General features: G+C 43.1%; 1 protein-coding gene across 2 annotated transcripts; it reads left to right on the forward strand.

Moving 5' to 3' along the window:
• The first annotated feature begins 9,765 nt into the window (after nt 1–9,765).
• Nucleotides 9,766–56,301, forward strand: KCNJ16 (potassium inwardly rectifying channel subfamily J member 16). 2 transcript variants are annotated; one of them, XM_090291233.1, is made up of 2 exons: nt 9,766–9,828; nt 54,009–56,301. In XM_090291233.1, the coding sequence occupies exon 2, from the start codon at nt 54,103–54,105 to the stop codon at nt 55,363–55,365; it is 1,263 nt and encodes a 420-aa protein (XP_090147359.1). In that variant the 5' UTR covers nt 9,766–9,828; nt 54,009–54,102; the 3' UTR covers nt 55,366–56,301. The 2 variants fall into 2 exon arrangements, with proteins under 2 accessions (XP_090147359.1, XP_090147360.1); XM_090291234.1 differs by lacking the exon at nt 9,766–9,828 and adding an exon at nt 30,469–30,521.
• The last annotated feature ends 7,138 nt before the right edge of the window (nt 56,302–63,439 follow it).

Here is a 63,439-nt window from a genome sequence, read left to right on the forward strand (position 1 = left end):
AAACACCAGGCCAATGAGAAAAATGGCCCCCGACCCAACTGAAGTGCATGGGAACACCCAAAACACACGAGCACAGGCCTCGCAGAGCTTCTCCGCTCACCGCATGTGTTCGGAGCTCCCTCCCCTACACCTGCTGCTACAACTTCCCGTCGGGTCTCAGACAAAAATTTCTACCATTTCACGGTCACGCACAAGCTGCAAACCTGTCTTCTGAGGCCCAATTCCACAAGTAAACCTCAGGCCTTTCCCAAGGCAAAGCGCCATCTTTATTGTTGTATTTATGTATTCCTTAACATGCTTTGTGTGTAAAATTATGCCATCCCTGTATGAAGTTCCTATTTAAAAAAATTTTTTTTCTGATGAAAATGTGGAGTGTTATGCTGCTAGCCGTATTTTCCCTGTCGCTCCTATTTTTTTTCCGGATTATGCTTAGTGTGGTGATTTTTTAAAAACACATACGTCACGTTATAGCAGAACTGTTCCACCGCAGAGGTGAGGGCAGGAGTGTAAAGCACTGACCAGTGTAATGCGCCAGGACTCTGAGCCTCGGAGGTGCTGTTTCCTACAGATGGCCTCGGTTCAGAACACTCAGTCGTTAGCAAGGAGACCTGAATGCATGACTTTGTCTTCGTTCTCAGGTTTGCCCTCTGGTCCTTTCATCCCCAGTGCCCTGTGGCTTAGTTTACCTAGAATGAACCTAACCACTTGGCAGTGGCCCACACACTGAAATGGGTTTTCCAAAGAGCGAAGGGACCATTTTGCTGCCTTTTCAAAGAGAGCCACACAGGAAGAAAAACAAGAAATTCAACTTCTAAGCTGGGTTATTCATGGCCTTTGCTAAATTCTGGCAAAGAATCGTGGTTTTTCATTACAATTCATCTCACTGATTTCCTAATGGAATGAACCAGTCTTTTTATTTAAGACCACGGGAAAGCAATTTTGAGTTACCCAAGTCATTGTGTTGTTATCTGATGAGAGAAAAATGAATTCCTTTTCAATATGCATTTGAGGATTCCTGTGTGTTCTTCCCCTGGGTTCTATTGTGTGAAAATTGATTCAAGAGAAAGGAGACGGTCAGTCTTGCATATTCTGCCCTGCTAGAACAATGTATGCCTTTCTGCTCCATGTGCAGGCAAAACAAGATGGATGAGCCCAGTAATTGGAAATGTAGTATAAACAGTTCTATTCCCCACTTTCAAGAGATCCAGCCATTCACCCATTCTAGAACATTCTATCCCTACAACCAACAAGTGTGTTATTTCATTGCTTTCTTAGCTTTTCAATTAGAGCACACACACACACACACACACACACACACACACACACACACAGAGTAACATTTCTTTCTCCTACTAATCCCTACTCCGTAGAGATATCAATTTGTATGAGGGAGAATGAAAGAGAATGTACATTAGTGGTTAGCACTCTGTGAAATACAAAGATCAGGACAAGAGAAGTCATTATTGCAAAGTAAGCTTTCTAGAGCAATCGTATATAAAGGTTTGCTTGCTAAATTTGGGCTCCGTTCTTTTCCCTTATGTATAAATCAAGGCAAATCGTTGAAATGTGAAATGTGAAATATGTTGCTTCCCAGGCTGAACGTGGTTTACAAGATATTGAAACAACTTGGCATTATAATATAGTCAAGTCAATATATTGCAGAAAAATATTTCAAGATGTATTTTATCTGCAAACAGCACTGTACAAACCCAAATCAAATGCAAAATTTCTGAGCCTGTAAAATCTCACAGTAACTACTTCCATTTCAGTCTTAACTAGATCTATATTTTATACTCTGCAGTAATAGCAACATATAGAGATGACAATGGGAATAAAAAATGTACAGAAATGCATAGGAATATTACATTTTAAAGACTAATAATTTCTGAGAACACTTATATGAAGCAACAGCAAAGAAGTTTTAAGATTATAAGACTATCTAAATGTGACTGATTTTTTTGTGTCAAATAGACTGTTTCTACATGAGTCAAACCCAACCACTTATGCTGAAACTTTAAATGACTACTTTGATTTTCAAAAAAAAAAAATCAAACAAATTGAATTTTTGCCTTGTTATAAACACATAATCTTCTGTTGATTCATTCACTCGATTGTTAAATGTGTGTTTATTGAGCATGTATTATGGGCCAGGTACTCTGTTGAGCATTGAGGTAGCAGCATAGAACAACAACAAAAGACATAATCCCTGTTCTTATTTAAGTAGCTTCATTTCATTATAGTATGGGCAGATGGAAAAATAAAATTATATACCTAGAAGAGATAATCAAACCATGCAACTCTTTTATTCTGCATATTTCAAAACTAAGGTTCAAAGAAATAAAGTGTCTTGACAAGGGTAATCCCCCGGATTAACCGTCAGTCCAAAAGTAGAATCCACTTTTCTGACTTTTTCTCTAGCAATGTTGTCCCTACAGTCAACTGCTTATACTTAGTTGATGTCTTTGAAGGCTATTTTTCTCATTAAGCAATGAAGAATCTTCAGAAAATTTCTTGCACATACTCCGATAATTTAAACCCAGTATTTAGCTTTGCCTCCTCATTTCTCCCCTATTGCTTAGTTTGCTCAGCGGTTAAATAGCATAAAGGCATGCTATTCCATCTGTGTCTGCCTGATTCTGTCTCTACCTGCGAACTTCAACGCTCATTACTAACTTACTCCTTCTAATTTATTCCTCCCTTTTTAACTCAAACGGAGCCACATTTGGGCCAGATTCACACTTCTGGCCTTCAGACGCTCGCCATTGCCTACCAAGTCAAGCACATTAGTCTCATCTCCTGATCGGGCCCCGGTCACTTTTTCAGTCTGCTTCGTGATGGGTGTCCCAAACCGTGATCAATCTGCCACGTTATTCTTTCTCCAGTAGTTTTTCTGCTCTGTCTTTGTTCCTGCTTTTCTTTAGGTTCAGAGTATATTCATGATCTTCTCAGCCTCTTGAGAGTTTATTGTCTCATTATGAATTTACCACTTGCCTGGAACTTCTGCTGACTTTCACCAGTGGATGGAAGTGTCCTTACTTTGATTCCATAGCAATTGGGTTTGTGCTTCTTTTAAGCATTCGTATTACCTAAAATTCAGCAGTTTTGTTGTTCTTTTAAAAATACTTACCGTATTGTCCTACTAAACTGGTAACTCCCTGAGGACAGACAAGGGGCCATGTCTTATCCAAGTTTGTAGCTGTGATGTTTAGCATTTCATGGAATACAGCAGGTGCTTCATTAATGTGATTTAAATCAAATTCCGAGCCTAAATTTTATTCTAAAAGATGAGGATTCTTTCCTACCTCCATCCCTTCTGCCTGTTCCTTTTCCCTGCTTTCTCCCTCCATCCTCTCTGCCTTTCTATCTCTTGTAGAAAAATGCAGAAATTCTAATTCTGTATCCACTCTACTACATAACAGATGTAAGGATCGGAGAAATAGTTCAAGGAGTTGCTGTAATTTAGCTATGTACAATTTTTGCATGTGGGTGACCCCCACATCCTAGCAACTTGAGTTTCTTTAAACAAGTACATAAATAAAAAAATGGGGATAAAACGCAGTCGGGGTCTCAAAGGGCCTGGAAGGAGAAGATGGCGGTGGTCTTCGCATGAGATCTATTGGAAAGTCTAGAGCTCTGGCGGGGACCTACAGAGCTATGAGTACTAGCGGGGTGGGGGAGGGGTGCCCTGAAAAAACAGGCTAAGTAATCATATCAACTATTACACCAAGAAACAAAGTTACTAGATACATTTGTTTTGCATTGAGCTTTACAACCGTCTAAAAGAGACATTGTTGTAGCTTCCTGGGCGAAATCGGAAACTGGGCCCCAGAAACAGAGGGCAGGAAGGTGCCGAAGAAAGAGGCAGACCACTCCAGAGTGCTAGGTGGCGGGTTTAATACGCAAGACAGCTTCCTTACAGGCTTGGCTTGGGCGCCGGGAGACAAATAGTTTCCCTGCCCCGGCCTGCCAAATCTTAAAAGTTAGGATAGAGGCCCTAACGGGTTCAGTCCCATAGCCAGTCCAGAGAGTTGCCACAGCGCATTTCTGTCTCATGGCTGTGTTCCTGGGTAGTTCCCAGCTCGGGGAAGGCAAGCAGAATGCCCAGGTCCTCTTCCTGAGGATCTTCCCCAACAGGTGAAATTTAAACTTCCGATTTTGAGATTTTCATGATAATTTAGTTGCATTTAGTTATTTCATTAGCCAATATTATTAGGAACTAGAGATGCCCAAATTAATCTGTCATTGCCATAATTTGAAATGATTTTGCTTTTGCTTGGGGGACTGATGGAATTCAGTCTGGGCCTCTCTGGTGATAGCTAATCAAGACAATGCATATGGTTAAACCGAGGAAAGATTTGTTTGGCTGATCCTTTGGCAAAAACATATGGTTCCGGGATCTGGTTCAACAGCCAGACCATCTGGGCTCATCTCTTAGGGCCATTGTTTGTTAGACATTGGGCCTTGGGCAGATAACAGAAGACGCTTGCCCCTGACTCAGTTTCTCCATGGCTTAAAGGTGAAAAAATGAATGAGACAATACATGAAATGTGCCTAAATCAGTACCTGCTCCTGCTGTACCCTCGATAAGTGTTTCTTGTCGCTTTTATTTAGATTCTAATTCTAATCACCACAGTAAAATGACACAGTTGGAAGGTTTCAGAAAAAGTCTACTTTCGTCTTTTAGTTACTTATACGGAACCTAGCATGGTGCAGGAGACATCATCTTAATTTAATGGTCTCATTTAAAACGACGCCCACCAACGTACACGCGGACATTTGATTCACACTTTGTACAAATCACCACCTTTAGGAAACTGTAATTTCATCATTCAGAAAAGAAATTTATTGCAGTGTTGTGCGTTATCTTCTGAAAATGCTGAACTGGATTACGGCTTGAGGGAACAAATTCAGGTTGTTTTTTTCCTTTTCCCCTGAGTTTTATCGCCTATAATCTGGTGGGCTTGGAACATCGTAAAATGCAGAGAGCCCTTTTGTATTTAAACATAAAAGAAAGGAAGAAATGAAGGGAGGAAGGAAGGCAGGCAGGCAGGCAAAAGACAGCTGAGCGGAGACTTATTTTAAGAGTCAGAGTTGTAGTTGTTATGATATGGAGCTTTTTGATTTGTGGTTTGAGGGACTAGCTGTGTGAACTTGATCTTTACCGAGGAAAAATCCCTCTGCATAAGCAAAGGCATCACGTTTCAGTTCTATTTCCTTAGGAGATTCAAAAGTTCTCAAGTTCTCCCTCCTGCAAACACAAACATCAGCCCAGGCAGGCTTCTCCTCCGCGCGGGAGACGTGAAAGGTGCACGTGACCCCGCTAGACAAAACAAGAAGCTGTACAGACTCCTGGAAATGTCTAGATTTTGAAAAGTACCTGATGTGGAAAAAAATTAGAAGAGACATAGGAATGGAAAATTCCTTTGCCGGCTTCCTGTTCTCCTTCCTGCTAAGGTGGGATTAGTTACCAGCTGTCAAAAGAAATATCACTTTTAATTCTTACTGGGGCGGGGTAGGGGTGGGTGGAGGAAAGCATTAGGGAAAAATGTCTTGGCGCGGGTGAATGGTAACCAGGGAGGCCCTGCCGCCCCGCTCCCTGCCCTTTGAAGGCGTGCAAGGAGGGCAGAAGGAGCAGAGGGTTATGTCTCCATGTGAAAATGCAAGAAGAATGGAAGACATTATACAGCTAAATTAATCTCCATGAATTAGTCTCCCTGAAATGTTTCCTCATGAAATCATCAATATGGTAATGAGGTAAGCTAGGGGTTTGGGACTTGACCTGTTAAGGCAAAGACAGAATTAATACAAGTAAAATAGTCTTTCCAATGAGGGCACCTTTTAAACATTTTTTAAAATTGTTTCAATGATAGTTTACGGTCAATACTATTTTGTGTTTGTTTCAGGTGTGTGACAGAGTGATTAGACAGTCACACACGTTACAGTCAGCGTTCCCCCTGACGTTTCCATGCGTAGTTATTACAATATCAGTACCTCTCCGCCCTGTGTGTACCTTACCTCTCTGTGCCTGTTCGGTAACTGCCGATCTGTGCGTCTCATCCTGCCGCCTTTTCGCCGAGCCCCCGATTCCTCCTCCCCTCCGAGAGCTGTCAGTCTGTTCTCTGCATCTATGAGTCTGCTTCTGTGTTGTTTGTCCATAAATCTTGTTCGTTAGATTCCACGTGTAAGTGAGATCATTTGGTATTTGTCTCTCTCCTACGCACATATCACTCGGCCGTAAGAAGGACACCTTAGCATTTGCGACCACGTGGGTAGGCCTGGAGGGGACGGTGCACCGTGAACTCAGTTAGTCCGAGGGCGACTTTTGAAATCCAGCCAGCCGTCTTTGGTGCCTCTCCCACTCCTGGGCACAGGTCCTTCCTTGAGGAGGGTGGCGGCTTTTCCATGTTAAAGCACTTCTTCCAGAGGTCTGGGGTGTGCTGAATGGGCACACCTTAAATGTCTCGTCACACCTCTGGCACACTCAACAGTCCATGCAGCTCTCTCGAGGCCCGATTTTCGCTCATACCCATAGTATCTGGGAATCGCACCAGCTAACGGGGCCGGGGTTGAGGAGGACCCAGAAGCCACACCTCAGGCCTCCTGCGATCTGCGAGGCTGGCATCTCCTGGAGGCTGGCAGTTCCATGGCAATAACTTCGTTCCGTTGCCCTGAGATGAGAACTTCTTGGCAAAGATTAATGTGCGAGATTCAGATGCATTTATACATAAATGCATCTCCATGCCGTCTTCATACAACAGAGGAAAAGGTGGGGAGTTCACCAAATGACATAAAGGCTTGTGGTTCGTTTGTATTACCTCTTTGCCCTCTTACTCCTACTTCCTACAGTAAACATATACAACCTTATCACCTGAGAGAGATTTTTAAAGGTATTCTTCCCAATCTTTTTCCCCTCTGAGAAGGATAATCCTGCTCTCGACTGTTAGCATGGTTCATTCAATGTATCAAGCTCTTTCGAATGACAACATGAGTGTGATAGTTTTTATTTATGTAATTTGCTAAAATATTGTGCAGCGGCTTATGACTGGAAAGGATACCTAGAATTCTAAGGACTGCCCTCCTCCGTTGTTAGCATGGTTTTCTCTTGTGATGTTGGAACACCTGGCAATATTATCAGAGCAGGCTCAGGGCTGCTGACGTAGCGGGCCAGACATGTCTCCCTCTGCTTCTGGCCTCCTCTATGAAGTTCTATGTTGGAGTGCAGTGGTGAGGGTCCTGCCCCCTCTGCTACTCATTCTACTGTAACACCTCTATCTGCCCTCCGCCAACCCCTATCTTTTTATTGTCTCTATGATTTCACCTTTTCTAGAATGTTATAATAGCAATCCAGGGTGGGGCAAAAGTAGGTTTACAGTTGTGAGTATGAGAAAGAGTTTATTCTCATATGATTACTTATTAATTATTGTATTTTCCATATGAACAACTGTAAATTTACTTTTGTCCCACCCTGTATCTATTTCTCCCATGTTTTTTCATGGCTTGATAGTTCATTTCTTTTTTAGTACTGTATAATATTCCATTTTCTGGATATACCACAGTTTATTCATCCACTGAAAAAAGACTTTTTGCTTTGGCAATTATGAATAAAGCTGCTATAAACATCCATGTACAAGTATCTGTGTGGACATAGATTTTCAGCTTTTTTGGGTGAAGACCAAGGAGCATGATTGCTGGATTGTATATAGAAAGATAGGTTTTTAAATGATAGAAATTTCAGTTGACTTGAAGTTCACCATATGATAATCATTAAACATAAAGGAGGAACACTGTCTTTGGAGAAGAGTGAACTATATGATTTACTGAGCTCAGGGTTTGGAAAACAGTTTTCTGTAAAGGGCCACATATTAGATATCTTAGGCTTTGAGGGCCACATGGTCTCTGCTGAGACTCTGAAGGTCACTGGTTTCCTCTTTACATGTGCGAATGGGTGTGTCTGATGTTCTGGGAATTGACTTCAAACAAAGGAATGAAGCCACGCTGTGACGATATGACTCAGTTGGAGTTGGGAAGCCATCCAATTTCCCCATCTTGCTTCTGTCCCGTCTTCTCTGTGATCGTTTTTATGCTGTACAGTTCAGATACCTCTTCTTCTCAGATCAGTCCAAATACTCACAATGCAGCCACTTTCCCTGAAACTGACCTTGCAGAGCAGAGGGAGTTATGTGTATCACTGTGTTCTTTTATAAAAGTCCTTTTGGATGGAACACTGATAAAGGGAGCTCAGCTTTCCTGCAAGCCAGTAATTGAACAGAGTAATTGATCATACTAAACAACCAAGTCAGGCTTATCATGATAAACCATAATGAAAGTTGTCTTGATTAGTATGGAAATGTAGATATTTCTCTAGTGTTCAGATTTCTTTGCAGAAAAGTTAGCCTCGGGGTCCACCACTTGGCTGACATTTATGGGTGATTGACAAGAAAGGTTCCATGGAGGGTCACGTGTTGTGTGCTCCATCAGACTGTCGAAACCTGAATGATAGCTGCCAGGTTTGGAGCACTGAGGATCTGCCTCAGGTCGGTATTTGTGTTGTTGTGGTCATTACTAGCCCCATTTTACAGATGAACAAACTGAGGTGCGCACAGGTCAAGGCGGCTCCCAAAGACACAAAACTGATACATAACAACACCAACACTGAAATCCAACCTTGCTTCCTCGAGTGTTCATGCTTTTAAAAATGGAAACACAAAGCAAACAACCCCCCAAACAGCAACGATGGTCAGCATCTAGAAATGGCCCCTTCAGTTTGTAGGGTCAACCAAACTGGGCGGGGCTCCCAGGCCCCCTGGTTACTGGTGTTCTTTGGAGGCAAGAAAAAAGTACGAATTGCTCACTAGCCCCATCCTGCTTTTGAGCTCTCCTGGATACAGCTCCCCCACGGTTTGCATTGCTTGTGATTTCGTTTCTCGTAGCTGCTTTTCCCATTTTCAGGAGCTTTCTCTCAACGCCACCATTTTATAGCCAGGTCTACACTTACCCATTCAGTTGTCAGCCACCTTACCTACATGACCACCTCCACATTTCTTTTCGGCCCTGAGGACCAGTTGCCAGGGTGGAATAACTAACTGCAAACAGACTGCACGTTCTGTGTGGCCCACGGCCAGGGCTCCATTTATCTTCTCTGTCTGATGCTCAGATTCTGGGCTTGGGAGAGGGAGGACCCTCCAGCCTTATCTCTGTCTTCTATTTCTCAGGGCTTCTTTGGAATTGGGTGGCAAATAATCCTTAAAGGCATGCTGAATAAAGGCAGGGATGGACGCTTAGCTATTTCTGGTTTTCTTGTCTCAGTTTTCATTGGCAGGCGACCTCAGCCCTCACCTGCTAAGATGCAGACAAAGAATTCTGGTTAAAAAGGATTTCTTTGCGTCGCTCAAAGCCTGAAAGCTGGCAGGAAGAATTTCATAGATGCGATCCCAGCACCCCTGTTGGTAAATACTTGAGTCACCTACTGGCATTGTTGAGCATATTTCTGACCCAGGAAATCTTCCTCCTTTGTGTCCTGACCGAGTGAAAACTTAGTCAGGGTATGCTTGAATGACCTTCACGCTGTACCTTCTCCAGAGGTACAGAGATGGGGGGAGGGAACCTCAGTCTCAGCTGACCAGCTATCGCCTGCTTTATAAGATGCCAAAGGCGACCTATGTAGATTCCCAGGGTGGAACTGTAGGAACAACCAATGTCAATGGTTAACTCAGGTCCTTGGTATCTGGACCTTTTCCTTCCTTTATTATTAACCAGGGAATGTGTTTTTACCATTGCTCAGCTGTGAGCTCCCAGCTCCCAGCTCCTCGGTGTGGACGGTGAATAAAGGTAAGCGTTGCTCTATTTTTGTTATTACAGAAGGTCACGCAGCCTATGTTTTGCTCATGCTGGATTCTGCTTAGGGAGCAGCAATGCTCTGTATCTAGTAATGTAGATATCAGTGTTAAGTTGAATGCAATAAAGGTTAGTTAGTTTCCTATCCAAGTGATTCAAGTAGGAGTCAGTGTATCATTCCTTGAGTTCTCTTGAAGATTTGGTCAAACATCATTTCAAATTGGTCTTTACAGAATTTGTTAAGCAGATCTTTTTGCCACTATATGTGTAGATGGCTAAAAGGGACACCATCATATTCCATATTCAGTACCAGATGGGGTATTTTAGAATTCCTTTTAGGAACAAGTTATTACATATTACATCCTGTCTTATGAATATATAGCTTCAAACATTGAAATATGCGTGTACAAACCACCTAAAAACACTTCAAAAAGTGGGTTAATTATTCTGAGAATTGTATATAATAATATGGAAAAGAATAAAAACATCCACTTTCTAGATAGATTTTAACATAATTAGAAGTAAAGAGTTTTCTCCCATTGTAATCACTTTACTCTCTCTAGAGCTTTTTTTCCTTGTTCATTAAAATTGTACAACTTTTGTCTCTGAGTAATTTATTCAGAAAAACATAGATCTGTCCATCTCTTCTCTCTGGCTGCCATGAATTCTGTAATGTATGTAACTGAGTTGTGTCCCTTGTGGGTGGGTGTAGGTGGTAAATAAGAATTTTACTATAAATCAGATGATTTTGATCATGTGCATTACACTCTTATTTAGTCATATGGTCTTTATGAAAAATGAACTGGAGTGTTTCTGCTGAATATTAGCTTTATAGCTACAAGAGTCAGATCCTTAAGAAGAAAGATTACATTAATGTATCTTTGCCACTTTACTTTGGTAAATGTAAACAAACCACTCTCTGTGTCAGATTTTAAACAATAAAGTGACATTGAGTGTTGTGTCTACATCATAGCTTTTTTTTTTTAAGTATACTTTATTGATTATATTGTTACAATGGTTCCAATTTTTTTCCCCTTTGCTCCCCTCTGCCCAGTACCTCCCTTCCCCTGGGTCATGCACACAAGTTTCCTTTTCTATATTATTTTTTTAATGATTAATTAATTTTTTATAACAATAAAATATAACAATGTCCCCCTTTCAGACTAAAGATCCTTTATAATCTTATAAAGGACAATGGGCAAAAGTCTCACGCTCCTCTAGCTGCTTCAAGCTGGGCATGGTCATTGTCCTACCTACCCTTGGGTCCAGAAATCTCTAGTAAGAGTACACCATAGCTTTTTTGGTACAATACCACTTAAGGAGTTCTAAAATTAAGCCAAAAAGAAGTTTAAGAGTGAACACAGTTCTGAGTTCAATGCAATTAAAGTTTGGAGAAGAGAGAGACAGACAGACAGACAGACAGTAAGAGAACTAGAGTAACTGACAGGTAGAACTCCTGCTTGACTTTACTTTTAGAACATGATAATATGAGAATTGTGGTAAGTTTGAGACATCAGTCCCGTACAAAACAAGACCGTGACAATATTTGACACTGGAAGAAAAGAATGTAGGGGGCAGGACACTCAATAAGGTACTTTAATGCGTTTTCCTAAATTAGTACATTTGGACTTGCAAGAGAACAAGGGTTCAAGGGCTTTGAAAAAGTATGTTTCTTTCATTATAAATGTTAATGGGGAATCCAAGTTAAGGCTTGGATATAAATCAGTCAAAAACTAGGACTTGGTGAAAAGTGAAGTTTTGTGGAAAACAATAGCTGTACAAAGGGTATTCAGAGGAAATATTTGGTATCGGAACAACCCACATAGTTAGTGGAAACTTCCCTTTTTTTGAATTTGTAAAACGCATCATTTGAATAATCTGTTCACCTTTTGTCTCTTACGAATTTACCCTCGAGTATTCTACGTTACTCCTTTGTTCTAGGAAAAGTGACTTCAAACCCCACTTAGGAAGAGAGGATGGAAAATTTCATGATTTCAGGCATCAGACAGACTATAACTGTTCATGTGGAGAAGGGGAGAAACAAGCATTTTCATGTTGATTATGTTCTGGATGCTTAAATACTACATTTGTTGGATCTTCGCCTCAACTTTGAGAAGAGGTATTACGTTCATGTTACAGAGGAAGCTTAGATTTTCCACTTTCTGGCTGTGTAATCTTGGGAAAGTCATGTAACTTCTTTCAGCCAAACATTCAAACTCCATCTTGTCTGAATTCCCAATGCAATTTGATCAAAAGGGAAGTGACTTCTTTCCACTGAGGCAAAGAGCAGGTTCTTGTAGAGGACTCCCACGGACTAGCCTTCTAATGCTACTGTCTCCTCTTCGGTTAGCTTCACTTTCTCTGCCACATGTCCAGGCACTTAAGTATTCTCTTGCGTAGTCGTTTTATGTAGTTTAGTTTTTATGTGCATGAGTCCTGCCTCCAAATAACCATCTTCACAATAGGAGCAATTAGCCAGGAGCTATGAGAGGCCACGAGAGGCACATGCAATGTGGAGAATAAGGTAATTCAACTGATAAGCAGTTTCAATTATTATTTTTGTAATGGTGATATTCTGATATATGTGTGTGTGTGTGCATATATATGTATATATATGCATATATCGTCGGCAGCCGTCTGTCTCGAGAGACGATGGTGTAGCTTCTTAAGAGTCTATCTGCACCGCCGAGAATGGCTGTGCAGTCCAACTCGGGAGTGACACGGTATCTGTCTCCTCCCGTGTTGAATCAACATCTTGTGATGACGCTGGAGTGTCCTCTCCAGTGAAGCTGAAGCTACAGAGCCTGGGCAGGGTGATATGGAGGGTCTGCTGTTGCCCATGCAGCAGACCCCCCCTCTCTTCGCAGCTGAAGGGTCCAAGGGAAAGACGGAGTCAATACAGCTTGGCTTCAGGTGCGCCGCAGGAGTTGCTGGTGTTGACTACAACGTCAAACCACCTTAGGGACTCCGGCTCCGGATTTTCTGTCGGGGTTTACTCCCTTAGCCTTTCCCCTGAAGAGGTATGCCGCAAGGCAGCGGAGGTTTTTTGGGGTCAGAGTTTTCCTTCTCTGATATGCATATATTTATGTATATATATGTATAATGTCAGAATTCAAAAATTAGCATATATTGTGAAGAAAAATTCTGAGACTGGAATATTTTGAACTTGGGGCACAGTTCTTTGTGTTATAGCCTTTCTCCCCCAGGATTTGGGGTAGAGATAAAGATAATAGGCTCATTTCTCTTCTGTTGTCTCACTTTTCTATGGTACATTTTGAGAAGCTCTATTAAGGATGATTTTTGTGAGACTAAATTCCTGGATTAGTTTACTACTTGATTAGTTAGTTGGCTGTGCCCCAGAAAAATATCTACTCAGCCGCCAACATGGCCAATCTTTTCAAAAATCTGTAGTCTTCTCATCCCACATGAGACTATTCCAAGCAACGGATAATTCAGCACATTCTGTCTCTGCTTTGGGATAAGAATTCCAAAGTAACTTCACAAAACAAGGCACCTGGCATAATGGCTGGACCACAGAAATTGTTCAGTCAATCTCTGATTCAAGGTTCTTCTGTATGGAAGCCAGAAGAAAGCTGAGGCAGCTGAACAGGAGAGTTACAGCTCTCACCAACCAGCACTCACCAAAGAGTCATGATCAACCATCTTATAGCGCTCTCATGGTGTGCTATTGGGTTCTGTTTATAGTTGGCATGGAAAAGTCCTTCCCCAGACATGCAGCTAACATTTGAGGAGGTGCCAGAGCATTGAAGACTGTAATTAGACACCAGGCTTGTCATGTCAAGGAGCCTGTTCCTTTTGTGTGTTTACTTGTCTTTTGCTAGGGTCAGAATTGAACCAACTTGTGGGTGGTTAGAGAACACTCAAGGAGAAAGCCGTGTGGTTAATTTGAATAAATTACCTAAGACTTAGGAGTTACACATATTTAAATTTAGGCTTTGTGGGAATAAGAGGTCGTTTCATTTCCTTATGACTGAACTTTTATTTGACTGTATTAGCTAACAATATTGAGCTGATGATAAGATCACACAATTGGCCTTAGGAGTTTAAAAGCTAAAGAAATATTATAAGAAATAAAACTGAACAAAAACAAAATCACAAACAAGCAGACTCCAACAAGACCAAACAGAAGCAACAATGATGGGCTTTATACTCACAAGCATGAAGTACAATAGAAATCAGGAAAATATTTCCCTGCATTATACTGTTGTAGGAAGAAAATTTTTGTGTGTGTGTCTCCTGCACAATTGTGTCTTGCTGGTGTGAGGAGTGGATGCCATTTCTCCAGCTGGGCATGGAATTCGTGATCTGTTGAAGCAGCTTGTGCAACAGAAGCATGAGAATATGTCCTGTAGACATTAGCTGTTTAGAGTCCCCGTGTTTCCTGTTGTGTGGAAAATCAGTGACTATTAGTCATGCAGAAAGTAATATCTTGAGTGTCACTATACCATTATTACCATATTGTGGACCTGTTTTTTTAGGGCATCAAAATAATAGCCTTCACTGACATCTAGTTGACGCAGTGTTGGTGAACTGAACAAATGGCAGGTTCTTTCTTTTAAGTAGTGTGCCATACTCATTCCATTGGGCACTAGATATATAACCAAGCCATCTGTTCTTTGCCATTGGGGGAGTTGATGCCTAGCAAAGGAGGGCATGAGCAGAAAAACCAGCCATGCCTAGGAAATTGAGGGAGGAAGTCACACCTGGGTTTTAGAAGAAAGAGGAGATGTATGTCTGCTTTATAAAGAACCTAATATGTTAGGGAAGACAGTTCCATGTGGCTGGTGTGTTGGGTTCTTGGTGTGAGGGTGGAGGCAGAGTGCTAATAAGTGGAATAAAGGAGTGGGTATGACCTAGGTTGTAGCTGACATAAAAGGTTGTTTATAGTGTTCATCCTTAGACCCCAAATCACTCAGGACTGTAGTTCTAAAACTGAGCTAGTTCCCCATAGCCTAGGCTTGATTCTGGGAAAGGAGGAAGACCAACTGGAGAGTAGGGAAGAGATCAAAGAAGTGAATTCATGATGTTTTCCTACTTCATAGAGAACATTTTGGTTCCAACGCAAGGTACATTCTTCCAATAAATAGAACTGTCTCTAACACAAAGTACTTGGTAATTGCTTGTCAGGGCTCTTTTTTTTTTTTTTTTTGAAGTCACTCATTCCCTGTGTTGTATTGTCCCAAACTGCATTACTGTTAACTTGGTGCCACACTGTTTATGGACTAGATGGTGAGAATATCTTTTCACACCTGAATAGAGTGCTTAAGATGGTTTTAGGAATTTGTCTACAATGGCTGAGTTCCTCTATATACCAGGGGATAAGTAGATAGACCGAACGGTGCATCGCGGCGTGGTGGAAAGAACACTGGACTCAACATCAGAAGTCTTTAGTCTTACACCTTATCATTATACATTTATTATTATTTGACAGTACGTAACTCTCCATGGTCAGTTTCCTCATCTATGAAATAAACAGGATGTTTTCTATCGGTTTTGCTTCTCTAACGAAGCCCTGATGATTAAGCCCTATTAATATACATTTATCATAGGATTATGATAAGATTTGACTCTGTATAAAGGGTCGCAAAATCTCCGTAAAGCTGTTGCTTCTGTGTCCGGTGCTGGAGCCCGTGGCTGTGAGGCCAGTAGCTGGAAGAACCGATGCATGTGAGGTGGAGGGAAATGACAAGGGGGAACCAGGGAAGATCAGCCAGAAGCTACCAGGATGAGATGGAGCCAGTATCCGAATCTTTGAGCCTCCAGTTAGATCAAGGGGGGTGGCCAGCAGCGGAAGCTGGTGCCCTCCCTCATGGAAGCTGGGAGCCGCCGAAGCTGAAGGAGGAGACCTAGCAGGGACTGTGACTCACCCACTGCCCTGTGCCAATGGTGTGAGCCGGCAGGTCAGTGACCACCTGCGTGAGCAGCCACACCGCCTCTTGCCCTTCACTAACTTGCTGATATAAAAGGAATGTGGCTGTTGGTTCACCACTGCCTTACCTCATGCAAAATGTCTCCATGGCCCGGGCTAACCTGCAACTGTGAAAGGAAGGGAGTTCTGGGGCAGGCAGTCCCGGTTCAGCTAGAATAAAACAATCCAAACCTATCACCTCTGACACCTGCCATTCAGGAGGTGGAACAAATGATTGAGACACCGTTCCTGGCTCCAAATAGCGACCAGTGCAGTGGGAGAGTCTTAATTCCCGCGAGGGGTGTCATGATAGAACTGCTTTGCCACTTTTACATGCACCGCGTAAGATGAAAACACATGAACAAGCTTTGGCAGGGTTCAAGTTTTCATAGTGTTTCCGAGTCTCATTTTGGTGATTTGATGTCAGATTACCACTGTTTTTAAAAGTAACCCCTGGGAAATAAATTCATTCTAGATATTTTACTGAGCTGAGATTCCCTGCGATCCCTTGGTCTTTGTCTATTTCACTTGGGAGAGCGGTGGTGCTGAATGGATAGCAACCAAATCCCACGCTACCCCAGATCCTGCCATCCCTGTCCCTGTGATCATGCCCACGTGTTTGTCACCAGCCATTTGTCCAGAGACAGTGTTTGTCCTGCTTGAGCATAACTGATCCTCTTTTAAGCTGAGAAAAAACAGCTACATTAACGGTAGCAAAATTCCTCATCGAAGAAAGGGGATAGTCTCCAAATGTTATGCCAAAGCTGTACTGTGAAAACTTCTCATGTACCTGCATTGCCTGGCGTAGGCAGGTCTTCTCTGCCATTTCTTTATAGGGTTATGTTTGACTAATGCTCTCATGCTAACCCCCTGCTTCAGCTTTGCTTCCTCCGATGCTGTCTAATTGGGTAGATTTGGTGTATTTCAAAGACTCCATATTGCAGAGGTAGTTTCAGAATGGTAAGTGGCCTCATCGTTTCATTGAAAGGTTCGGTTCTACATCTCAAATGTTCTGTTGCCAAAGTCAAGAAAAGAGGATATTTCTGGTGATTATTCCATTAATTATATGAGACTTTGTGGGGGGGGGGGTTAGAAAAACATTCCTTTTCCAAAGACAAAAGTGCCATTTCAGAGTAGAAACATTTTCAATTTACTGATTGATATTTATTTAACAAACACGGGACACTAACTACCTGCTGTGCATCATTCTCAGTGCTTTACAAACATTAATTCTTTGTCCCTGTGAAGGGTTTTAAGGAAACAAGGGCACAGAGAGGCCATGTAATATTTCTAAGGTCACACAGCTAGAAAATGGCATAGCTGACTTTGGATCAGGCAGTCTTTCTCTACAGTATGTATTTTTAAGCGCTAATCTGTGCTCTGTAAAGAACCGCAGTTCCCCATACATTCATATTTGTTTTATTATTAGGGATCCTAAATTATATTAATTTGATTATATCCCCACCAGTCAAGAAACCTTTGGGCACAACTCAAAGGGAACGGTTGAAAAGTGTTTAGGCCTTGAAATGAGATAGAATCAAACCATGGGACCCTGTTCTCTGAAATCTGATTATTGATTTCTGTGTAGTGTTCTATTTTACATGCCAAGCAGCCAAGCATTAAATTGTCCTTTCTCTATGAAGTCATTTAAAGGATAAATTCCAGCAACTCAGAAAGAGAAGATTTATGCAGTTTAACGGGCACAACCCCAGCTGCACCAGAAGAGATTTGTCATTTTTATCAAAAGCTCATAAGCACGAGCAGGACTTTAAAAACATAAATCAATATAGATTTCACTTCATTGAGCAAGTATAATCTCCAATCCAAGGAATATAATATTTCATGAATGGGGAGCATGCCTTCACTCTGTATGGTCCCAATCACATAGGGAAGTCTGTTGGCTTTAATACCAAATATTGAACTAATATCAAGTAAGCCATTTGTAGGTAATAGTGGAGCCCAGTGGTCCTCGACAGATTTCCTAGTTTAGTAAAAAGTCTGTTCTTCATTAATCTGTTGTAAAATAGCTCCTTTCTTTGTGCCAGTGAATATTAACTTTGCTAGTTAGAAATTACTGCTTGATAATGCAAGTGTTTAGAATAAAAATTTTAATGGAGAAAGAAGTCTTAGCTTTCTTTTTTTTAACTTTTCAACTTTTACTATTCAAAAATAACTACATCAAAATACTTGTTGAGTAATCATTTTTCAGTAATCAACAAAAGAATGTCTCTCTCTGGAAGAAAGAAATAGGATGTTTACGTTTTAAGTTGAAGAAAAGAACTATTGGAAAAAATGTGTCAGTTGCCCTCCTCTTCAGACTGCTAGTGCCGCCTTCACCTTTGAGGTGACTGAACTGAAGGTCCTTATAAACGTCTTCATTGTGTCTGGCATTTCCTCTTACGTGGTCTTGGCTCTTAAACTAAAGACCAGATCCTTCTCTGACATATTTTTGCTTTTGTTGTGTTGTTCATCTTGACTGTTTTTCGGACTTGATTCCTAAAAGGGGCTATTTTAACAAACGACATGTGTGGCAGTACTTCAAGGCTCTGCAATTTCTTTCTTAGCATTTATATCATCTTTTAGGGAGAGTAACAGTAGAAGAATTCTTACGATAGTGATGAAAATACTATGGATCAGGGCAATTAAGTGACACCCTCGTGCATGGCAGAGAGGGGGACTTACACTCCAGTAATCGACGCCAGAGTCCTTCCCCTTCGCAGGTACTCAAGTGCCTGCTCTCCGCTGCCATCTCTGCAGCAGAGAAATCTTAAGATTTCTTAAGACAGGGGCCTTCTCAGTGTGGCAGTGGTGGACGTTCTCCAATCAGACAGGCCTGGGCTTTAGTCTAGGCTCGGCCCCTTAGGACTTCCGTGCTTTAGGCTAGCAGTTCCCAAAGTGTGGCCTGGGACCAGCAGCATCAGAATCACTGGGGAACTTGTAATAAAAAATGCACATTCCCAGACTCCACCTCAGACCTACCGAATGAGCCCTTCTGGGGGATGGAGTCCAGCCTATCTGTGTCTCACAAACCCTCCAGCCGATTCTGATGAACATGAAGGTTTGAAAGCCAGTGGTCTAGGTGAAGGCACGCCCCCCCCCACCCCCCACGTAGAAGTTCCGCTTTCCATTTGGGTCCATGACAGCTATGATACAGAGCTCTTACACGGATCGGGGCAATGAATGGGCAACAGCTAACATGTAGTAGGTGGGCGCCTTCGAAATACTGACTTTCCCAGGGGGTGCAATTTTATTTCAAGGGTTCGTTCCAACTCATTCAATAAATGTGCTTCCCTAGGAGAACAGAAACGGTCACCTTTCTTGGATGCAACACTAGTTCTGAACGTGAAAGGGATGACTATGTCTAACTGGCGAGTAAACGGCATGGGGCACCTTGGCGGTACTCAAAGTAGTTAGTGGCTGCCACGGGAAAAAAATTAAATGAAGCCAAGTGCCATCTTTCCACCTAGGAACTTGTAAGAAATCAGGGCAGGGGCATGACCTCTGTCTTTGTCACCACCCTTGTATTTGTTCGTGTAATTCCGGCAGTGGGGTCACAACAGCAATGCCCAACGGCCACATTTAGTCCCATGGTTTGAATTGCTTAAATTTTGTATAGCTAAATATAGCCAAGTAATTTAAAGGTCCTTCAGCTTTTAAAATAATCTATAAATTCTATTTAAAAACTCATTGAAAAAAATGTCCAACCTCTGTTCATCAAAAGATATGAAGCCTTTGGGGGAGTTCAGGGGTGTGAACAAGCAAATCACCCCAGTTTCCGCTTCTGATTCCCTGTCTGTCCTCCACCTGGACTTACAAACATAGACCCCACTTGTTAAATAACTATCATGTGCCAGGGGCTAGGCTGTGTGTGGGGGGTCGCCCTATCATTTATTTGGATTTTTTGAAGGGAGCAGTGGGAGGTATCTTGTAACACAATTGGGGGATTTAAACCCCATCACTTAGCCACCTAAGGTTTTGTTTCTAGATTGAATTAAGATTCTTGCATAATCTGCACATGAATTTTTACTACCAGAAAGGACAGCGGTGTTATGCCTGCTTTGAATAAACACCCAACGTCCCCAGGTTCCGGAGGTTTAAAGAGAAACAACCAGTGAAAACCTCGTTCTTTATTGTTTGTTTCAATAGTTCCCAGAGGTGGGATTCCTGACTTGGGAGGAGGCAGTGAGAGCAGAACAATACCTTGTGGTACTAAAGTGCGCACGTACGGGGCTTCCGGAATCGCGCTCCTCTATAACCAGACGGCACTCTGCTAGATCGCCTTAACTCTCCAGGAAGAGAGGGAAATATTTAGCTATAAACTAGGCTTACAACCTCATGTAACATGTTTTCAGAAGGTTACCCTATCTCTGTTTACCAAATTTATCTGTACATAGAAAAATTAAAAGCTGGTTACTCCAGTGTTGTCACAGAACACAGGGCTCTGACTAACTCTGTTTAGAATCTCTAGTTCCATCATCAGCCCGATAAAAGCAGAATGTGACATGCCGACACTTCATCACCCTGGGCCTGGCCCTCACGCTTCGCCGCTTTAGGAAGGAGGTCTTGACTGGTGGGAACTGGTGCTGTCTGCCCCTGTCCAGCCTCAGCTGCATCCCTGCCCCGCAAGAGAGCTGTTCAATCATTTGCTCGAGCATTTATTTTTTTAGGCTCCACGTCCTATTTAATCACTGACTTATCTTCCTGTGAAAAGTATTTGTGCTGGTTAAACAGGGCAACTCGATCTGGGCAGAACCTGCTGGTTCTGCTTCTGTCCAAAGGGTCAGCACTAGAAGAAGGGCTGATCACAGTGATTTTATAATTGAATGGGGCCATTGTCCCAGGTTTTTTGTTTTTCCTGTGAAATCCTACAGGCCTGAAAGCTCTAAGATAAGGAGAAAAAGCTACCTGAAAACACAGTGTATCTTCTCACAGACCCTGAGCTCGTCGAAAACAGATTGTCTTGGTTACACTTTGGCTGGATAAAATGGCACACATGATCTGGGTAATTGAGGTCAATGGAAACACTTGGACTTTATTTTCCCAGGGACTTTTCTGGGCTGAATGAGGAACCTAATTTAGCCACATAACCTTCCTTACAGACGAGCTGCCAGTTCACTGGGGGCATGCAGGGCGTTCCCCTTCCCCTTCTGATGTTTTTATTTCATCTGTGCTATTGGCTGCATGTCTGATTCTTTGCTATGGCCCTGGGTGGGTCTTCAGTTTCCTGCTCTTATTCAAGGGGACCTTTATGAGACACTCAGCGGGCTAGTTGTCTTGACTTTAACTTATACTCTTCAATCATCCTGGTCTCCTACTCCATGAAGAGACTCGTCTCCCTTATTTTACCCTCTCATGTAATAGTTCTATTTAATTTGAGACTCTTGAGTGCATCGGCCCACATAGTGAACCCCTGTCAGTGTGTTGAATGCTATGATGTCCTTGGTGGGGGTGAGGTGGCTACTTGCACTGTTTAAGCAGAGCCTCATTCACAAGCCAAGAGAATAGGTGTTAGATAATACCAAATAGTCTAAAATTTGGTCTGCACCCTAGATAAATGAATATTTAGAGCACTGAAATATCAATTAAAAAGCACATTTTGGTGAACCACAGTGGAATTTTCAGATTTTAATTTAGTGTTTACTGTTTTATGAGTCTCAGTTTCCACATGGGATCAAAATAAATTTAAACAACATCTTCTGAAGGTGTGTTTGCTCCCTTCAGCTGGTATGTTCAGAATTATCAAATAAATTCTTATTTACACCCCAGAAATATACATCTAGTGATCTTTAGCTACCATGATGGAATATGTTACAATCTAAGAGTAAGCTTAGCACCTAGAGTGGCATTTTGGGAAAACAAATTCAGAACCTGACCTTTGACAGGCAGCTAGTTTCATAGTTGGAAATAATTGAAAGGTAGTAAAAGATTCCTCAGAGAGAACAAAATTCTAAAAGATGTAAAATAACCTTTCACAGGGAAGTATGGATGTTTGTATTTGTTTCCTGTGGCTGCCTTAATCGGTTGGCTTAAAATGAAAATTCTGGAGGATAGACGTCTGAAATCAAGGCCTCTCCCTCCAACGCCTCTAGAAGAGGCTGTTCCCTTGCCTCTTCCAGCGTCTAGGTCTTCTTTGGCTTGTGGTCACATCACTCCCATCTCTGCCTTCCTCTTCTCATGGCCTTCTTCTCTCTCTCTCTCTCTCTCTCTCTCTCTCTCTCTCTCTTTCTCTCTCTCTCTCTCTCTCTTTCTCTCATGCTCTCTCTCTCTCTCTCTCTCTCTCTCTCTCTCTCTTTCTCTCATGCTCTCTCTCTCTCTCTCTCTCTCTCTCATGCTCTCTCTCTCTCTCATGCTCTCTCTCTCTCTCTCATGCTCTCTCTCTCTCTCATGCTCTCTCTCTCTCTCTCTCTCTCTCTCTCTCTCTCTCTCTCTCTCTCTCTCTCTCTCTCTCTCGTGTGTGTGTGTGTGTGTGTGTGATTGAATTAGGACCTACCCTAATGATCTCATCTTAACTGAATTACATCTGCCAAGACCCTATTTCTAAATAAAGTCACATCCACAGGTACCAAAGGCTTCAAAATATCTTTTGGGGAGAGCACAGTTCAACCCATAACAGATAATAATGGCAAAGAGATGAAAGATTCCACATTTTCCTTAGAAAATATTAGAGAAACACAATGAAATAAAAATGTCTTTCTTTCCTTTTCTTAACAGCTATTCTTGCTCTTTTAGTTGGCTGTTATGAAATGGTAGGATAATACTAGGTGTAAACATTTGTTTTTCTACTTATTGCTTTGAATCTTTCATCCCTTTGAAGAGGCAGGGCCAGACTCGTTCTTTTGTAATTGGCCATCACTCCTTGACTTTGATGAGCTGAGTAAGCAGACAACTTTAATGCTGATAATAAACAAAAAAGAAGAACTTGTTTCAAAAGAGGAAGAGAGAGTTCAAATAAAAGGGGCAAAGAAAAGGAACGATTCACTGTGGACTGAGGAAAGGTGAAAGACATGAAGCATTTTCAGAAACCGTTATCCTTGAAACACAGAGAAAACAGAGATGTAGGTATTGACGCAACAGCTCATGACTCAGATTTTCTTCCATAACTTCTCTTGCGCCCCAGACGACCATGTGTCTGAAGCTTCTGCTCTGTTTTCCAGACGTCCTAGCCTAAAGAGAAATAACAACAGTGACATTTGCATTTACTTAAGGCTCTGAAAAAAATCAAAGTGAAAATAATAGTAACCTTCAAGGAGTGTCTGCCTGGAAGAACTGAGTCAGCAATTTTGGCCAGCACTGTTTCTTGGTCCTTGTTTTCATGGCAGCAATAGCAACGTATGCAAGGAGGGTGGAAAGGTGGGAATATCAAATGAATCTATCTGTGAACAAAGATATCTCAGTGGTGAAAAGACTATTGATTAGTCGGTGTTGCCTTCGTGAATTTGAGAAAGTGGCAGAGGCTAAAGAAACTTGAGCTGCTAACAGTTGCCGATACACAGGCACCATCTAGAGCGAAAGGATGGGCTGGAAAAATATTGAAATTACCACATCCATCCATGGCACTTCATTAGCCAAAGAGGTAAGAAGCCAGAGAAATACAGCCAGCAGAAAAGTGGGGGGAATGGTAAAATATGTTTACCTCACTTTGTGTGACTCAGACAGATTTGAATTAGCAGATTCGACCAACGTGAAACGCATGATGCACTATCACTCCTAGGTGTAAAACAATTTGGACTCTTAAAATAATCACACTTGTGAGTAAATGCACAGTGGGAAAAATGCCATGTTTCCAAGAACATGATGCATCCAACTTGTTGAGGTGACCAGTCCTGAGAGATGATAGGAACTGTTGTTCTCAAGACCCTCTACTGCAAGGCCGTGCGATTTCTCCGCAGAAAAACCATTTTCATCGAGAATTTCCTGCAATATTTTTCATTAAAATCAGAAAGACTCAATGATGGTTTTATTAATTCAGCTTCAATATATTTGCTCATAGATAATTAGGTTTCTAAGAAAACCAAGCTGCCCTTGGAAAAAAGAAACAAAAACCCACGAGTGATTCAATTCATTTTTGACTCATATCACAGAAGACTCGGAGTAATTTACTTGGTGGGTTTATTCACAAACAATTAAATTTGTAAGTTTGGTGTGGAGGCTATGGGTTCAAAAAATATATTCATGTAATGCTGCTGTCTTACATTTCATTCACCACCATATTGTGCAGTTTATATCGAGAGACTGAACATGCAAACACACAATGGCCAAGACCATATATGACAACACGACTCTGACCCACGACCTCCACAGTAGATCGCCTGGAAGACAAACCACAGCTCTCAGAGCAATGGGCCCCAAGTGGTCAAGACTTGGCCATTGACCCCCAACTGCCCTAACTTTTGTCCCTGCTTCTAACTTAGAACCAATGAGAAAAAGTAAAATGGGCTTCTGTGCAGCATTCACATGGGGTGCCTGCTTCCAGTTAACCTGATTCCAGCTTCTCGTGCCAGCAGGTGCTGAGGACGGCGGACTTGACCCCCCGCTTTCTCACGGGGGAGCTTCCTCCCCCTCTGCCTCCCTCTGAGTTGCCGCTGACCACAAGGCATGATGGCTGGCTCCCTTGCTAGGCTCTGAAGGACAACCCATCCCTGCTCTCCTTTGGGTGGTCTTCATTTATTTCTACAATATTTATTATAATTTCTATGTGGAACTCTTTAAATGGCGAGATGAACCTGCTGAAGTTGAGAAATCATGTAGAGCCACTGGGTAGTAAGCATAGTGCCCACCATTTTGAAAGCTAGAAACATTGACAGAACTGGTTCAAACCTGCGTCAACATCCCTTTGATAAATCCGTGATAACTTGGTGTCTGTATCACTTGGTTCTCTTTCCAAGTCATCACAGCACAAGTCTCACTGCTTGTGAGTCTCCTGCACAATCTGGTTTGGAGGGTGGTCCCTTGTAGAGCTTCTCAGGGGTGATGGGGCATTCACCTGTGATGAACTCAAATGGGTTCTATTTCCTTGAGAAGGTCTATTTGCCTTTATTAGCTGAGAAGTGTGTGGTCTTCCATATTAGGAGGTTTTAATTCTAATCCTGCCAGTAACTTTTATTGATAATAAGATTTGGAGATGCTATTGGCATGTTTAAGTCATTTTTAAAAATTACAAGTAACTTAGTTCCTATCTTCTGGGTTGCTTAAGAATTAAAACAAATAATTTCTGTAAAACCATTACAAAGTCCTAATATGTAATATGTATTTGATAAATAATAATGATGGTTTTTACAACAAGATGGGTGCTCCTATTTTCCAAATGAACAACCTTTTTATATCTGATGCGATGGCACAAGAGATTTGGAGCCACGGTTTAGATATTGCAGGTAACTTGCTTGTTTGCAGATTGTGTGAGGTATCAGATAAGCTCTGCTCTAAGACAATGTGTGCATTACGTCATATGGAGAATGCAGGCAACTGTCTTCGTAATTCAGGTGCTGTATACCGACTATACCAAAGACCAAGCCTCTCAGAACTGGGATGATTCAGTGTCAGACAAGCAGGAATATGTTGTGACCTCAGTGGCCTCTACTGGCTGAGCAGGTCACACCTAGTAACTTGATTAAGGCTTTTGGACATTAACTTTACTTTTTAGATTATAGAAAAATCAACATTTAGAAATATGTACCTGCAGAAGTACTACAAGATCCATGACCCAGCCCACTGAAGAAGGTAGCATGTCCTCTATTCTCCTTTGCCTCTGACATGGTGAAATGCTCATTTTGCAGACATGACGTGTGTAAGTTTAATTTCTGAATCAAACAAAGGAAAAATTCCTGGGAATTTTATGTGCATTTTTCTTAATATGATCACAGAATCAGAGTTAGCCATTTAATCCCAAACGAGACATGACCTCACTGGGGTTCGTCCCTTGACTCAGTTTCAGAGTTCCACCCCAGGACAGCCTTGGTCGTACTGCGTGTGATCTTCATCTCTTCCCTGATGTCAGGGCTGTGTTTGGAAGGGGAGGGGTGTCTCCAGCAAATGTTTTCCAAACAAATACATTGTGGGAATTTCACTGTTCTGTTCGCGAAAGCCATTTAGTGGTCAATCTGGAAACCAAGAAGGGAACAAGTTATCCTGTTAACATTCTGCAATCAAAAGGTATTTGTTTTATTTGGTGGTTTTCATTAGACGTGAGAGGAACAGGTCATTAGAGGGAAGTGGGAAGAGCTATCAGGAGCACCTGGGACACTTTTTTTCAGAGACACACATTCAATTAGATTCTTGAGAAATGTTACTAAGAATAAGCCCTGCATGCAGCCCCAACAACATAATCTTCAATTTCCTGACAGTGACTCTTTCAAATGTTTTCCATTCGCTTGAAATCACTATTCCTGTCTCTTCTGCTCACCGTCCCCTTATTTAACAGGGAAATACAATCACCAACCTCTTGCCATGTAACCTGTAGACTTGATTGCAGCTATACGGGTTCTTTCCTTGGAATCAGCCTGGACTATTCTTCATTCCTCCGCTGTTATAAACAGCCCATCCTGGACTATTCTTTACCCTTCCTTCCCTTCCCCTTCCCCTTCCCTCCCTGAGAGAATTCTGATGATAGTGAATTCAGACTTCCAGGTATCTCTAGGGTCTCTTTCCTGTGCGTTAGTCCCCTAGGTGATGCACCGTCTCCTTTACTGCCCCCGGCCCTGTCTGTTGTCTGGCCAATCCATTCCCACTACCACTGTCAGGATGCATTCTCTTAAAGGCAAATCAGATTGTCTTATTCCCTCGGTGGGAGCCCTTTAATCCTTCCTTAGAACAATCAGAATTCTTTAACCTGATTTACCAGATGCTGCTTACCACTCCAACTCATGCTTTTACCATCCTAGATCCCATGATCAAGCCAAATAGGCATTTTTATTTTTCCTGCTAACTCCAATTCAGGGATAACATGGTTTGTCTGAACCAGTTGCATTTAGTATGAATCAAGTAAAGGTATAAATTACACCCTTTGGGAAATGTGACCAATGAGTAGCTACTGCAGAGTGAATTCACTGCAGACCAAAAACAAACACATCCATGGTTTGTAAGAGAGTAGAGCTTTAAGTTGAATGTTTATAGCCTCCTTAATGTGTGATAAGCACTTAAGTGCTTATTAAATTATATGGGGACATTTAAAACTCTAACTCACTTTTTGCAGTATCCCTCTTAACAAGCCAGCAGTTTTAAACCCACTTTCTTTTCCATTCCATTAAACAAATGACAACTTTAATAAGGAATAGTGGTATATATAATTTAATGAGAAAATACCCTAGTGTATCAATTAAAGAGCAATTTTGTTTTCTGATCCAAATATTAGAAACAAGAGGTTTTCTCTGTACACACCACCCTCCCTTATAGATGCTTTAAAGGTGAATTTTGATGGAATTGGGCCTTCAAAGTTGAATTTTAATGAAATTGGGTCTTTGAAGTGGCATTTTAAGTGGAACCTAGACTGATCATGGACTCCATATAAAATAGACACTGGGAGGAGAACATCCAGGACACTGAGCAAACCCTAAGCCAGGGCTCAGCACATAGGGCTGTGCTGAGCTGACTCATCCGCTCACGTGAGCCAACCATGCACAGCTCTTGCCGGCCCCACGTTCTGAGATGTCCAGCAACTTGAAGTCAGCCATGCGTGGAGTATTTGCACCACAGAAATCGGCAAACTCTACCCATCAGCCCTTTTCTCCCTCAGAGAGGCCGCGATTAAAATCTGCCAGCACACCACTGCTTATAAATTCCGTTGCCCAAATGTTCCAGCAGCCCTGGTTGACTCCTGTTGCCTTCATAAGTCAGCATTTAGTGGTTGCCCATATTCTCTTCACTCTCAAGAGTGAAAAATTCAATCATCAGTATGCATACCAGGAATAGGAGGATGCTTTACAGATTTTTCACTGGAAGATGTAAAGCCTTGGGAGGTAAATTAGGAGGTAAGAAGCAATTATAAGATTCTTAACTTTTTTTTTTTTTTTTTGTCTAAAGAACTGGCTGTTAGAAGTAGTACCAGAAACATTTTGCAGGGGGGCAGCATGAGGACAGGAGAGTCTTGTGAATGCTACAGGGAGACATATTTTTATCTGAGTTTAAGGAAGGACTTCCTCCCTGGTAGAGTTGAGTCATCGTCAAATAGGAACAGAGCACATGGTGGGGGGTGGGGGGTGGGGGGCCCGTGTCAGTGGGATCCTTGTAAATGAAAATGCTGAAGCAGAGATTGAGGGCCAGCTTGAGGGGATAGTGTTGAGGGACTCAGGTGATGAATTCTTGTTGTGTTAATACTCTTCTGAGGATCCATATTTTGAATGGAATCTTCCCCTGATAGTACCTGACTCAGACCTTTTGGCAAATCTCAAAGAGTCACTGTTTGGGAGTTGGTACACCAACCAGCCAGAAAACCGATTCATTCAAATTCAGGGGGAAAAAAAGAAAAGACCCAAACAGACACTCTTAATTCTCACTGTTCAATTTTAAAATTAAATAATTTGAGAGGAAGGACATGCTAATCAACTTACTACTGACTTATTTCTGATTCCAGATTTTGAAATCTATCAGGGTAATCTATTCCACTGTAGCGCAGTTTGGCCACAGAGAAGAAAATAAGTCAGAGAGTTTCAAATAACTTAAGAATCACAAGTAGTGGGAGAGACTTTTATAAGCAGTGGAAAAGGAACGCATTGTTTAGTCGTGAGGACTTCAGACACTTCCTCTGTATCCTGTGGTAACCAGGCAGTTAGAATGATGGGAAGCCTGCCGGCCTGCAGAAATGGAACCCGTGAGGTTGGTTTGGGTCTCTCTGGAGGCTTGGTGTCGGCGGTGGCTGAGGCTGTGTGAAACAACTTACAATTTTTCCTTGGGTACGGAAAATCAGGTTACAATAAACATTTCTGTCCATTACCTAATATCTCTATTGTGCAGCATAAAAGTCAGACTGTTTTTCTCTATTTAAAATTATTCAATCAGCTTGATAATCATGTGGATTCTGTAGTGAAACCATGAGACCAAACAGGACACCTTCTTCAACTCCACCCAAAATACTTATCATCTTAACAGAAATTACACACAAAAGTAATTGTAGGACATTTACTTACTGGTAATTTAAAAATTAATAATGCAGCAACATCTTAGCTGATGAATTGTAATATTTCTTACACTAAAACAATATAAAACAAAAAGCTCTCTTCATGAAAAATAAACCCCTGTCGACCCCCCTATTCCTTCCCATCTGTTATTGTGTTTTTCTGATCCATTTGACAGCAGAACTCCCTACAGATAAGATGCATATGGTGTTCAATTCTGCTCACCCTGTTCCTCTTGTTCCCATCCAATCAGGCATTTGCCTCCTTAATTCTACTGGGATGACTTTTCATCGAAGTCACCAGTGACATCACATTGCCACAACCAATGGTCAACTCTCGCAGTCCTCATCTTGACTTGTCGTGCATCTCTGACAGATGACCACTTCCTTTTTGTTGTCATACTGTCCCCATTTCACAGCACGCATCATGGTTTTCCTTCTATTTCAAACAACCCTCCTTTGTGGGATCCTCTCATCTTCCCAACCTCAGATCAGGCTGCCCCAGAGCTTAGTCACTGGCACCCATTTCTTCTAACTACTCTCACTCTGTGCGGTCCCATCCGTGTTCGTAGTTTTAATTACCGTGTATGCGCTGATGATTTCCCGTCTTAGGCATCCATTCTGGATCTCGCCTTTCAGCTCTAACATAACATATGGTCCACCTGACGTTTTTAGTTGGTTGTCAGAGAGCGTATCCAATTACCACAACCAAACCTCAGCTGTGGAGTCTCCCTCTTCAAAATTCCTTCTCTCCGAGTTCCATCATCTCAGTAAATGACACCAGCGTTCACTCAATTTCTTACAAGTACCCACATTTTCATGACTACTTCATCCAGACGATAAAACTTCATATAGGTGAAAAATAGACATGGAGTAAGAAGCTGAGGCCCTCCCTTACCCCAACTCAGAAGAGGACAATAAACAAGCCACAAAGCAAAACCAGCTTCTCAGAAGAACATCGGAACCTTTTCCATGGAGCCACGACTGAGGTTCTCACTGGACTCGTAGGAGCACACGCTTCCTCCTCGGGGCCCAAGTGAAATGATGTTGAGCACGCGCTGTCTGCCGTAGGTGTAGGATTACATAGCCAGGGTGTGTATTTACACAGAAAAATCTTTATAATGACAGTAACTGAGCACCTACGTTTAAGAAGGACACACGTAGAAGAACTTGTACAAGTCCTGGAGGTCCTCATAGGAGAAAATCCAGCCTTCTGGGGCAGTAAGACGTTTGGGGACCATTTTGTGATTTGGGGAGATCCTTAGTACTGAGCAAGCTCACAGAGGTTTGGTCGAAAGGCAGAGATGGAGATGGGTAGCAGGGAAGGCTATTTCTTCTTGAGTCTTGCTTTCTCCACCCTTGGCAAGACGCTCTACTACGTGTCGGCATGGGAACGAGTTAAAGAAAGTGTTGATTCACCGGCGAGAAGCTGAGAACTCAGTGGCTTTTGTGTGTGTGAGTGTGTCCGGAAAGGCAAAGAAGAGCGAGATTCTCCTGTGGCGAATCTCATCTCCATGGCGGTAGGTGCTGGCAGCTTAAGAGAGAGCCCGAGGGGGCAGAGAGCACAGAAGCCTGCGGTGTCTGGCTGCTTGTGCTCTTACAAGATGAAAAGGACGCGGGGTTTGGATCTGAACGTCATGATCTGTAACTAAGGTAAGACCATCCAAGCCAGGGCCAATGGCTCACCTGCTCTCTTCAGCTCATTCTTTTTTTGTGGAACACCTGCAAATAGCCACCCGCCTGGCGCTGCCTTCGGCTCAGTAGGTGTGCCTTATTGCTGTGCCGTCTGTGGCTGGGAATAGTCTTTCTCTCATATGGTCCCTGGGGAGTGCCGGACCAAACGGATTAAGAACGTGCGTGCTGTTTATAGATCAGTGAAGGGAAGTAACGTTCAGAGAGAAGGAGGCTGAAAGCATGATGACTTGGCCAGCCGAACATGACTTACTGACAGGGGACAATGTGGAAAAGGATGAGTCTTTTTAATTTCCTGTGGAAACAATCATTCATAAAACTGGCTCCTTTTATGTCTTTTTCCCTCTTTCACTGTTCCAAAGGGCCACCAAAGTGGCACTGAGAATTTGAAACGGCGATAAAATACGCTGTCATTGGTTTGTAATTAATGACATTCATACAACTAAAAATGCAGACAGAAATACTGTAATGACTCATTAGAAAAAAAAAAAACCTGCTGAAAGGTAACTTCAGTAAATAGTAAGCTCCTCAAGCACTGGAGTCTGATGAGGCATAAAAGCAGTGGGGTTTCTCCTTTTTAATGTTTTCCTTCTACTCTTGTTGCCCTTTGATTTGTACTCTGGATTGGTTGCTATGGAGTGAATAACACCCGGGACATCCCCACGCCTTCTGGTTTCCAGGTCACTAGTGGAAGGAGCGGAGCCTGTCACTTGGAAGTTCCAGGACTGCATGGGCCGTGGGCTTATTAACCATGACTGTGTCTTATTTATAAAACACTCTGAGCTTTTCTTTATAAAAGCCCCCCTTCTTTTACTCTCTTGTGAGCCTTGAAATAATTCTGATAAATCAGAAGGAGCTAAGAAGCAATATTTCCAGAGCTTCTGAAAAGCCTATAAGCTTGTGGAGCCCAGACTGGCTCCTTATTAATTAGCAGCAGGATCTTCCCAAGTTCCTTCACTTCTCTCTGTCTCCTTTTCAGAAGCCTCTGGTGACATCCACCGCTTAGGTAGTATTGAATCTCATTCGACGTGGAGAGAGCAAACTAAATGGAGACAAGAATAATTAGCTCTCTTTCAGAGAGGAAGGAAACTCTGATATAGACGGGGATACGAGTTAATAGCTGAGCTCAGAATACTATCCCAAATGACTCAACTCCGAGAAACATACCTCTTGTTCTCAGGTTTGTGCAAATACCAAGCAACTGCAGTTTTGTGATGAGGAAGGTGGGCTATTGTTGCCATGTCAAAGGTAACTCCGGCAGTGTGTACCGGCCCTGACCTGCTTCTGATGCGGGTTTCTGACCAGTGCTGTTTTTCAGACCCACCCCAGGGCCTCGCCCCTCTGATAAGCCCAGGCTGCAGGCCAGGGATGGCGGTGGGGTCAGGGAAGATGTGTTGGGGTCACCTGGCCTGAGGGGTAATGAGGTTCAAGAAGAGAGTTAGGGCCAGGGACATTCTTCTGTGTATACATAGTTTAGTAAAGACGAACCAGTCATTTCACGCCATGATCTTTTAAAATCCAAACATCTGCCTCTGTCATGTTCCCAGTGGCTGTTTGACATCAGCTCAAGCAAAGCTTCTGTCTTGTCCATGTGATAAGCTTCCCGTGAAAACCACTGACATTTGTGGGCACCTGCTATTTGTGCAGTGTTACCCGAGTTGAGTCTCATCATTACCTTTTGCAAAGGGATGGGGATCCGAGATGTATAATAGCTGGTCTGAATTCATAAGTAAGGGGTAGGGATGAGATTCAAACAGAAATTGGCCTGACTCCAAAAATCAGAGCTAATGAGAAAAGTAAATGCTCATTTCATTTGCATTATATAAATGTTATCTCTGCAAAGACTGGTTCTGATATGAACCTAACAAGAGCTTCCTGGAACCCAGGTTATCAAAACCTAAATTTGGTTCACCTTCAAGAGATGGTATGTCCAAACTCACAGTGGGAACCGGGGCTACCCTGATCTAGAATATCTCCCACCCTGGGAAACTTCCCTGTCAATCATTGTCCTAGGATTTCCCTAATTTTTTACCAAGAAAATCCATGACCCAGTGTGAGGTTGTGTTTTGTTTTGTTTTGTGTTTAATATTTAGACATACACAAAAATACAAAATGAAAATGAAAACAGGTCAGCTAAAATTGAACAAAGGTACAGATTGTACAAAAACATGGGTCAGCATGATCTTTCTATTGGCATAAATATGGCTCATAATTATTTTTTTAAATAGAAAAAACTCGTGTTTTTATTTTGATGAGAAGATGAGGACTTTATGGTACCATTTATTTTTAATCCTTTTGGATATTCTTTCACCACAGTTCAGCTGATAAAATTATAGTAAATGCTATTTACTAGTTAATGAAAAATTACATAACCTAAACCTTGACATCACCGTGTAAACGGAGACCTCCAGAGTTATCTAGGTCAGCCACCTAAATCCTCAGGGAATTCTTCCCTGTATTCTTCAAGTTGATCATTCAAATTCTGAGCCGAGGGTCCCAATCTTCACTAGATTGTTAGAGAGGCTAACAGTGAAATCATTCTTCTGAAGACAGAGATTACATCAACCCCTCTTAGGTCTCTGAGCTGGGGTGCAGCCTCTCAACCAAACAAAGATGACACAATGAAGATTTCTAAGCCCATGGACAATGACTCAGAGGCAGAATCAAAAGACGATGTGTTGAAGGCCCTGGGTCTCTGTAATGAGTGTCCCTATGTTATAACTGTGAAAGAGAAAGGAATGGGGAATTGCCCCTAGTTGACCACTAAAACATCACAGCTCTTAGAACATGTTTTTAAATGATTGCTATACCTTGCACGATTTTAGAGCACAGAGAATTTTATTTTCTGTGTGTGGCCCTTAATCAATGGTATCTTTTTATTAAATAAATCCCCCCTCTCCATACATCCCATCCACATTTCCTGGTTGCAGCCTCCGTAACATCACATAGCCAGGCCCCCCTTCCCGATGGCATGAAGGCCGTTGGGGATGGTGATGAACTTGGAGCAGCGTCATGTCTTAATTTACTCAGCATGTCAGGATCACAGCGCAGGAAATAAAGCTGCTGCTGAAGGAGCTACATGGAGTTGTGAATACATGAATGTATATTTTCTTTAATATTTTCTCCTCCTTCAGTTCTTTTTCTGAGGCTCCACTCCACCGCTGTAGTGACTTCTCTTAAAATGCAAGATACCCAGAATGGGATGTTACTCTTTAGATATGAAATATCTGCAATGAAACAAACTTTAAGTACGTACCTGCCCTCAAAATTCTGTGGATGAAAACTACTTTGGTTGGACCTTGGCCTTGGTTGTCTGGGAAAGATATACTTTTAAGCTTATTTGTTGCTCCTCCCATTCTCACTGCTCATCTTTGCTGGCCTTCTGGGCTCGAGACTGCTCCATGTTTAGTGGGATAAATGGCCTCAGTTTCCCTGCTGTGAGTTTCTCCCATCAGTAAGAACATTTGACCCCACACCAAGGTCCCTCAGCTCCTGGTTTGGAAATGGGTCAATGCATAGGGCACCTAAATAGCTCTAAAACATCTCAGGGGCTCAGCCAGCATCTCTTGCACTTAGTTCTTCTCTGAACTTGCGCCCCAGTCCTAGTGACTGGGTTTCCTCTTAGTTCCCGAGATCAGGTTGCAAGATCCATCCTCCCCTGATTCTGTTTGCAACAGCTCTTCTTCTTATCGAAGCTTCGAACTGTCATTATGGAATGACGTGAGTTTCCTGTAGTCCCTTTTCCCTAACTTTCTCTACCTGCATCATCCTGGATAAATCCGTCAAACTAGTGAAGCTTCAATTCCTCATCCTTAAAGTGGGGATGATATTGATACCTGGTTCTCAGGATCTGGAGGAAAATTAAACACATTCATGGCTGTCAGGTGCATGAACTTAACAAGGCTGAGGACCGCATCGGGCTGTTATTCTCTCTCAGTCTGAGGTGCACACCCAGGGCCCAGTTATTGTGGCCTCCCGTCTTTGATGTGGAGTGCTTGCCTACCTGCATAGCTACGTGCTCCCTGCTGTCCCCTCTGTCCAGCTCCCAGCTCTGTTTCCTCTTCCTCCTTGTCCCATGGCCTCTCACGGTGACTTACCAGCTGATTAACTATCACCCTTTTCTCCTACAGTGTCCTCCAATAGCTTAACTGAACATCTGTCCTCCACAGTCAGAGCTGCACCTGCAACAGGTGCCCCATTCCAGATCAATCCCAAGTTCTTGGCCTTTGACCTTTGGCGTCTGGCCACGATATTGCCTGTTAAGCCACTTATATCAGACTTTTTACTTAGAAAGGCATTGGTATCTTCTTGCCAGATCAGTGCTCCAGGCCATTGGGGTGACTCTCTCAGGTCCCCGGGCCCACAGGCTACAGAGTGAGAAGCTATGTGTGGTGTCTTCCACAACCAGCCACTAGACCGGTCTGAGCACAGATCCCTGAAGGCTGAAACACTTGCAATACCAGCGGCCCTCCTTTGGCAGTGTTACCACTTAAGCAAATTCTAGACTCTCAGGATAGTCCATTTTTGCCCATGGGCAGTTTCTTTTAAAATGAAGATAGAGATGTGTTTTTTTTTTTTTTTTTTTTTTTCCTCCCAACCTTAGATTGTTTTGTATTATTTTATGAGACAGTCAGTCTGGTATGGCCAGAAGAGGAAACAGCTCAGGAAAAAACAAAGTTTCTTATACTCACAGGCCTTCAAGACAGGAGACACAGCATGCCACAGAAAACCACGTGGGAAAGACACCAGGCTGGTCAGGAGGCAGGAGTGAGTGGAAGGTCCATGTCATGGTCACCATTGGGGTTTGCTCAGAAAAGGAAAGGCAGGGCTGGGCCAGTAGTTTATAAGTGGCTAGTCTGAATAACTTTGGCAGGCTCTGGGCTCTAAGGATGGCCCCTATTCCTTGGTACCTGGCCCTGGGGTAATTCAGGCAGAAGAGCATCACCTCGTTGGATAGATGAGCCAGAGAGAGGAGGTGAGGTCTGTACAGCAAGAGTGTGTTCCAGGCGGGGTCCTTTGCTGTGTCCAAGAATTGGCTGGCCCTCCCAGGGTGACGCTGGACAGCCTCTCCCTAGCCGGAACAGGGACGAGGATCACCATTACTATTGCATGGGAAGGCAGACCTCTGATCACAGCTGAGTGTCCTTTAAGAGAACGGGCCCATTTTCTGTCTGCCTCAGGGAAAATGGCCTCAGCCCAGTTACAGTGACTTCCTAAACAACCCACCTCACGTAGCAGGGAGAGAAGGGGATGTTGATTCTCTAACTCTCACATCAGCAACCAGATCACACACACACACCATCCTTCTCTTCAGCACTGAGCCTTTACGATTAAGACTAATCCCTCCAGAAGAGTCAAGTTTCTGACTGCAGAAGGAATTAATGCTAAAATAAGTGTGTACTTTGGAAACCAACAGTAGGAAGCTTTCTCCTTGCTGTTTTCCTCAGGATTCTCTGTGACATCAGCCACACTCCATTGTTTTTCCCTTTGTGTTCAGACATGTTGGCTCAATTCCAAAGGGTGTCCAAAGGCAACAAGCCATCCCTCCAGCCCACCCATTGGCTGCGTAATCTTAAAGTTGGAAACATTCTTCTCCATAAAAAGGCATCACTCAATTAGCTCTTTTTGAAAGCTTCCTTTAGCCTCTTTCCTTGCTGACACTATTTTAGATTCTTAACGGTTCGATCAGGTAGCCTTTGACCAGTGACAGATGGTCAGCTGTGTGCTGGTATGTGCTGGTATGCACTCCAAGAGCTGATCTTATCAGAAGACTGGGTAGACCTAGCTCAAGGAAGCTTGCCAACAACCACAGAGACCCAAATATCATCCTGTAATCCTGGTGTTTGGAGTTACAGGAATAACGTATAATCTTAATTCTAGAATCTGATTGGAGCCTTACTTATATACAAGAACATGACATTAACCTTTATGACCATTTATAATCTAGTCACAGAGACACAGGATACAATCCCAGCCCTTTCACTGTCCAACTTTATGGTGTACAGTGAAGACTTCATTTCACGAAGACTTAGTTTGTGAATGTACAAGATATGAAAGATATGATAAAACCTACTTTTCAGGATCGTTGTTCGGATTAGGGGTGAGTGACACAGCACTGAGGCTCTGAGATAAGATGTCCAGCTTGGACTGAGGGGCAAATGTCACTGACATATGGGAGCTGGGAGAACATCGAGAAACCTTGATCATCATCACAAACTGCCTGTGAGCCAGGCCTCAAGGCTGCACCACATTGAACGGCTTGGTGCTGCTTTCAACTTCCTGGCCATCACTGTTGAGGTAGTTGACATTTGGATTAGTGTGTTCTGTTGCACTAACAGTAAAACCTCCTTGGCTAAAGGGCCCACAGACAATCAAGGTCATAAATCCCAACATGTTGCTTCCATACAAAGAGTGTCTTTGAGTTGAATGAAAAGGATGGAGGTCACGAATGGGCCTGCTGGGAAGAGGAAGTGGAGACCAGCTTTGCTTGATGACACAGACATACATGTTGTGTTTTCATGCCTAGACAACCCTGGAACCAACAACCAAGTGGGAACTCGGGGTTGATGATGCTGGGGAGTGAAGATTTTGGTGCCATTTAGCCAAATATTAATGACTATGACATCTCTTCTCGTAAGTGCTTATGGACGTGGACACTTGCTTAGGATACTCACAAACTCTTGAAAATCTGATTTGAGGAGTCATTTCTATTTTTTTTTCAATGAGGGCACCCCATTTATCTTTCTACAAGGAAGTTACATGAGATGTGGAAATTCAAATGCCAATGATATTTAAATTTCTCAGTTAAAAAGCCAATATTTTTTTTCTCTGGTCTGAAACTTGATGAATGGAAAAAGCTAATTTAGTTCATAGCATATTTTTTTCCATTAAGATTTTAAACTTCTGCAGTATTGCCAAGGCTCATCTGTTGAATGAATTTTTCATAAATGTTATCTACCCTACATGGGGGCAAAGTGGCATTTTGATTAAGTTGAAACAAAAGGTAATTTTATTACCAGGGAACACATTTCTCTCCACCCCCTTCTCCAATCAGCCTTAAATAGAAGAAGGCCAGGCTGGCTGCATTTATAATGGTTATGAATAATTTTTAATAGAATCAGTAGCTAAACATTGAATTTTAAGAACATATTAGAAATCTTTCTCCATATTGCTACATTCTTGGCCAGGACTGAATTTTGATTTGAATGTGGGAAATCTGTTTGTTCAAGCCAAGCACCACTCAAATTTCCATACACAGATTATCTGCTGTATGAATTATCCCATGGGATTAAAAATAAAAACTCCTAAACTGTCTTTCGCTCAGCTACCCAGAATGTTCCCCTTGATTGCATCCTGCCTGTCTGACAGCTTGAATTCAGGGAACATAAAATCATTTCAATAGCCTGCGATGCACGGAAATGGGCATTCTTTCCAAAGCAAATGATTTATTCCAAGCCAAATGCAAATCGATTTCTGACTGCTTCCCTTCTGTGGCTTTTCTATGGCACCATCTTCCATCATTAGCCTAGAAACTCAAGAATTAACCACAAAAGCAGAATGCTAGAGAAGCACCTTTGCACTGTGAGAGAGGAACAAACTTTCCTCTACCCTCAAGGTCTAATAATCAAATAGACATGAGGCAGATTAGCAAAAGAAAATAACCAAATTTAATACATACGTGTGTACAGGAACCTTGCATACATGAGAGTGTCAGAGATCTCACATGTAGGACTAGTTCAGAGAAAGAAAGGGAACATGAGTGTATAAGACCTCTTCAGCTAGGGATGAGGTAAGGTACATTGGGGGCTTCATAGGGTCCTTACAAGATAATAAGTTTGTCCTGCCCTAACCATTGGTCAAAAGAAGTTATTGCTGATCTGCTCATTATGGGCAAGGCCCCTAATTCAAGTTCTTCTATGTAGTTAAGGGAGGGACAAAAGATTGTCTTGAGCCTGTGGCTAAAGTTGCCTTTAGCTCAAAGCAACCTGCATTCCACAGAGGTGCACACCTTGGGGTGATTTGTTATGAACCCCCACATCACCGTAAATACTGGGCAAGATCTCAAACGTAACCACCTTCCCTTGGGATCTGCAACATCATGCCACTTTGACGTTATTCTACCATTGAGAATGCATGTGTTCTTGGCAAGCTGTCTTGATAGAATGTCTGTAGTATCCTTGGCAAACCTGAACTCCTCAAGGGCAGCACTAGTCCTCCTAATCCTTCATAATGGTCCTCACGGTGCCTTGGGCATGTTGAAATGTGGCTGAATTGAAGACTGAACAAAGGCTGTTTCCATGCTCTTACAGGCATTGGCATATTTAGCTAAGTGATAAAGTGTCTTGCAGTGAAGGTTTAAATACCTTACCACCAGGTTTAAGGGCAAAGTGCCATCTGCCCCACACTGAACTCCCTGGTGTCCATCTCCATGACTAGTTCGGCCCAAGAAACGCCAGGTACAGTGTCCCTTTTCTTTTGAAGAGAAGTATCACTAACTTGGATCGCCTTTGTTGGTATAGGCATTCACAGATGCAATGCAACCCTCCAACTCAGGTAGGATGACTCGTTCTTTCTGCATAGCATGGTGGTGGAGGCGCAAGTACACGTGGTGGCGAAAGTATAGACAATGGAAATGCATGGAAATGCCAGAGCATTAGACGCACTAACTTCCATCAGCCACCTAAATCTTCCATCGTGTGCAGTAGAGGGCCGAGCTCTAGTGCCAAGTGTCCCTGAGCGGGCACGGGCTGAGAGAAAGGTGACCTCATGTGATAAGTGCGCACTGCTAAGGTATTGTCTCAGTAGGCTATCTGTCTGGGTCTTCCTAGGGAGATCTTCTGTCCTGTACTGCAAGGCCTTCTCAATTTATCTGTATCCACAAGAAAAAGGGGAATCGAGCTAACAGCCAATAACAGTTGCTTTATTTTCCTCAGCAATAAAGCTGTCACAAAAACTCAATCATTTAAAGGCCAAAGAAGCTGAAGTTGTAGACAATATCCAGGGGGTTTCTAGTCCACTAGCAAATCACATTTGTGAGTTCAGTGATTCCCAGCAGATTGAGTAGACTCATAGACTCTCTGCACATTGCCAAAGAGGACACTTTGCAGGTAGTTCTCACAAAATGGGAAAAGAGTAAGATTGGACTTAGTTTTCTGGTGGAATACCATAAGTATCCAACTTGGAAAAGGTCGAAAGCCATGACACATATGCTTTCCGTAAATTACAGTTGTTTCGGAATGGACAGTTAGATTCACACAAAGCTGCTCCCAAGGTAAACTATATGGGAACTACTGAAGGTCCGTCGTAGGTAACCAGGCATCTAGAAAGCGAAGTGTGTGACTAGTACAAAATGACTTTTGTTCTTAATGATACCTATGGTTTTCCTGGGTGGCTCTGCCATGTCTCCCCGAAGGTGATGTCATAGCAATTAGGGCTAGAAGGGAATTCTCAAACAAATCTGGGAAATTGGCACTCTGCAATTCATGGTGAAGAAAACCAGCAGGTTCTCTCTCTCTCTCTCTCTCTCTCTCTCTCTCTCTCTGTCTCTCTCTCTGTCTCTCTCTCTCTCTCTCTCTCTCTCTCTCTCTCTCTCTCTCTCTCTCTCTGTCTCTCTCTCTCTCTCTGTCTGTCTCTCTCTCTCTCTCTCTCTCTCTGTCTCTCTCTCTCTCTCTGTCTCTCTCTCTCTCTCTCTGTCTCTCTCTCTCTCTGTCTCTCTCTCTCTCTCTCTCTGTCTCTCTCTCTCTCTCTTTCTCTCTCTCTCATCTACATTTGAATGAGCTGTAGTTATAATAACAAAGCATTGCAATTGCCTACGTATTAAACACGAGTCAGTTTGGAAACACAGCTTCATTTCACCTCCCATGCAATCCTATGGTCTGCATTTTTCAGATGGGCAGCTGGAGGCTCAAAGAGGTTGAGTAACTTATGCAGAAGCACAGTTAGTCTTATGACTGGTCAAGCGAGCATCTCAATGGTCTCATTTCTGTCTGACCCAGCATCTCAATTCTGGAGACTTTAAAGTAGTAGCTCTCCACCTGGAGGATGTATAAGAATGGACTGAGGTGGAGGACGCAGTCAGAATGCACGGGGTGAAATCCAAGGATCTGCAGTTGTAACGTGTGCCAGCCCAGCCCCCACCCCCGCCGCTAGGATTTATTTTGGAAGTAGATTGTTAGTAGTAGACTGTGTTTTTGAAGAACACTGACATACTATACTGCTTATAGGGGTATCCAAGTAAGGTTTTGAAGTTTATGGATATGAATTATTAAGAATTGACTAGGACCAGCTATTTAGGCAAATCTACATCATGAATATCTAATTGCCCTCCACAAATTTACCCATTTCAAAGAAACATTGCCTTGGGTCTTAAAAGACTATTAATCCCCTGGTCAGGGTGGCTCAGTTGGTTGGAGCATCATTCTGTACACCAAAGGGTTGAGGGTTTGATTCCCCATCAGGACACATGCCTGGGGTCGTGGGTTCAATCCCTGGTTGGGGTGCATTTGGGAGGCAACTGATCGATGTTTCTCACATCTCTCTCACATATCCTCCTCCCCAAAATCAATAAATATATTTAAAAAGATGTTAAAGTCTATTAACATAGACCTTACAGTATTAAAGTTGCAATATAATACAATTTGTAACATTTTCTTTCCAAAGTTATTGAAAAATATTAAGATAAAAGAAAGATTGCTAAAACAGACTTTAGTCTACGAAGCCAAGAAAGAACGGTATTAAGAGTTTAATGTGTTTTGGAGTGGAGAAAGGGGAGCGGACGCTGAGGAGGGGGGCTGCATGCGATGCCTGGTTAGTTTTAGCCCGGCTTCGAGGCCCCCGATCTGTTCCCAGCTGCTTTCCTGATTTCTGCAATTGGTCTCCAGTGGCCAAATCTGACCCTGCTCCCTCTCACCCCCCTCCCTGGTTTTAAATGAGATCTGGTTTTACTTGGATGAATTAAATGTCACTGTATTCGTTTCTGTGAATTGTTCCAGCAAAAATTACAGCATCCATGTCTGACTTGAAACGTCTGTAAGACTGTCTGCCTCTCTGGGCTATTTATAGTTGCCTTTTAAATGCTCTAATAAATGCTTTTCGATTGTTATTGGTTTGCTTTCCGTTGATGCAGCCTGAGAATGGGTCCACTTCAACAGTTCCAGCTGAAAATACCTGTTTTTTTTTTTTTTTCTTTTTTGCAAAAGTAATGCATGTTCATTGTAAAATAACAGAAAATATAAGTAGGCAAATGGGGGGGAAAAAAGCGGAGAAAAATTATCATACCAAGCAGAGAAGGCCACAATTGACATTTTGTATGCCAGCGTGTCTTTGTGCCACGCTTAAATATATTAAAACTTAAAAATGTATGTTGTACTTGCTGTTGTACAGACCTGTTTTATTTTTTTCCATCAAACAATGTTTTCATTTTTCCTGTCATTTTTTTTTTTTTAAACAACCCCGCATGTATTGATGGCTAGGCCCTAGCCAATATTTGCTACCACAAATAGTCCTGCAAATTAGCCATGGCTCTGTGCTCATCGATGGCCATATCTTCAGGGTAAATTACTCTGACAGGAATTGGATCAGAGGCTGTGCCAAGTTCATGGACTGTTGTCACATAGAACCCACTCACCTCCAGAAACAGTTCACATTAAATCAATGTGTATTATATTTGACTGAATCTTTAAAATAACAGTGTGATAACCTGCAGTAGTATAAGGAGAACCACATTTCCGATAATTTAATCACTGCTGTAACAGATTTTATTAAATACTTTTTTAGTGCTAAGCACTTCTTTTTTCCCAGAGTTCGTGAGAGTTCTGCAGCATAGTTGCATGCAGTTTTCTTTAAAAAAAAATAGCATAAAATAAATAAAAGCTATGTATGGACTGGCTGCCGGGACCGGTCAGAGGCGAGGGAGCTGGAAGGAACTGAGTGCTGGTGTTTGGAGAACTGTCAGGACTGATGTTTTTATAGACCTAGCAGTGCTGATGCTCTTCCTAGGACTAAAGTTTCTGGAAAATATTGTACAGCTCAATTTGTATTGTTTGATGATTTATTAATTCGTCCCTTCAGAGTATACTTAATGAGTGCCTACTTGCCACCTATTTCTATAGCTGCTGGGGACACAGTGGTAAATGAGATAAGGGGACTTTTTCTCATAGAGCTTACAATCTGGTCCATGGGCAATCCAGCCAAAAAACAAGTAACCCAGTCAGTAGTGGTAAGTGTTTTAAAATGAACAAAGCATGTTGCCCTGACCGGCGTGGCTCAGTGGATTGGGCGTTGTTCTGGGAAACAAAAGGTCACCAGTTCGATTCCCGGTCAGGGCGCATGCCTGGGTTGCGGGCCAGGTCCCTGGTTGGGGCAGGTGTGAGAGGCCACCGATCAATGTTTCTCCCGTGCATGGATGTTTCTCTCCCTCTTTTCCTTTGTCCCCTGCCACCTCTCTAAAAGCTAAGTAAATAAAATCTTTAAAAAATGAATAAAACATGTTAATGAGACCAAAACGACAGTGTGAAGAGTTTTAGGTTACATCCCCATCAGTCAAGCTCTCTTTAAAAAGATGATGTTAAAGATAAGACATTAGTGATCATAAGAAGCTTTGCAGGTAGGAAATGCAAAGGGCCTGGGGCCAAAACCTCCTCGTATGTCGGAGTAGAATTTCACAAACTTTCTCTGTAAAGATTCAGAGAGTAACTATGTTTGGCTTGCAGACCACATGGTCCCTCTGTTGCAACTACTCAAGGCTGCAGTGTAGCCCGACATTAAGTAGCCACAGACGATACGGAAACAGTGGTCTGCATGTGTTCCAACGGAACTTTATTGACAAACACAGTGGACCAGATTTGACCCTTAGCCTATTGATGAGCCTGTGTTAATGAGAAAAGACAGATACAGTGATGCTAGAGAGGGAACGGTGAGAGTAGTAGGAGATGATTTCCAGAGATGGGCAGAGGTCAGATGTATGTGATCTGTATAAAACAGAGGTTATGCAATTTACTCGAGTTGTGGTGGAAAGATACTGAATTGGTTTAAGCAGGGGAGTGACATATTTTGATTTTATTTTTTAAAACAAAGGATTCAAGTACAGCAGGGGCAGAAAGAGCTCTCTTAGGAAGTTGTTGTGGTCCTTTGAAGACTGGGTCCACTGAAGACATGGTGCTTTTAACTATGAAGATACATGATTAGATTGAAGATCTCTGAAGTTGAACCAATAGGGCTTGCTCCTAGTTTACATGATAGGAGTAAAGGAGAGTGATTAGACCATATTCATTCGTACTAAACTGAATTTTAACTTAATTCTCTCTGTTTCAAGCGAGAAAAACTAGCCCTTGTTAACACAGCAGAAGAAAATATTATTGAAAAGATGTCAGGTAGCTTATAGCCTCAAAGGAAGTATGAAGAGAAAGAACCTGATCTGAACAGAAATCAGAGGCAAGGCAAAATTTTATCTCAGGACTGTTGCCCTAGGAGCTGCGACTTGTGTCCGTCTCCTGGGAGACTTAGCTGCACCACCACACCCTGGCCTCTTGAGTCCTTGTAGCTGCCTAGAAGAGTAGGGTCCAGAACCCTGTGCCACTTCCTCAAGAAGAAAGTCTTGCTCCTGAGGTTCTGACTGGCCACTCCAAGCTCACGTGACTCTGTTCCAGATGCAGGGTGAAGAAACACTATAGTGACAGGTGGCTTCTGCCACCTCCACTGGCATTATCCTAATCTCAGCCACCATCATCTCTTACCTGGTCATTGAAATACCTTCCTGGCTTATCTCCACCAAGTCTTCTTTAAATTTCTCCAACCAGCTTTCCACTGGACAGTCAGAGTGATCTTTTAAAAATGCAAACGTCAGCGTGCGGTGCCCTTGGTTAGGATACTTGCATTGCTTTCACTGTTCTTGGGAGAAAGACCCAAGACTATAACTCTACCTGTAGGTCATTTATGTCCTGCCTCTATCTCCCTCTCCAGGTTTGGTTCCCCTGACACCCACCCTCTGCCTCAATTTCAGTCCTTTGGAAAGCATGCCTTGTGTCTCTGTGAGTCACCCTTTGCAAATGCTGTTCCTCTGCCTGGGAAACAACTTTTCTCTTTCTTCTTACTTAATTAAGTCCCATACATTGCTGATGGGAGTTAGGTATCCATCTCTCCCAGACTAGATAGAAACAGAGCAGAGATATTTGTTCATATTAAGAGTTAAAGGAAGCCCTGGTTGGTGTGGCTCAGTGGATTGAGCACCGGCCTACAAACCAAGGGGTCACTGGTTTGATTCCCAGTCGGGGCTCATACCTGGGTTGTGGGCCAGGTCCCCAGTTAGGGACCCTCTAGAGGCAAACACACATTGATGTTTCTCTCCCTAGCTTTCTTTCTCCCTTCCCCTCTCTCTAAAATAAATAAGTAAATGAATGGAAAACTTTAACAAAAAGCATAAAATAAAATGATACTATAAAAATAAAAAGAGTTAAAGGAAGACTCCCATAATGAGAGCTTGCAGGATGCTAGCCTTTGTACTCTTGTATTATTCATTTATTCTTTACAAAAACCTTTTGAGGTATCAACTATTGTCCCCAGGTTTTAAATGAATACAGAGAAGCTTGGTAGATATTGCTGAGATGCTGATATCGTACAGCTCAGATCCGAGGCTTTGATTTCTATATTCCTGCCCTTTAACCATGGGATTATAAGACCAAATGGAGCTTGGCCTGCTCCTCGTGGTAGCAGAAGGGTTATTTATATTTCAGGTTCGAATAATCACTCTGTGTAAAAGTGGAAAAAAAGGAGTCAGAAGGCTATTCTATAAACCAGGGAAAACCAGGTTTTCACCTGACCGGGAGAGGTTGAACTCAGTTGATAAAATGCAGATGAGTTCCTGTGCTGATAGATTCTTGTGAGAACCAGGCCTTAAAATTAGCTTAGAACAAAGGACGAGGCAGCCGAGTCACACCTATAAATAGTGAGCACCTTAACAACCGGCTAGAGACCGTGCCTCCCACAAACAAACAGGCCGGAGAACCAGGCCAGAGCAGAGAGCGCTCACTCAAGGCTGGAGCCAGGAAAAGCGAAGGCTGGGCTGGCCCGTCGGGTCCTGGACTGAACTCTCCCTGACTGCCCTGGTTAAGGGGCGCCCTCGTCCCTGCTCCAGCCATTGTCCACATCACTGCTTCACTTGCTTTCTCCTTGGCACTTGCTACGATCACCAATGATCTCATTTAATTGTTTTCCTGTTTATTGGTGCCCGACTCTCAAATGCAAATTCCATACATGTGGGACTCTGTTCCCTAATTCCTAAGAATGGGTGGGTCTGGCACACAATAGGAGCTCCGTTTAAAAGAATAAAAATCAAACAAGTAAACAATCAGTAATAAATTCTCCATTGGACAATTTTAGAGGCCTTTGGGGGCAAGCACTCTCCTTACACAACAAGGGGAAATTGAGCTCTGGTCTCCTAAAGGGACCTCAGAGCTCATGACATTTAGCTTCTGCACCAGCCCAGATTTAGCACCTGGTAAATGCTCAGCAGCTGGGGCTGGCATGCTTCCAAGGCAGGGATGGGCAGGCTGATTTTCAAGATAAGGAAAGAGAAACCTTCAGAGCCGTCTTAGTACAGCATGTGCATACCGTTTAAGACAGAGAGTAGGCATGATGATGTTGATGTAAGAAATGTCCAGACATTTTTATGAGTTTATTTGAGCCAAACTGATGACATGTGCTGAGGAGCCAGATAGCAAAAGCTCCAGAGAATAACAGTTCGGCAGCTTCTTTTCTTCATTTGAAATTAAGGAGAAAATTTACATGGATGTGAGCGAAAGCAAGGGGGGCATTAGATTACAGGATGGTTAACAGCTAACAAGATCATGTGCTCTCTTGGAGGGTTAATATCCCCTTCCAGGCTATTACTTCTGGCTCTGCAAAGGTGTGTTAGCCCAGATGCCCAAGAACAATGGACGGGCCTGGCTTAAGGCAACGGCAGACCTTTTACTAAAACATTTTGAACCTGGGGAGTGACGGCCCACCATGACCTGCTCAGTTAGGAATTTATGATCGGATCACCCTGTGAGGTGACTTTCCATAGATCCATTTTTCCATCCCCAATAATCACCTTGTGAATTTCTTTAACTTGTCAACTCTGCCAAGTGTCAGCCTTGCCCCCTTCAGGTTGGTTGCTCAGAGTAAATAGCAATAGAATTATTATTATTTTTGCAATAAAATTCTTAAACTAAGTTGAAAGTGTATGTGTGTATGTGCCTACATGTTGAGAACAAGCAATAGGGGAATCTCTTATTTGCTATATTTGCTAACAATTCACTGGGGAACACGATTTTCATTCAGTTAGATTTGACACTTGTTTTTGACTAACTTTTGGCATCTGAATCCAAAAATTATCCCAGTTTTTCTCTATCACATCAACTTTTTAAGGTACAGGATACCCTCCCTTTGTCCCAAAAATCATACAAAATGTACATACAAAGGAAAATAAAGAAAACATTCCTGAATATACTGTTCATTTTGAGTTATTTAATTCAAATAAAGGCTATATATTATTACTGTAAGTCAAATTGTATACAAGTAGTAAAATTCTGCTATCAAACATGCATATTAAGGCATTTTATCTTTTCAAACGACAGGCTAGGAAATGCCAAGATGAGATACTTAAAACAGCCTCCTTCAGTTGGCAAAGCTTTAACAAATTGCTTCATGAGACCCAGTTGTATGTACAGAGGTAGAAATAGAATGTTCTTTCTGTCATAAAGAGGCTCATGGAGAATGTTTGGATCACCAGGTTTGAGGTCAGATCTTGGAGGCCAGTTTGACTCCACCCAATGCTTCCACGAGCTCTGCTGTCCCACATACACAGAAAACAGGGATACTTGGTGTATCCATGTTGCTGACCAAGAAGGAAGCAGACCATTTTAAGGTCAACACAGATGATCCATTGTGCTTGTGATATTGCAGCAGATCAATGACTCTCTTTATGTCTTCATATTCTTCACGAAAAGAAACTGAATGGCCAGTTGGGACGGCACCAAATAAATTGCCATTGTGGAGGAGGGCACACTTCAAGCTCTGCTTTGAGCTATCGATGAACGGTTGCCATTCAGTTGCGTTATAGATCAGTATTCCCAATTCCTCCTTTGAACCATGTATGTTATGGCAATACACAAAGCCACCGTCACTTCGAAAGTACTGCAGAAATGCACTTTCTCTTGATCGAAAGTAGGATGCCTTCGCTCCTTTTTCAAGCAAGTTTTTCTCATGCAGTCTTGATGCTGGGAGTTCTGAAGCCTTTTTGGATAGTCCCAAATCTCATGCCAAATCATTCAACTCATGCTGCTCAGATCCCTTATGAACTGAGTCATCTTCAGTTTCAAAACCTTCACCGTTGCTGTCACTTAGTTCTTCACCATACTCCTGTTTTTTGAAAGAGGGCAGTTCAGTGAAAGCTGGCACTGGGATTTCAGCTCAATGAGGCACTGGGCGTATAGCTGGTGGTAGACTAGGATACTCTATTTTACATGCATTTTCCTTGCTATATCCTGACCTTTTCACTATACAACAGTAACAGTCACTTGAATGATCTCTGGGCTCTCGCCAAACCATAGGTATACCAAATGGCAATTGATCACGTGTTCCGTTTGTCCACATCTATAAACTCTCAACACACTGCTTGCACACCTTGTGAGGGACCCAAGACTTATTCTGATCACCAAGTTTTACTTTAAAATGTGCAAAATAGGCTTGCCTGACAAATGCGCTGATGTTTGTCCTCTGACTGGGGTTGGTGAAACTGCCACAGATATAACAAAATGAATCAGGGTTGTTTAGGCACTTATGATGAGAAATCACAGAAGCAGACATGATCTGAAGGAAAGGAAATAAGGACGTATGTAAATAAAAGAATAAATTCTGCTTACTCCTTGTATACAGGCAATGACTCGGACTCCACTTTGGAATACGATTCACTCTATAGAGTGCCACACAACCTCTCACCACACTGTCTCACATGTAACTGAATAGCCTAGACAAGTATGAACCTGTTGCTGGTCTCCAAGGTCATGCCCCGCCCCTCCCCACTCCTCACTTGAGAGAGGTTTGCTCTCAGCCAATAAGAGAGCACTAGTGCCTCCCTCAATCCAGGCTCGATCCAGCCTATAGTGGTCACATTAAGATAAGCTGTACAGAAAAACTTGATGTGATAGAAGAAAACTAACTGCAGTTTTGAAATCAGCATGCCTCTTTAAGTCTAAAACAGCTGAAAAAATCAAACTCAACAGGAATTATGTTAAAAATTGTTCCCCTGTGTTATGAAAAGAAAAGGAACATGGCCCAGTCCCCGGGGGTTAGGGGAAGGAGTGGAAGGACAGAGAATTAGCCCAGGTGGCTCAGTGGTAGGAAACTGTGATGCCATCCCTGAACTTAAGTAGAAGTATCTATTAGGAACCACATATTTTTCGTCTTACTGTCAAGCAGGTGGAAGGCTCTTTAAGAGGGTTCAAACAGATACTGTGACATTTTACAGAGGGGGACACTGAGTCTTCATGGGGCTCACGTTTGAGAAATAATTATTGAATAATGACTATGAGCTCGGCACAAAGAAAGATGGCTTACCATTAATTATCTCATTCAGTCTCCCAGGAACTCAGAGGCATAAGTATTATCCCCATTTCATGAATGAGGACACTGAGGTTCAAAAACAAGTGACCTAACACAGCTGCTCATGACATTGAGAACCAACCCAGACCTCGAGTCTGCTTCCCATCTCACGGGTTCTGTACAAAACCACAACAGAAAAGAATTACTTTATTCCAGACTATTTTTCATCAAGGTAATTTGATTTCTGAACCAGAATAACTTAGTATCATAATTCATGTTCGTTTGGCGCTATCTTGACGTCCGGAAAAAGAAGAAACATCATCCCAGCCTCCTCATTTCTCCTCCTTAATAAAACATGGCATCACTTGGGGTGAGGCAGGGTTCACGATTGGAATGTACTGTAGATATCACTTCAGGAAAAGCTGGGCTCCTAAAAGGATTGCCAGATAAAATTCCGAGCGACCTGGGGCCTCTGCTTCTCCTTCCCCACCCAAGCTTTCAGTCTTGGTGTTTGCTCATACATATTATATATCCCTCCTTCCCTATCATAAACTGGCGTGAAGTTTCTGACATTGAGAAGGAGAAACGATAAAGCTCTGACATTGATTGAGAAGCAGAAATGATAAGGCTATATCAGGAAAAAGGTAAAACCCATGGTCACTGGGAATATCCAAGGCCTGCTCCGGGGATGGCAGCGGCTGGGAAGGTCACGTGAGAATGCCATGGATTTGTCAACAAAGGTGACACTGTTTGCAGCTCTGGAGATGTCTGGACAGTAGGTATGGGGTGAAGCAGGTGTTTGTGGCTGAGTGACGGGCTCCACCTAAGAGTGTCTGAATGTCTTAGGAGGATTCCAGGCAAGATAAGGCTCAGGCATGATTCCAAGGCAACAAGCGGTAGGACGAGTTTTGAGCAAAATAATCTAACTTGTTTGGGTTCTGCTCCATCTCATTAACACCTCTCTCTCTCTCTTTCCTCCTCAGCAATCAGAGCTCACCCCCATGGGCCATCTGTCCATGCCTTCTTTCTGACCCTCGTGTCTCTCTCCCCTTGCACCACAAAGCTCCACCCAAGCCTGTCCTCAAGGACAATGACCTGCACTTGGAATTTAGGCCACCTTTTCTACTCTCTACCCCATCAGCTCTCAAGTTTCCATTACAATTTATCTGAGACCTAATAGTTGCCAGGCAAGTAACTTGATTACCGATGATGACTTCACTTAAGTCATTCACATTGTAAAAAAGGTACTGATTAACCCGAAAGGCTGTTGGCATTCATAAAATGAATTTACCAAAGACACTTCAGACCATTATGCGTGGTTACTTTGACCATCTTTATATTAAGTAGATCTAGAGCCAAAGTCAAATTTTATTATGAAAGTGAAAGAGCATGATAGAATCTTAACCACTGTGCTCTCAAATGCTAATGAAAATGAAGCTTGAAGAGCTATCCACAAGAGGAGTCTGCTTGGTAAATAGCTGAATTTGAGGAGCTTGGGCAAATGGCAGCGACACTGCTTCAAAACTAGTGAGACCAACGGAGGCACTTTGGTGCATTGAGAATCGGAGACAGGTACCCAGGATGTTTCTTATTTGTTTTGGTGAAAATGTTCCCTGTCATGTGTATAGCCCATTGGAACTGCGCTGCATCAGTCAGGGTTTCTCCTCGCATTCATTCAAAGATCTAGAAAACTGAGGACAAATTGCCGATCTCACCGAAGTACATTAAGGAAGTTTGTTGTTGTTGTTTGTTTGTTTTTAAATGTGCGAACTTCTGGGGAACATCACCATCAGGATGGGTTGGCAGCCCCCTCTAAGTTCCTCTGTCTCAGGTGTCTCTGGGGTGCAGTGAATGGGATCATCTTGCAGCAGCACTGTCCTCGGTGTCTTTGCAAATTGTCACGAGCTTCCATGGCCTTCCCAGGAAGCCTCGGCTCCTGACGGTGTTCCGTCTCTTGCTCTGGCCTCCCTGAGGGAAGAGCTCCACGTCATGGCCAAGACATTGTGGTCCTCTTTCTATCTTTGCCATTAATCACCTGGAGAAACAGTTTGAACCTGGTGCAGAAGGGGGAACTTACCTGATTCAACATTTACTTTTGAACTCTATACTTCACAATTTTGAAATTAGCGTGATAAAATTTCCCTTTATCTTAAAAAGAATTTTGCAACCAATGCAGTGGCCACCATCTGTTTCTGGAGAGCAAGGAGCGCAGCATGCAGAAAGGAAATTCAGTAGTATGAATGTTGCAAGGGCTTGTCCGTGATGGAATCGACCGTGTCAAGGCGATTGTGGAAGCATTAAGGAACTTTGAGAGCCGGGTTTCAATCCTGAGGAACACAAACCTTATAGACTGTTCAGTCAGTTCAGCAAGCCTTACCTTGTATTATTTAATGGCAAAAGTTGGAAAATGCTCTAATGAATACAATATATGAAACAAGAGATCAATGCCTATTTATTTTGCCTAGCCATTTTGACAAAAGGGCCTCCATGAACCTCTTTGCTCATAGTGTAGCCTGAGAAATGGTAAAGACTGAAGAAAATTATTTGCTTATAATCTATCATTTGGCTTAAGAACTACTGCCTTTTAGAAAATGCATCCTTTAGATGGCTAGAAAATCTAAGAATAGCTGAGTAAAATGTATGCACCTCACCAAAACCTCAAAGCTTTTCTCTGGAAAGTGAAAATGAACAACTCCAGTAATGAACCACAGCCGAGGACATGGTGGGCTTGGGGCAGAACCGTCACAGCCGACACTTGTACCCTGAAATTGTTACACGGGTCAGACATCGTCCACATACTCAACTTTGTTCCCTCGTTGTTTGTCTTAACTGAAAACTCATTCACTAATTAGCATACTAATGAAGGTGTTTAACACTGGCTTATTTATAAAAGTGGTTGGCACCACTGGAATTGAAAATGATGCTGACCAAATCAAAGGAAAAATCATTCTCCTTTTGGCAGCAGAGAAGATCACAGTCACACAGTAGCTCTTGATTTATGAACTGTGCCTTCTCCTTTTCAGACTCCCACAGTCTGCACAGGTCCCTTTAAGGAACTGGGTTGGAAACGTTCAACAGGAAAAGAATCCTATCTCCAAAGACACTTCTGAGTTTCAAATCATACGGGTCCCTGGTTCTAACTGGCCCCGTTCTCGGGCCTCCCATGACCAGGTGAGAGGGCAGAGGCTGAGAAGTCCGCCTGGAACCTGCATGGAACGATACATGTTCTGGACATAATTTGTGGAAATATCTCCCATTCAACATCCCAGTAAGCATTTTCTCAGCCCTGGGTCACATCCTGAAATTACACAATGGTCACCTCACAACACGGATAAAGGGCTGACAAAGGAGAGGATGATTGCTCAAAAGCAGATCTGGAGGAGGGCGGGGGACAAGGCCGCAACAGGCAAGGGACAGAGAGAAACTCCTACATGCCTTGCGGGATTTTTTGGCTGAGCGTCCATCCTCACAGTGGTCCACCAAACAAAGTCTTTATTGTACTGTGGGTCTGGTCCCTGGAGAGGAGGAAAAATGATTCCTTTTGACTGGAGGGAAATTAACTCTTTCCTTTCTTTTGCAGCCAGAAGGCAGGTGCTGGATAAGTATTCAGTAATCAATGCCCTTGGTTGGTTTCAAGAGGGGGGGGTGGGGTTTCAATGTCAGGAATAGTGATTACTGCAACTGTATCGGTCAATGCCGCAAAGGGTTCCCTTCTTCTTATACTCCCTTCCCCGACCCAGCACAGGTAGGCTGTGAGGAAAACATACACGGATAATTACTAAACCATTAATACTGGGCTGCAGTGACTTCTTAATTTTGCACAGAAGTAACTCAAGATCATTTAACACTGATTTTTTAAAACTTGCTTTTGGACTGGAGCCTAGACCGTGAAATACTAAAAGCATTAAGAACTGTATGTTCCTATCTTACTTTTTTAAAGACTGAATTTGGAGGGACAAAGATGGCCATGAAGAGCTGGAGGGAGTGTCCATTGGAAGTATGCTCCCTTTAAGAGGGAAATAAGATTAGCAACTTTGGCAAATTTTCGGGCTTCTATTCAGAGAAGAGCTTCCAGTGCCAAAAAAAAAAAAAAAAAAAAAGAAGAAGAAAAAAAGATGGATGTTATGAGACAAAGGCACAAGCAATTTTATACCTTCCTGAAAGCCTGACTGGGAGTGGTTTTAACTCCTCTGGGGTTAAGAAAGATTTTTTTTCTCCTCTCAAGAGCTAAAGCTAGAGCTAGGGTAAAGGAGTTGGATCTGGAATAGTGTTCCAATCACTTCTGCTCTGTCCCGGGAAGGACACAGGGAACAACCACCCCTGCAGAAGGGAGAGGAAGTACCAGGTGCTGGAGGTGAGGGACTATGTCATAGCGACCAGGACGTAAGTTACGTTTTCACACGGAGGTAGAAACTCTTAACTTCCTCTCTCTTCTAAGGAAAACCGTCTTATTTAAATAGTTAGAACGCTTATAAGGCTGCTAGATAAATGTTTGAATTGTATTCTGCCTTTTTATATTATAGATTATTTTGTTTTCTAAATGCCCTCAGGCCAGAAGAATCTACAAAAATAAAAAAAATTTTTTAAATGTCAGTTCAGAAATGGTCGTGAGGCTTCCTTTGGGATAACCATAGTGCTTACTCACGTCTTATGCATTTACAAAAATGTTGCTTTCCCTAATTCATATTTTGTTCCTATAATGACTGCATTGAATCCTAAACTGAAGTGAGTAATCAATACTGAGAGTCTCTGCCATTCAAATGAAGTCAGCTATTTCGGACGGCATAAAATCGCTTCGCACTTGGCAAACCGCTACCAAAATGGAAATTAAAACTGGAGTTAACGTGAGTTTAATTTTCTTTCTTTCAGGTTTTAACTGCAAACCCAAACCAACAAAAAGCCAGGCGCCCAGAACTGCTCCTATTACGGGACTCACCTGGATGCGCACAGGGCACAGGAAAGAATGAGCTATTACAGCACCAGCTACCCGATCGTGAACGTGGACCCCAAATACGCGGGGTACCCCCCGGAGCACCTCCTCGCGGAGAAGCGGAGAGCCCGGAGACGCCTGCTGCACAAGGACGGCAGCTGCAACGTGTACTTCAAGCACATTTTTGGGGAATGGGGGAGCTACGTGGTCGACATCTTCACCACCCTAGTGGACACCAAGTGGCGCCACATGTTTATCATATTCTCTCTCTCCTACATTCTCTCCTGGCTGATATTTGGCTCCATCTTTTGGCTGATCGCCCTTCACCACGGAGATCTGTTAAACAACCCGGACATCACGCCGTGCGTGGCCAACGTGCACTCCTTCACGGGGGCCTTTCTCTTCTCCCTGGAGACGCAGACCACCATCGGCTACGGCTACCGCTGCGTCACGGAGGAGTGCTCGGTGGCCGTGCTCACGGTGATCCTGCAGTCCATCCTGAGCTGCATCATCAACACCTTCATCATCGGGGCCGCGCTGGCCAAGATGGCAACGGCGCGCAAGCGGGCGCAGACCATCCGCTTCAGCTACTTCGCGCTCATCGGCATGAGGGATGGGAAGCTCTGCCTCATGTGGCGCGTTGGGGACTTCCGGCCCAACCACGTGGTCGAGGGCACCGTTCGAGCCCAGCTTCTCCGCTACACGGAGGACAGCGAAGGGCGGATGACCATGGCGTTCAAAGACTTGAAGCTGGTCAATGACCAGATTATCCTGGTCACGCCCGTGACTATTGTTCATGAAATTGACCACGAGAGCCCTCTGTACGCCCTCGATCGGAAGGCAGTAGCCAAGGATAACTTTGAGATTTTGGTGACATTTATCTACACCGGGGACTCCACGGGGACTTCGCACCAGTCCCGGAGCTCCTACGTTCCCCGGGAAATTCTCTGGGGCCACCGATTCAACGACGTCTTGGAAGTTAAGAGGAAGTACTACAAGGTGAACTGCTTGCAGTTCGAGGGCAGCGTGGAGGTGTACGCGCCCTTCTGCAGCGCCAAGCAGCTGGACTGGAAGGACCACCAGCTCCACAACATGGAAAAGGCGCCCCCGGGGCGAGGGTCGGGCGGCCTGTCAGAAACCAGGGTCAGGAGGAGGTCCTTCAGCGCGGTCGCCATTGTCAACAGCTGTGAGAGCTCCGAGGCCATGGCGTCCTCCGCCACGGAGGAGTGTAAGGAAGCGCCGTATCAGAAAGCTCTCCTGACGTTAAACAGAATCTCGGTAGAATCGCAAATGTAGGCCCACAGTGGAATTGCCCTTAATCATTTTACTATCTAACAATCGCCCGAAGGCAAGTGTTAGTTATAAAAAGAGCTTTCAGAGAATGTCACAGCTCTGTTTGATGCTGATGGGAAATAAGAAGAACAGGTAAAACCTGATGAAAGGTAATCTAAAATTTACATAGTATCCGATCATTTAAACTTTTTTTTGCAAGCAAATTTTGTATTAGGGATGCTACTAAGAGTCTAATAGATTCCTAAGAATTTCATCTCCTTTTATTATTCCATATACTTGCATCTTCAACTGAAGGTGTAATGTTCAATCATGGGAAGCAAGGTAGGATACCGGAATAAATAAAAATAGAATAGGCAATCAGCAGCAATAATGATTTTAGTGTATCAAATTTGATAGTATAATGAGTGGCTTCCTGTAAAAAAATTGTATCCTCTACCCAAGAGATGCAAGGCATGCAGTTAGTAGATTGCAATGTTGAGGTATTTAACTGTGGCATCCACTTTCCCACTCGAGGCCCTCTGTTTGCCCCTCGTTGTATCCCGGCAAGAACGAGGGGCTGCAAGAAGTAGACAGTGCCCCCAATTCAGATGGCTCCTCCACAGCCACTTCCCAGGTAACGATCGGTGAGTGGTAGGAGCTGTTTTTCCTCTAATCCATGAGGCAGAAGAAACGTTAATGTTGTTACTCAGAGCAGTATTTCTCTCAGGAAGGTCAGAAATAAGGCAGCCCTGACCTTGGTAGGTTTTCTGACAAGGGAGCGTTTTATGCCACTTCCCACCTTCTCCAAGGACAAGGTGAGGGAATAGGATCACAGAGACGGGGTGAGGGAGTGGACAGAGGTGATAAATATTCTTGGACTCTTTGGGAGGAAAGGCGTGCAGTGCCCTAAAAGATGGCAGCTTTGGCTCTGTGAGGGTGGATGTTTTTTTCTTGGGTTGGGGGGAGCGGGCCCTTTTTTTCCTGGGGGGGGAAACGAGGGGAAAGGTATTTATTTGTGCCCAGAAGCAGTTATATATGCTGTCTGTCTTGGCCACTTGACAAAACATAAATGCCTTGAATGGTGGATTTTAAGAAAGTTTTCTATAGAATTTACAACAACCATTTAAATTGAAGATTTTTGTAAACTATAATTAAAGGGATTTAATGCACATTATTAAATGGAGAAGCTGAGGGTTACCAAATTACTTCAACTTAAGGACATCAGATACATCTGTATACTTTATGTCCATAAAAGATGTTAATCATGACTACTTTCAACACAAATTTAAGCACCTGCAATGAAGAGTGACTTTGCTCTGTAAGTTGAAGAGTTATTAGCTACATTCAGAATTATTTGTATTTTTTAACATTGTTTATGAGTTGGCAATCAGTATATTCCATAGATTTTTGTTTGTTTATTTTATTTAAATATATATACACACATATAATTTTGGCTCTTTGAAATCTCCCTCTCTCTCTATTCAAATTAAAGCACACAAGTAAATTGAACTATATCACACACTGCAAGATGACCAGTGAAAGTCAAATACATAGGTATGTCAAGTATTTTTGTTTGTTTTTCTTCTTTTTTGCTTTTACCTCTCTCCTCCCCTCCCTCCCTCTCCTCCTTCCTTCCTTCCCTCCTTTCTTCCTTCTTTCCCCTCTTTATTTTGTCTGTGAGCAACAAAGCTAATTTTAACTGAACATGTGCAAATATTTTATTCCTGTTATTTTATGGATGAGAGATTTGTTCAGGTCACAAGTTGCAAACCTGTCTTGAAGCTTAACATTAGTAATAGAAATGCTGCATTGCTTCTGTCTTGCTTCAGGGGTGCAAACCCCCTTTTTCTTGCGTGTGCCCTATACCTTCGAGCTTTGTAGCAGCAATTACTCAGAGAAATTAGAGTTCTACCATCTACTAGTCTTGTTTCACTTTCCTTTACTTCCTGGACTCTGTCTCCCCATGACCTTGCTTTCTGAGGAATGGAATGGAGACATCAAATGTTCGATAAATACATTCTGTTGTCAAATTCTCTTACCCAGAGTTGGATGTAAACTTGGCATTTCCGTGTAACATATTTATCTCTAATTTTCTGTTTAGAGTTGTAACAGCCTTTGACACCCCAAAGAGTCACTCAATAATAAAGATCGCAACAATAACACAGAAAGTGTGCACACGTGCCTGTGTTCCCTCTGCCGCCGCGGTCGGCAGCGGGAGCCACGCGGACCGGGACAGAATTCCCGGTCGTCCTCCTGGGTTTGGGGCAGCCTGTAGGACAGCTGTGTCCGGAGTACAATGAAGCGCTCTGTCAGTGCTGCGAGAAGGCTTTGTGTGAAGTGGCCTTTCCAGTTCCAAACGCTGTGTCAGTGATGAGAAGTAGGCTGAACATTTTTTCTTACTTTCTTCCGAAAGATGAAATTATTCGGTGAACTTGGATGGAAAACCAAGCGCGGCAGCAGGTGCTGGCTCCGCGGTGAGCTGTAGGCTGTCCAGGGGCCCTTGCCGAGTGCGGGGCACAGGGAGGGGGAAGGAAGGGCTGTTTCCATGGACCACCAACCGGTTCACCAAGCTCTATGAGGTCTTTGCACAGATACACTTAATCCTCGTCACGAAACCGTGGGTGGATATTTTTAATTTTCAGGCTATTAAATATCTCGTTCTTTGCTTCTTTCTAACAACATCCCAATTGGGACTGCAATGTGCCTGGGCTTAAAAAAGGTTTCAACTATGCTTTTCAGTCTTCCTTGCAGCTGAGGGGTTGGGGGTGTTTGATGTTTATGTGACATGGATCTGGCCTGCAAGGTGTCAGCAGAAGTCTGGATGTGGCCTCTCAGAAAGGCCAATTTAGTGGCCTGTGCCCTTTACTCCCTGCCCCCATTCCTTTGAACTTCATACTTGGCAGCTGAAGCCTCTGCAGGGCTTCTGTGAGAATGAGAATGGGGACCCTCCGTCTGAGGGAGACTGGAAAAGGAGGAGAACGGGGTGCCGGCTGAGGTGGTGTAGCTCTAGACTTCCTTTGCGTGAGTGACCGTGGGTGTGATTTCTACCAGACACAGTGAGCGATGATATATCCAAAGGTGATTCTGCAGGAAGCACAGGCTGGCGAGGCAAAGGTGATGTTCACATTACGTCCCACTTGTACGTGACCTGGGCTCCGTGGCAGCCACATGTTTTCTGAGAAGTTGAGGACATGCCACTGTTACTGTCAAGCAAACACAAGAATTACTTTGGCCTGGAAGTCCCTCTGAGACACCAAAGGCTAGTAACTGATGTTGATAAAAAGGACTGACCGGGTCTGCTGCCCTTTATCTCCTTCCTCCCCTCCCCCAGAGTGACATTCCAGGTTTCAGTGGGACTGTCACCGGGACTCGGCACCTGAAACCCACCGCGACTACTGTGTTGGACTGTGTTTCCAAGCCCCAGGGACATCAGCAGCATCAACGTATTCAATTGCATAAACATATACCAGGAAACCTAGATCCTTTCTGGAAGTATTTGTATTCCATTCCTTCTGAGTTGGCCAGGATTGGCGCGAAGGAGATTCTCTGGGCTTTACTTATTTAAAAGATTAGGCTCAAAATTCTATTCCGTTTAAAGCATGCTGTTAGCTCCCCTGATTATAAGCATTGATTTTTCTGCTCTGAATGTTCTGCAAGGCATGTATAAGCCCATGTGTATGTGTGTGCATGTGTGTGTGTTTAAATAAACTTTGCCCGTGAACTTCTAGAAACGACCCTTAGCCCTCTATAAATCACGCAGAATGTCAGTGGGGATAACTCAGACACACAGTGGAAACAGTGGAGGGGTGCTTGGCAAGTTCTCCGCAAAGGTTCCCCTACATTCGAGGTCTTTGAAAACGAAAGCTTGTCCTAGAAACTCAGTTTGGATGCATCTGTGGGCAGAGAGCAAGCAAGGCCTCCAACAGGGGCCTTTTCCCTGAGAGACAAAACCACAGCGTTGCTGGGAAACCAGCCCTGGGCTGCCTCGCTTAGTAGCTTTCTTCAGGGAGGAACACGTGACGTCCAAGTGAATTCCCAAGTTCTTTTCCTGCACCCAGCTGACGAAAGCAACTTCTCGCAGTCCTCTTACGACTCTGGTTGGGTCATGACACTTGGCTAGGGACAAATGGCATCCTGCCCCGTCATGTCGCCCTGTGCTCCTTTCCTCGGGCATGTTGGGGATCTTTAGGGTACCATTTGGGACTTAAACGACGTGACTACATGTTTCCAAGCTCAATAGTCTCTTAGTTGCTGTGTCCCTAGCAGGGAAATATATAAACATAAATAAACTACTGCCTTTTGCTATTTGGACCCATTGATTCATGCTGTTTTATACATGCTACAAAGTAAGAGGATGTTGGATCTCGAGTCTGTCATCCCAAGGAAAAGCAGCTGGACCGAGATGGAGGGGCTTCCAAGTAAATGCAGTACGGTAACCTGAGCTGGGTAATCAGTAGGAACTCAGACCTTCCATGGGAGCTCCGGCGCCTTGGCAGGCTGCGGAGAAACAGGTTAATCATGTAACATTTTCAGCGAGCCCAGAGGATGAAAACCCAAACAGATCGATTAAGTCCTGCTAAATTACACAGCCAAAGAGTGTTTTTTTTCTGTAGGCTATAATTTACCACAGGGGCCTATAAAACACCCCTAATCACTATCTGAGTAACTTGAACTTGAGACAGAAACCCCAAGAGGTTCAGACCCCGTGAAAATGTCTTTACAGAAAGTTATCAGAAACCTTCAAATTTCCATATAAAATAACTTGGGTCACGTGTACTGTGTGCCGTGAGTAAAGGCTCTTTATGTGAATTAGAAGCACGTGTCCCAGGTCAATTATTTATTGTGCGGCCCATTGGTTCCGTCCGATACCTGTTTGCCTGGAGAGGGGAGGCTAGCCCTCAGGGCCAGGGCGAAAGCAGAGCTAGCCAATTCCAGAACCAAGGATGTTTTCGGACATTCGCGCGTTGAATCAGATTTCATTTTACGCAGGAGATCCCTCCAACACAGAGAAGTTAGGTGCCCCAAGCGACCCAGCCGTGGAGGGACAGCTGAGGAACCCAGGGCTTTGAATCGCCGCTGACGTAAGTCGTCCTGATACTGCTGCCTGCCGGAGGCTGAAGTGTTTTTATTCTGCAGTCGTTAATCGGGGAGAAGCAGTCATTTCAGGACCCTTTATGGAATAAAAGCCTGTTTGTTTTCTAGAAGTGCTTTTTGAACTGAACTGTTAAGTTGTCATTAATTATTTAGAAATGCTGGACTGTGGGCAAGGGGGAAAAAAATGAGGGAAACAGCTGTTAAGAACAATGAGGAGTGAGGGTCATCTTGTCCAAAATGTAAATGAAAATTACAAAATTCGAAAGGAAAAGGCTCGCTTGCCTTTCTTTCAGGGCCATGCTAGTGCATAGTGGGGCGCAGCCCTGTGTGGGGTTCGCTGGGCCCAGCCTCTCACCTTGGGAGCAGGAACACTGAGGCTTGTGGCAGGACCGGCCTCAGGGAATCGGCCAACACTGAGCGAACCGGAGCTTTTCTTCCATTGCATGGATCTGGTCTGTTCTTGAGGCCGGACCTGCAAGGAAAGGAGCCCTTCCTGAGAGAGTCCCATAGACCTTGCAGACCACAGCTGCTCCTCTTATTAACTGTGCGAGCTGGAGCAACTCAGCTGGTGTTTCTGATGCTCAGTTTTCACTCCTCTGGTTTTTCTTGTTGGATGAAGCCACCATCACACGAGCAGGCTTAACAACCAAACTGCCTAGGCTTGGACCCCATTTCTACTGTTTCCCTCCTGTGTGATTTTGGGCAGTTACTTAACCTCTCTGTGCCCCAGTTTTCTCACCTGTGAAGTGTGGGAAATAATAGTACTCCTCCCAACACACAGTTGTTGTAAGCATTAAGTGAGATAATATTTGCAAAAGGCTTAAAACAAACAGTACCAGACACTTATGAAGCCTAATAAAGAGGAAGGAAGTGTTATCACCAGCAGCAAACTCTGCGTCTCTTTTAGTGCTTTGGCCATTAACTTACATCCCATAACTTTCAATATTGACTTGTGCCCCCAAAAGGGGGAAATTAAAAAGAAATCACTTAATAGGAGGAATATAAATGTTTCCCACCCAAAGGTAAATGATTTGTGTACTGTCTGGGCAAAACCACGTTGTATTATGTAAACTGCGCTTCCTGTCCATTGCAGGAGGCATCAGGATTCAGTAAAATGGTGCTTTGAGAACAAAAATTCTCCTTCCTTTGGATGCAGATGCACGGGAGGCTTAGTGAGCAGTAGCAGACGAAGGAGAATCTGATTGCATGTCATATAGGGGACTCCCCCTTGTAAACTACCTACGGGGCATTCAATTTAAGCTGTTTCAAGAAGTACTTAACTACTTGATGTCCTAGCACCATTCATTTTATGCAAACTTCTCAACATGTTCCGGCAAATTAAAGGGGTCCTGGGAGGAGCAGGCTCCTTAGCTGAGCGCGGCCCATCACAACCCAAACAAGCTGCTGCTGGTGAAACCTGGGTAAGCTTGCCGGTCTGTGATTTGCCTGCAAACCACCCAGAAGACCCAGAGCCACCCTTCCTGTGCCAGGAAAGAAGAGCATGGAACACACGTGGATGGGGGAGGGGACATTCTTTCTCTCTGATATACCACACACAGCAGGAGGAAGGTAATGCACTTCAAATCAGACACACGTGGATTCAAAGTCTAGGTGTGCTCTTTGGCAGCTGTGTCCCCGGGCAATTGTCGTTGTCCCTGAGCCTTGGTTTCTTCATGAATATCAGTGGTGATAATATTTACCTCTGCAGACTATCCCATGATCCCCACTTCACACACGCATATACATACAATCCTCCCTCAGCATCCATGACCCCACCCCCACCCCTGGGACACCCTTATAGAAAATGGTAGAGAATTTCTATATAACCCATGCACATCCTCCCGTGTACTTTAGATCATCTCTAGGTTCTTTCTAATGACTCATGGAATGTAAATGCTCTGTAAATAGTTGTTCTGCTATAAGATACTGCTTAGGAGAGAATGACAAGGAAACAAGTCTGTACATGTTCAGATGCAGCCTGCACAGGCCTGACCTCAGAGTACACACCAGCTACAGGGCGCCATTTCCTGAGTGTTTTCTCTCCGCGGTTGGTTGGATCCCTGCATGTGAAGCCGTGGATATGGGGGACAGGCTATATATGTGTGTGGAGATATATACACGAACACATACACATAAGAATCGGGCACATAGGAGTTGCTTGATAAACAAATATTCCATGTTTTCCTTCTATATGGCACTAATAGCATGTTTCAGAGGGGTCTGAAAGCAAAGGCCCTATTAGCTTTAGTGTGATACTTACTGCTCTGCTAATTATCACAAAAGTATGTTTTTCCTAAATATCCATGCTTTCGCCTTAATGTCTGAGGTCAGTTTTCTAAGTGTATTCTCTTCCTGCTGTCAAGAGTCATTGATTCTGTCCCCAGTACTGCCACTAACGTGCTGGGGGTCTTGGGGGGGCTACTCAACCTCTCTGGTCCACTCTTTCCAAACACTTATGGCCTGGATGTTGTTTTAAATCATGTTTTTGCTTGTTTCTTCTTGGCCTTTTATAATTTTTTTCATTAGCATATGTATTGTGGTACTGGTACTCTGAATTTAACAAGGGAGTTCTAATTTCATGTTATTTTCTGCTCTTTAAACAAATTCTTCTTTAATGTATAACTTACTGTGATATACATTTTATACTTCCCATGAAAATAAATCAACCATTCAGTTAAAGTAAGAATATTTGCTGAACTTAGTTTTCAGTTTTGTATTTCTGTCCTTTTCTATAACTGGACCTATTTTAAACAGGAGAATTGAAAATGACACAGGTCTGGGTTTTTTAAAAAAATGTTAAAGGGACTCATTTAAGAAAAAGAAGATAAAAAAACTATGAATGTTAAAATGACAACAAAATCACAACTATCAACACCAATCTAAGAAATAAAAACAAAAACAAAGTAAGCAGACAACCAGAGTGCAAAGAGAATCATAGGTATGAGGAGCATGTAGAGGGGTGCCAGCTGGGAGGGGGGAGGGGAAGGAGGGGGGAAATGGTGCA

This window comes from Furipterus horrens, unplaced genomic scaffold (genome assembly GCF_987537825.1).
Source record: "Furipterus horrens unplaced genomic scaffold, mFurHor1.1.pri manual_scaffold_11, whole genome shotgun sequence".
Lineage (NCBI taxonomy): Eukaryota > Metazoa > Chordata > Mammalia > Chiroptera > Furipteridae > Furipterus > Furipterus horrens.

Bases quoted from the DNA above. Each gene is read 5' to 3' on its own strand.
- KCNJ16 (XM_090291233.1), top strand. From the start codon at position 54,103: ATGAGCTATTACAGCACCAGCTACCCGATCGTGAACGTGGACCCCAAA.